The sequence below is a fragment of the Perissodus microlepis genome, chromosome 2, assembly GCF_051167445.1.
Source record: "Perissodus microlepis isolate ML-2025 ecotype Zambia chromosome 2, ASM5116744v1, whole genome shotgun sequence".
Lineage (NCBI taxonomy): Eukaryota > Metazoa > Chordata > Actinopteri > Cichliformes > Cichlidae > Perissodus > Perissodus microlepis.
The window spans coordinates 22,633,013-22,705,101 of NC_140462.1; the positions used below are offsets into that span (position 1 = coordinate 22,633,013).

At 43.1% G+C, this 72,089-nt stretch overlaps 2 protein-coding genes across 3 annotated transcripts; both read left to right on the top strand.

Annotated features, from left to right (window-relative positions):
* The first annotated feature begins 21,003 nt into the window (after positions 1-21,003).
* On the top strand, positions 21,004-35,712 carry LOC146392752 (uncharacterized). Its single transcript, XM_084952311.1, has 2 exons — positions 21,004-23,408; positions 35,529-35,712. The coding sequence occupies exons 1-2, from the start codon at positions 21,151-21,153 to the stop codon at positions 35,710-35,712; spliced, it is 2,442 nt and encodes an 813-aa protein (XP_084808437.1). The 5' UTR covers positions 21,004-21,150.
* A 21,221-nt stretch (positions 35,713-56,933) lies between these two features.
* On the top strand, positions 56,934-68,062 carry g3bp1 (GTPase activating protein (SH3 domain) binding protein 1). Of its 2 annotated transcripts, XM_084952799.1 has the most exons (13): positions 56,934-57,148; positions 58,256-58,370; positions 63,874-63,990; positions 64,189-64,270; positions 64,548-64,721; positions 64,819-64,909; positions 65,133-65,226; positions 65,424-65,673; positions 65,754-65,858; positions 66,232-66,349; positions 66,546-66,671; positions 66,751-66,860; positions 66,956-68,062. In XM_084952799.1, exons 3-13 carry the CDS (start codon positions 63,896-63,898, stop codon positions 67,202-67,204), a joined length of 1,494 nt encoding a protein of 497 aa, XP_084808925.1. In that variant the 5' UTR covers positions 56,934-57,148; positions 58,256-58,370; positions 63,874-63,895; the 3' UTR covers positions 67,205-68,062. The 2 variants fall into 2 exon arrangements, with proteins under 2 accessions (XP_084808925.1, XP_084808915.1); XM_084952789.1 differs by lacking the exons at positions 56,934-57,148; positions 58,256-58,370 and adding an exon at positions 59,589-59,747.
* The last annotated feature ends 4,027 nt before the right edge of the window (positions 68,063-72,089 follow it).

Sequence of the window (72,089 nt, forward strand, 5' to 3'; positions counted from 1 at the left end):
CACATCGGCCAAAACCGGCCTGCAGGTGCAGGGATGGAGCGAGGCTGCAGGGCCTCCAACTGTCCTCAGCTGACCCCGCACGAAACCTGTCAACGCATCTGTCAACAAGCTCACTCCGGCTCTCCCTCTCCTCACACAGGTGACAGGAAATCCAGGGTCGGGAGAAGGACAGGAGCTGGGGGGAGGGGTGTCAGTCTAACTTGTATATCTCTCTCACACACACCCTCACACAGTGTTTGCTCGGTCAAACACAGGGACAAGCTTCGAGGCCGCCCTGACCAGTTGACATCGAGTCCACGTTTCTCCTCTGGAGCTCTGCCGCTGGGTGCACTGATGCTTCAGTGTGTTTGAGTTCCTGAGGTATTCATCTGTGAACTCTCATGAGACACAGCGATCAGAGTGATACCAGCATTCCTGCCATCAGCCTTGTCTTTCAATCTCCTGGAGGTTTTTTTCACTGTGGAAATCAGTGTGTGGGTGTGTGTGAACTCCTTACACACACCCACACACACACACACAGAGGAAAAGCTTTCAGCGACCCTGACGTGTGTCTCAGGTTTCCATTGCCTCCCCCACTCTCTCATGTTGTGAAACAGTAACCCCGCCCCCCCCGGACCCTGCACCCCCGTTTGTTCCCACCTTGCTGGGCTGCCTGATGAGGCTCACACATGCTCACAGCATTTGTTAGAAATCTCAGTGTTAAACATGAAACTTGACTTTTAGATCAGAGTGTGTTTGCCTTTACTGGTGAGCTTAACCAGAACATCACCAGCACCATCAGCTTTTTACCAGCAGTCAGCTGTGCCGCCAGAGGAAACAGAGCAAACGCTGCTAATGCATACACCCCACCACCACCGTCCCCCTCCCCCGAGCAGATCTGATGATAATCTACTCCCACTGACACTGAAGTATGTACCTCTTGTTAAATGACAGCCTTTATCCAGATGAGGCTGAGGCCCACATGGGGAGGACATGTGGTAACAGTTCAATTGTATCATACATCAAATCCTGTAAACACAACATTGCACCAGCCATGGGAATGTGTGCTGCTTTGAGAACAGTAAAATCGGATTGTAAGGCTACGTTCACACTGCAGGTCTTAATGCTCAATTCCGATTTTTTGATCAAATCCGATTTTTTTGTCTGCTTGTTCACACTACAAATAAAATGTGACAGCAAACGCGCTCTAGTGTGAACGCTCAAAGCGGCCCGCATGCGCAAAAGAAGATGTCACACACAACACGCTCTGGTTAGACCCAGACCAAACAATATTGTTTGACTGATGGCCCTTAATATAAAGACTTCGGACTTTGCGTTTCCCAATTTTTGCTTTAAGTTATTTTGCTATTTACATAATAATGTAGATAACCTAATAATTATCCTTATTGCTGTTTTAGAGAGGAGCGGTGCTTCAAAGGATAGTTGCAGATTTCTGTCAGAATCTGCGGATTATACAGTACAAATAACATGTTCACGTTTCTCCAACGTTGTCTTCCCAACAGTTTCACTAACATCTACACTGGATGGCCGGGAAACGTTCGCGATGTCTTCTCGGGCGCTGATAATTGGCGCCTGTCTTGTGTCAGTGACGTAAAAGACGGATTTAATGCGACAAAAAGAAGAATGCCTTCAGGTCTGGAGATGGGAACAACCTGAGGAGCACAGCTTAAGGATGAAGGTGAAGGACTGCAAGGACTGGTACAGGAGGCAGCGGGCAGCCTGGAGAGGGTCAGAGATCAAAGGGGCTGAATGATTTCAACAGGTTTAGTTCACAGACCTCTGCTGCCTCCGCACTTTCACTGGTTTTTGTCCTCCCATGTGAACTCTGTGGATCACACCCCTGCTTGGCTGTGGGCAGGCAACAGCTGGAGAAACTACACCAGAGCAGGGCAGGAGGTCCTAACGGCATCAGCCCCAGGTTCTGAGGACCTGTGCTGCGTGTCGAGGAGGTTACTGAACAAACTGTTCTCCATCATAGATCATCCTGACCGCCCTCTGAGCCGCTCACTGCACAGACAGGGAGACTAGAGCTCCTTCTCCAACAGACTGATACATGAGGTCTGCATGTTATCCCGCTCTATAATAATAGTATAATATTTGTTTGCAAAGAAGCATCTAAAAGAATATTATTTGTGTTTCTCATTCATAATTTGATCTTTCTTTGGTCTTACCGATGTCAATTTTGTCGTATAAAAGGAGCAACATCTGCAGCCTCCAGGGCTCAAACACGAATCATTAAAACCTGCAGTTCTTCTAATATTCAGCAGAGGCAGCAGTGATACAGTCCCTATAGACTCCCATGGTAAAACTTTACAGCAGCCTCTGTAAGTAACTGCAAATGTTTTTATAACTCACCTGTTTTCATTATTAGGGGCGTGGCCTCTTTGACATGTGGATGGCGGCACAGGAGTACAGACATCTTTTATATTCAGTCTGATAATCCAATCAGAAGTGATAATAGCAAATTTTCAGTGATTAATGATCTCTCCAAGTGCAGCTCAGCCAGTACAGCAGACTAATCTTACTGTCAGCAGTTTGACTTTTTTTTTTTTTTTTTTTATCATCGTTTCTACTTTTGGTCTTTCAGATGAATCCTTGACTCATCGCGTCATCGAGTCCTTAGCTTGTAAAGCTTCGTGTTTGTTAGCTTGTAACGGAGAGATAACCAAATAAGCATAAGGTCAAAGATTTCAACTGCCTGTGTCATCTCACTGCCTGCACAGATGTCAGAGGATTTTCCCACATTAGGAACATCTCTTTTTCATTCCAATAACACAGAGTTTGGAAAAAATCCTCTTCTCCTTCAGCGTATGAGCCCTTTCTCCTCTGCTCTCTCCATCTTTTGGTTCTTCCCTCTTTCCAAGCATAACTCGCTTTGTGCTGAGAGACTGAGGGAATAACTCAAGGAATAAGTGGAAGCCAATGAGCGGATGGAGAGAAATAAAAACCACCCCTTGAGTATAGAGGAGAAATTTTACAGATCAAATTAGAGATGGCACGATACCACTTTTTTATGTCCGATACCGATACCGATATCATAAATTTAGATATCTGCCGATACCGATATGAATCCGATATAGTGTTTTTTAATCAATAAAACTGTTTTTTTTAATATCTTGCTGCTTTTTGTATATGTTCATACTCAAGTTAAAAAACAACAACAACACTAAAGCTATTCTGTTATACCTGTATGTAAAAAAAAACCCAAAAAAAACCAAAACACTGCACCCAAAATATTTCATAGATCAGCAACACTGATCAATCTAATAAAGTTAAACCTACTCCATCCTCCCTATTCTGGTATTTTAAAGAGTACTTAGCAGAAATATTAAGCAACCTAACTAATAGGGTTGCAAACTCCCAGCAAAAGAAAATAGGGAACCAGCCTCTTCCTCATGATGCTTAATCAATGTAATCAACTTTAATTTGATGCAGGGTGAAAAAAATTCACAGAAATAAATTATTTTTCAAGAATAATTAAATAGATTCAACATCTTTCTTCAACAGAATTGCAGAATTCACAGATGGTACTTTCCCAAAGGAAAAAGTACTACAGCTTACTAGGGTATATTAGACTTAACAGTTACTATATACAGTAATGGACTTCTATACATTTTACATCAGATTAAAACTTTGGGTGTAAGATTCAGATAATTATTAAATAATTAAAAGCTAGATATTTTAAATGAGAATAAGAAAGAAAAGTATGTCTTTGTGCCCCCTTTTCCCTGTTAATGCCCTATCGGCCCCCCTGGCTAAACTTTGCTAGATCCGCCCCTGCACAGTTACCAGCCGTCAGCTACATAGAAAAAGATCCTGGTGTAGAAAGTAATATTACATAAATTCTAACAACAGCTTATCAAGCTTAAACGTGCTGCTGTTGTTCAGCCGCTGGTTTCCTCTTTCTGGTGCAAAGTGGGCCAAAAACAAAGAAGAGAGACGGACTCGCGACAGAAAAGCCGATCAGCTGATCATTAAGCAGTTTCACGATTGAAGTAGCAGCAGGAGAGGGAGGGAGAGAGAGGCAGTTGCTCCATATATCGGTTGTTAAGCTTAACGCGGGAATGCTTTACAAACATTCAGAGATGAACTTACACACTTGCTTTACTTCTCTCTAACTTCCTCGGAGATGAAATGTTTGCTAGCAGGCTACAAATACACACAGCCGCTCTATCACGTGACCACACTGCTCTGACGTGCTACGGTTATGAGCCGAGTTACGCCGTGTCGCAAGTTTTGTGAGGTGCTTTTTTGATATTTAATGGATCGGATTACATTTTTTATTTCTCTCCGATATCCGATCCAGTAATTTAGGTCAGTATCGGACCGATACCGATACGTAATATCGGATCGGTCCATCTCTAGATCAATTAGGAAGCAAATCATTTATTCAGCTGTGAAATCACAGTTTTCTCCCTACTAATATTAGCATACATATGGGCGTGCTGTTTATTTGTGGAGTTTGTGGACATGTTGTTGTGAACACGGTGTCTCTCTGGGTGTTTGTGTTGTGCAGGGAGGCAGCGCACTGTGTCTCTGAGGTTGTTAAACATGTCACTGTGGCGTATAATCATTGGCACCACGCTAGGATGTTATGCGAACAACAACGCCGACAGCAGCCAGAACCATAAACATCAATATTTATACATGCCATCATCTCAAGGATTTGGCACAGGGAAATATGAGATTCATACAAACTAAAGGTAATCTGATGGAGGAACGTACTTAATATTCATACGATTGACTCCATGCCTCCTGAGTGACACTTTACAACCATGAGTGAAATGGGAAAAGTTGAAAAACAAACCGTTAAAACATGAAAATGCACGAGAACAAGTTCTCATCTTGAAATCATAAATAAATAACGAGAGAAGGAAATGAAAAGTAAAAGGTAGGAGACAGAGAGGACAAAGTTGAGCTAAAACCTGGCTTGTTTTGTGAAGTATTTTTAAACCTCTGCTTCTGATTGGTTGATCACTGTTGTGTGTTTCAGAGAACAACATTGCACGTGCCCAGCGGCTCCTCACCATGCGTTCTGTTTACGGTGTGCACGCTGCCACATACAGCACAGCTGATTTTACACTCATGATAATCTCACCATTACTAATATGCCTGACACCTCATTACAGATCAAATAACGTGAAGGTATTTATCGCTAGAATGACGCCTGCACAAGCACAGGCATCGTACTAGATGACCTCCAGGATGCTGCACACTGATGGAGAAAAAGTAGCAGTGATGATGCTGTGAGATCATCATGGGGGAGACGATTCAGGGAAATGATGTCGCCGCAGGATTTCAAGCTGTGCTCAGAAAAGTCATTGTGGATCAAATCATCGTGGATTTATCAAGTGTAAGATTTTGTACCCTCCACTAACCTGCCAGCTGTGGTGAGTGCTCTGCAGGGTATAGGCACATCCTTCATGTTCTTTTCCTTTTTCCTCTTTTTTGATTGTTCTACTTCTTGAATATCGAGTCTTTAATAAAGATGCCTTGATTCTCCACAGGGCTCAACTCCAGGACTTTTTCTGTTTTCATAAATGCCTTATGGAGGGCGTTCCAGGGAAAATACTCTTCAACGCTGATGATGTTGTCATTATCACACACATTGTTATACACATGCTCTGTAGACCTGGCAGTGCTTCAGATTGAACACTCATTACAAACAACTCCCCTAACTTAAAAATTTAATTGTGCCTCTTCCAAAGGAGCGGATGATTGTTTTACATCAGCGCCACAACACACTTGTGTTATGAACACAAGTGTCTTCTTCTTCACAAACAAACAGACGTTTCACTGCACAGGTAACAGCAGCACTTAGTGTTGGTGTGTAGACACAGGAGATGAGACAGTGAATAAAATAAAAGTTGTTCCACTCATTATCAACGGCTGGAGGGCAGAATTCGATTGTTTTTAACTGTCTGTGTTTGAAACAAGTGACGAGCTTTGTCTTTTCTGTTTACTAGTCTTTGATATTTATATATTTTGATGTTTAATGTAAGGAAATCCTGAGACTATATCTGCCCTCACCACGCTCACATCACACATTTGGAAGCTGTTTTTGAGAAACAGATAACGATGCCAGCTAATTATTAGGCTCAGTTAGGCCTACATAGTTTTTAGTTTCATCATAATTATAAAAGTATACTGTTAAAAAGTTACAGGAACACTGAAACAGATCAGATCTCAATGAGAAACAACTCCTGCTGAATATCTGTACCGAGGAACCAAAGGAGCCACATCGACTGATGGAGCACAGAGAGAATAGTGAAGGAGGACGGTGGTGATGACAGGACACTGGTGATACTTCAGTCTCTCTTTTGGTCTCAGTGGAAAAATAAAGTTAAATGAATAAATAATAATAGATAAAAGGTTCCCAATAAGCACATTCTTGTGTCTGGCTGTAACTGTGATCAGTGTTGTAAAAATGTGCATTTTAACCAAAACCATTTTCTTTGGTTCGACACAAAAACTGTCTGGTTAGAATTGAGTAAGCAGTGAGTCCACCCGAAATGCAAAAACGTTCCAGGATGAGATCTGAAATCCAGCCTTCTGGTCAAATGTCAGGGGCACTGTTGCACTCTTTCCCCTGACCTTATGCATAACAAGGAAACTTTTATGTATGTCAGACATGTTGAGGATGTCTGACAGCCTCCAAACTAAGACACAAACCAATAAAAGTGAATATACAGCCTCCTCAGCAGAGCCAGCAGCACAAAATGAAAATCTTACTAAAAACACAGTTGTGTGTGTGTGTGTGTGTGTGTGTGTGTGTGCCTGCTCCTTACAGCTCAAAGCTTTCAAGGTTTCAGCACACAAAAGTCTTGTTTCTCTGTAGGTTCATCACTTTGGAACTCCGTCCCACTATCAGACAAAGACGCTCTTTCAGGAGTTATCGTGTCCTCGCCCGGGCCTTGTGCCCCTCTGTAACATAAGAAATACTGTCGTGTTTCTGCCCACGCTCCAGCTGCCTGGACAAACACAGTTAACTTTCAGTGAATACACAATGTTCTCCACTGGTTACAAAGCATGCAAACTCTGCAAACTGTGCAAACTTAAAGGACTGAATCTCACCATCTTAACAGCATTTTTCGTATAGTTTTCTTTCACTGAAGCAGGATTCAGGCAGTCGTCAAACATCACCAAATGGCACCAGGTTTCATCATCGTTTGCATAAATCAGATTTTGACTGATATGAAAGAAGAAGCCTGAGGCACACTGAACAAAACGCTGCTGCCGGCAGGGGGTCCGACATTAATGTGAAGCATTGCGCAGCCCCACAGTTTAGGCCTTCGTACTCTGTGCCGTGCCTCGGTGATGGTTTGTACTCTCGATTAGACACAAGTTTCTACATCCAGCCTGCTGGACCAAACTCTACAGCACAGCTTCCAAAACTTAAAGTCTGACAGCATGAGATATGAAGAGAAGCATTCAGAACAATGCATCTCCTGTGGCTTGAGATAGCAGAGCGTCTCACATTTCCACCTCGTGATAAAAAGGGAACAAATTTAAACAAAGTGCATGCTGTTTGATCCTCTCCTCTCTCTGCTGCTTTACTGTCACCACGCCGGCTCTGTGCTGATTAAATTAGCTGCACTCGTCGTTTGAAAAGCTCACACAACAAACATCAGACTGTTTTTATTCCTTTTCTCCATGCATGACCACAATCAACATACTCTAGGCTGTGTATGCACTTAGACCCAGATGTATTCACTTTATGCTGCTCACTGCTGAATAACAGCTCTAAATTTGTGCTTCTGAACTCTGCAAGTCCAGCAGGACCCAGAACGGGAACCTTAACAACAGAGCAACAGTCGGGGAAATAAGGCAGGCGGGGTTTATTCTGAAACAAACCCAGGTAGCAACAAGACGACCTTCATGTTGGATAAGCGATAAATGCTTTAAAGATCATCATTTCAAACTATCAACAAAAGTTACGCAAATGTGTGCCTGCTGTGCTGAGGTCTGGAAGAAGATCCTTACTGTCATTCTGCTGTTTCACGATAACCCAGGAACCACCAAGGCTCTAACCTGACATGAGCTGGAAACTGCTGGAACACCAGGATCACTATCCACAGTGTAGCTGTCACAGTCCGGGTGAGCTGCTGGAAAATTCCACAAAGTCCACGTTCTCCTGTGCATGGACCTGAACCCTGAACAATTAACCAAATATGTAAGTGTGTATGCTTTGTGTGGACCAGAGAAAATTCAACATAAAACCAAACTTATAAAACCAATTCTTCTTTTTCAATGTAATTAAAGATGTCTGCTGTTTCAATCATTCCACTCTGGGAAAAGAACAGTTCAAAGATGACCCTGACATTCATGACCCTGATGAGTGCATCAATACTTCTTAACACAACTTTGTTTTTACTTTAAATATCCACATATTTAAGGTAACAATAGTAATATTGGCTGTAATTCTGCTGCAGACACATTGATCTTTATTTCACTGCTGTTTCATCAGAGTTCAGCTCTGATTCAGCCGACAGCAGAAAGTTGATTTAATGTGATTTCACATCATTTCAGTTATTTCATATTTTTGATCATCATTAACGCTGCACACACACACACACACACACACACACACACACACACACACACACACACACACACACACACACACACAGAAGACAGACGGACAGTGTGTTGTACATGTTAGGGGAGCAGATTAGCTGGGAGTGTGCTTCTTGTTTCCTGGGCCCTGCTGTGCCCAAACACACACACACATGCGTTGTGGGCAGGGTCTTGTACCTCCTGCTTCAGCACCATCTGCCTCTTTGATATATTGGCATACCAACACACACACACACACACACACACACACACACACACAGCATGCCCCTGAGGCCTGACCAGGCATCAGCTGTTCACAGACGGATCAAAGGATTTAGAGATGACGTAATGACGGTGAAGCGTGACCTTGCCACACACACACCTGCAGCACAGGTAGAAGAACACCTCCTGACAGTTTTATTGGGATCTTTGTCTCTTGGATGAGGGCATTAGCTCGTATTTTTTCCCGCCTGCTAAATCCCCAGCGGCGTGTCGGCAAGCAGAAATGGGCTCTTCCATGCAAACGAGGCTTTTATGAGACTCCTGAACCTTTTATGTCATTTACTGCAGCTTTACATCCCTGTTTACTGCAGAACTTCACAACGCTGAACCCATGAAGATCTTTCAGAACTTTCTAACACTGCACAGTTCCAGTGAGAAATAAATTCAGCTAAGAAAACCCTTTAGCTTGCAGGTTGGTACGTAGCGTGAGCTCAAACTTCCTGCTGAGAGACGTGGCAACGTCTCCGCTTCTCAATTAGCCGCGGTGTGGAGCGAGCACCATGTCCGCTGGCAACACAATAAAGTTTAATAAAGTTTATTCAAACAAGACGACTCTGTCTTCAATAACCATAGACTGCTGCTGATTTTTGGACCAAGAAGTGATGATACGTGACACTTTATGGGAGCATCACACAGACACAAATAAAAGTGCTCAGTAACATCCAATTACAAATGAAAGGATTTTACTCTCTAACCTCACAGCAGCCGTGTCATTGGTCAGGGAATGTCATTAAACCAGAACAGTTTGGTGTCAGGTTGTAAACATGTTTATTTGTAATAGTAACAATAATAGCAGTAGTAATTGTAAACACGTTTATTTATGCTGTAAAGTTGGACATTTTAAAATGAAACTTTATGGGGACTGACTCACTGCTGCCTCCGCTGGACGGAAGAGGAACTGCAGGCTTTCATTTAAATAATTGCACTGTTCTACACGAGTTTCTACACGAGCTTGTATAAAGGCTGTTTAAGTCTTGAGCTCTTTTATTTTGATGTACTAGAATAAATTATTTAGTGCACACACTCCAAACAAGGAGAGAAGTTTTCACATATCTGTGTTATAACAAAGGCTGATTGCCTTCCGACTCTCCAGCATGCGGCTCCAGCTGTAACAAGAACTACAAAGACCAATTTGTACCAAACGTCACATGGTCGATTGTGTGTGGCGCTCAGATAATGCAGCAGAGATAAAATTTGAAACTTCTGCTTTGACGTCAACAGAAATTAGTGGAATGACCAACACATGCGCTTCAGATGGGACTTTCACAGAGTCGACACACCGACGAGTTTTTGTAAAAGTCCACTTCCAGGAAATTTTTCTGACCCACTCTGCTCCATCAAAGGCTGTCTTCCTATTTTCCTGCCTTTATTAAGCTCCTGCAATAAAGAAGAAATGTGGCTCTGTTGGAAGCAGACGAGTCACTTCTTAAAAGCACTCTTAGTCGTCTTAATAACACCCACCTCAGCCACATTTCCTTTTGTGCTCGGAGTTGCCGTCATTAAGCCAGCCAAAAGGAAAACTCATTTCCATCTCTCTTATTGCCTTTGATATGACTTTCATCAAATCCAGCAGTCGAGATTTCTTTGTCAACAAGGAGTTAAAACGCCCGAGCACTGACAGAAAAATTATTCAATCATTACACACAAGCCAAGCTGAGACTTGTCAGGAGAAGAAAAGCCCATGAAATGGTATTATCTGCTTCAAAATGACTGTTTTATTGGTTTCACAATTAATTTTCCTGCCTGTTTATTTTTTGAGTCGTGTGTTTTTAAATTGCTTTGCTTTTCATATTTAACCTGTCCTGTCATCGTCCTGTCCCCCTTTTGTGGAGCGCTCTGAAGTCTCCCAACTCTGATTGAGAAATAATAAAACAACATTAAAGCGACGAATAAAAGATTGTAATAAGGTTACTTATTTCACTATAAATGCGTATTTTACACCAGCTGCTGATGCATTTATGAAACCACTGTGACAACATTTTTATTTGATTTTTAAGCATTCACTTTCTTTTCATTTACAAGCTGAATCACGAGCGACACACCTCTTCGCACAGTTAATACTGAGCCTGCCGAGCATGCCACTGTAGGATTTTAATATGAGCCCAAAACACAACACGAGACAAAAGTGATAAACCAATTAAACTCAGACCTGAGTGCCAGCGATGGGAGAGGATTACGAGCCTTGGATGCATCAGCCACTTCTGGGCTCAGGAAACAGGCCAATGGTTTTCCCTCTGACAGTCTGACATCCCGTGTGCAAAACCAAGATTCTTAAAAAACCCAAATGTCAGAAACTCACACTTCAGTCTGTGGTTTCTGAATAGTTTGCTGAATTATGATCAAACATGTAAAACATGAAGCACTTCCCCAGGACCGCTCATTCTCTGCGTCATGTTTGCTTTCAATGTTTTGCATTTTCTGTATCTTATTTGTTTTCTTTGTTCTTAAAGTTGTAGTGCAGTAAAAATCAGATAAGGGTCACAACCTCGATGGAAGCCAAATTGCTAACATGACCCCGGCTCTACACTTCTAAAGAGTTTATCAGAATTCGCAGACAGAATGACACACTAACGCAGCCAAACACAGAACCGGAGTTTAAAATGGAAAACAAATCACAGTCACATCACTGGTGACATGCAGGGACATTAATTTAGCATATTTTAAAAATACACAATGACAAAGCTTTCAACTGTCCACAGGCTACATGGAGCTAAAGTCCTTCGAAAGTCTCCTAGTGTCCTCCAACTCTTCTGTATTCTGGGGGGGGGGGGGGGGGGGGGGGGGGGCGCGCACAAGGAGGCATCCCCTACCAGATGAGAGACCTCACCAAGGAGGTGTCCAGGGGGCTCGCTGTGATGTGAAGGAGCTGTGGCTCTGCTCTTCAGCCTCTCTGGAGCTGCGTCCGCTCTGAAAGCAATATGGTGACCAGATGGCGACATTCTGCGTCTTCACGCTAGTCACAAAAAGTAGTTGGGACCAGAAACAAACTTTTCTCAACTCCCAGAGAAGAGACTGAAGCAACTACCAATGTAAAGAATAACATATTTGCCACACTAACATGCATCTCAGATCATCAAACACATTTTAATATTAGACAAATGTAACCTGAATAATAAGTTCAGTTTTTAAAGTGAAGCAGGCTAAAAGACTTCAAAGCAGCACGATCTAAAGGAAGAGCTGCGAAACAAACAGTCTGAAAGGTTACAGAGACGTGTAAGGCTGTGAGACTGCAGTGAGAGCCACACATGGAGGAAACCTGGAACAGTGCTGAAGATTCCCGGGAGCGACTGACCGGTCTACCAAAATTACTCCAAGAGTCCATCGACAACTCATCCATGAGGTCAAAGAAGAATGCAGAACAACATCTAAAGACCTGCAGGCCTCACTCAGCTCAGTTAAGGTCAGAGGTCATGATTCAACCATAAGAAAGAGGCAGGGCAAAAATGACCTCCATGAGAGAGTCCCAGGAGAACACAAATGCTGGTCTCACATCTGCCAACAAACATCTGGATAATACTCAGAGACAGAAGCAGAACTTTCTGGAAGGTCTTCCATCAAACATGATGGAATATCACAGCAGTCAAACATGGCGGTGGCGCGATGGTCTGGGACTCATTTCCTCATGAGCCATCGTGCAAAATCCTATCTGGGATGGAAGAACTCGGCTAGTTGATCCAAAGTCATGCAGCTGAAACTTTAAAAAGACTGGACTCACATCAGTCTGGGTGTTTCTATCAGCAGTCTATGAAGACATGGGGAACAAAAGGATCTGAGTGCAAAGAGATTATTGAGAATCATACCTGCAGGAACACCATTAAACTCCTTTATACAAGAAAGACTTTGAAGGTAAGCTCCTACCCTGTGCTTCCATTCTGCCTATTTCACTGTACAGTGGCCATTATCTCTGTGATTGCTTAATGTTAGTTGAGCAGTATGAACAGAGTACTCGGTAATTACCAGCCGAGAACGTCTCGTCTCTAATTTCCCTGCTCCATTTGATTCATTAAAGTCTTGCAGTTATGTTTTGTAAGGAGAACATGAAGAGTTTAACTCTGAGACCGAAAAAAACAGGCAGGGTGAGTGTTAGACAAGAATTTCACAATAAAAGCACAGCTTTAACCCTTGAACAGCTTTTACAGCTTCTCAGAACAATTCAGCACATTTCACCTCAGCCAGCAGATTTTTCCCGAATCCCTAATTACAGCCTTTCATTGAACATGAAGAATCAGCGTTTCTGACTGAAACAAGGCTCATTGTTCTTTGTTGCCGCTTTGCAGAAAAGAGTTTAGACGTCGACATGTCGGTTCTGATCCTCGCAGCTCGCAGACAATATCACCGGGCGGTATTTTGGCAGCTTTTCCTTTTCCAGGCGTGACGGGTTTTGTCCAAACCTGCAAGGCCATGGGAGCTGACTGCCTAACACAATGAAAGAAGAAAGTAATTTAACAAGTGGTCCCTTGATCTCTTCTCAGTCTGCTTCCTCGTGTTTCTATTTGTTCGTATCCAAACTGATCCCTCCTGTTGCTGTTTTCTTTAGCTGCCTTATTTTAATCTTTCTGCATCTCCTCTCTCTGATCCATTGTACACTGCAGCTGTACCACAATTACCTCAACAGAAAAGGAAAAATCCACATAGAAACTCACAGCTTTATGCTTCTTAATCCATTTCTGATATTTCCGTAGAAACAATTGGACATAATTCTGTAAGCATCTGTTTTAAAGGTATTAAAAAAGGTACAGCTAGTTGTTATACCGGGTACGCTCTTTTAAAAAACACTGCGTCCTTGATACCGTGACTGATATTGTAGACTTTACAATCAGCTCTCAGCCTGACATGAACAAACTCACTGCCAAAGGAGAAAAAAACAGATAGTTGTTTTGAACAGGATCGTCAGCTCTCCCTGCTCATATTCACAGCACACATATTTCATTTTTAGGATCTCTGTGGTGCTGATGACCCAGTTTGATCCAAGCTTTGGCCGTGGGACAGATGGCCTCTCTGTGCTGACAGCTGGTTTATGAGTATGAGCGTTTGCGTTGATATACTGAGTCTGATTTTCACCAAATGTGTAAAAATCATTTGGTGAAAATCCCCACCACCAACACCAACCTGTGGGCTGCACTCTGCACGGTGTGCTCATTTAGGTTTTATACTTCCTGTGTTCGTGAGGCCATCAGAGTCCCAGCCACGTAAATTTGGTCAATGGACAGTGAGCGAGAGCGTCTTTTTACATTTACATTACAATGCACCAATGATCTGCCCAGGCAGTGGACTTCAAAGAGTCTCTAGCTGTTTGTGTCCATCCAAAGAATAATCCATACTTGTTTATTTATAAAAAGAGGATTCACCCCCCGGGTCGCTACTAAAAAAGAAGCCTACATGTTGGACTTGGTTTCACTTTCATCTGAAGAAGCTCCCAGTTGTTGATGATCAGTATGTTTCAAAAAATGACACCAATAACTATCAACTATAGTTTCAGGACTTATCTGAAATCCAAGGTAGGGCTTGAATCAGTTCTTCAGGCAATTCCCATAATCCGTTCACATGGCTGGCCGCACAATTTCACCATCATTCAGGTTCTTATTTGGCCTGGGCTTGCCGTCACTGGTTCCTCCAGGATCCTTTGTAGCAGTTGAAAAAACAGTCTACACAAACAGTGCAGGACAATGAATTTCTATTCTATACTGGGTTCTTAACATGAGCCCATTAACTTCTTTTCCTCCAAAATGGATCTTAACAAATATTATACATCATGTATAACCAAATACTTAAGAGTGTACTTTGATTACCAATGTATTAATAACAAATATTTATCTTAGCTTTTCCAAGTTGCCACAGTTACAGTAACTTGTTTTTAGCTGTAACAAATTATTTTATCACAATCACTTAAACAGTAACAATCACTGTTTACAATGAAAGTGACGTTTATCATTCTTACCTCTTAATTACTTAATTTACAGTACAAATACTTTTAAACCTGAGATGTGCTGTTTCTATTAAGACTGAACCATTTTAATATAAACACAGCAAGTGCTTATATTTGAATGATATGGCTTGTGGTGTGGTTGGCTAACCGCACATAGCAGCTAGCATCACACCTAGCATCGGCAGTAACATATGTAGCTTAGAACACTCAACACTTACACCACACCGTAAGGAACAACAAGATAATGTGTGCCCTGGCTCATGTGTGCCCAGCCCAATTTTACTCTTTAAGTGTGTGTGTGTGTGTGTGTGTGTGTGTGTGTGTGTGTGTGTGTGTGTGTGTGTGTGTGTGCGTGGGTGTGTGTGTATGTATCCATGATCGTTTATGTTAATGAGAGTGTGGGGAGTGAGTTGGAGGGCGGGGTGGGCTGCTTTTAACCATGTAAAGCACTTTGTGCTACATCTTTGTATGAAAAGTGCTTTATAAATAAAGATTGATTGATTGATTGATTGATTGAAGTACAACAACACACTACATTCTCATAGCTCCCGATTGTTTTTTTTTAAAAAATTGTTTCTGAGCTTAATCGGCTAGTAAAAGACATTATCTAAACTTAACAGTTAGCTAATGAAAACATGTGACTGACCGGGATTTTCCAACACAATAACTGAATAGATGTTATTCCCTTTGTGGCCAGAGTTCATGGCCTAATAAATTAGCAGCTTATTAGCATTGATATGTAAAAACTATTTGGTCTCATTAACTGGTTTGCAGGACTGCATGTCGAGATACTTTGTGCCGTGCTCCGACACACACTTGACGGCCATTAGAGGGAGGATCTCACAGGTAGAGACAGACAATGCTTCCCTTGCACGAGATGTAAGGTCATTGTAGCTGCCTCAAAGCACCCCCATGTGACAATAATAGGCAATAGCCCTCGATGACAAAAGGGGATTTATTAGCCCTGTATTTCGCATGGGTTACATATTAAAGCTATAAATCATCTTTCTTTCCAGCTGCCTTCAAATATGCAGAAAGTCGAGCTAATATAAATTAAGGAAACCCAGATTAGTCGGTAATAATAAACTAAATGTTATTAAAGTTATAAAAGTAGTCATCCGCCACTATTAGTGCTTCATTTAGACCTTTGGTGACAGCCTCATATTGTATTGACAGAATTAAAAAGCAGTGATACTTTTTTTTTGAGTTTTATGAAACTTTCTTTTGAAGACAATCAAGAGATAAAATAAGATCTAAATGTTTGACCCTCTCCCAGCCATTCTAGTCCTTATGCATGCCACCAGGGTGGGGGTTTTCCTTTGGTAGATTTGCACTTTGTGGGTTTGATTATCCTCCTGCTACCTGCTGACGTATCAGCCGTTTCCAGTAGTAGTGTGTGACACTGCATATTTTGGTATCGATCCGATACCAAGTAAATACGGGCCAGTATCGCCGATACCAATACCGATACCGATACTTTTCAATAAATAAGGTGGATGCCTCATTGAATTGCTAAATCGGAATTAATATTCATGACCTTAAGTGTTTTTTGTGATTTTTCCTTTTGTATTATTAATTACTTAAAACCCAGGACATAATTAGGAGAAATAATTTATTTATAATTAAATAAAAAATGCTTTATTATTGTGGCGGGCCGTGGTCTGCGATGGTGCTGCAGATGAGATGGACTCACAATCATGCCTCACCGGCTTAAAACCTGTGCGCTGCTTGTGCTGTTGTTGTTTTTGGTGTTGATGTGTACAGCTGGCAGCAGGAGGGCTGCAGCCGTTGAATGTAGGCTACTGTTACAGCAACCGAGTTGTCGTGCCAAACTAGGTATCCCCGACAGAATTTGTTTCCCCTGCGTCGGGAGCACACGCTGGACTGTCCAAATCACGGACAAACAGTATCCCACATTGTTGATTTTTAGTTCACAAACACTTCTTATAATGACTAACTACTCCTGACATTTTTGAGATGTTAGCTCTTTATACAACGAAGTTATAGCGGGATACAAATAATATCAGGCTGATCCTGCCACAATTTGTTCCCCCTGTGTAAATCACGGACAAACAGTATCCCACATTGCTGATTTTTAGTTCACAAACACTTCTTATTATGACGCATTACTGCTGAAACTTTGGAGGATTTAGCTCTTTATATAGTAAAGTTACAGGAGAATAAAAATAGTTATCAGCCAAAATGTTAATGGTTTGTTAAAATAATCCCATCTGATACCCCGTGAGCAATAAATATATAATTTTCTGTTGTAACCCTCAAACTGAATGGTAATGTAACGATACTAATTTTTCACTTTTTCATAAAATGAAAACATCAGTACTTCCTGCGTGCTCCCAGCACAGGGGAAACAAATTCTGTCGGGGATACCTACTTTGGCACGACACCGGGCCGATTCCAGTCTGAGCGTCTCCTGCGTTGGGCGACACTTTCTTCTTTTTAATGTGACATTAACTTTAGTGTCAGGGCTTTTTCACAGTGAGTAATGGTGTGGATGTTCTCTCAGCTGAAATTCACTTTCAGTGTCTTCATTCCGGCATGGTGTTTGTCTCTGCCCATTGGCGACTGTTGGGTCTGTGTTTCCACAAGCCCCGCTAGTTCTAGAGACTTATTCATCATAAAGAAAACAGGACAGTCGATCGATTAATCACTTGCGCAAGGGAGGCCTGTGTCCACCACGAAAATGACCCCGACTCTGACCTCCTCCTGCTGCCTTTTTATTGAGAGACAGTTCACACAAAACACGTCATAGCAAAGCAACGCCCACTTGGTTCTAAGACAAGGCATTGTATGTATATGTGTGAACTTCTGACCAAAGGGTCGTAAACGCAGGAAGCTTACATCAAAAAGAAGCAGATCTTCCAAATAGGATGTGTCTGCAATAAAACATTACAGCCCCCATTACAGGGGGGGGTTGTGTGTGTTTCTTGTTTCTTGTCTTGTTTTTATGGACATGAAGTCTGCCAATAAAGATTGAATTGAATTGTGGCTAGCTACCAGGTACTAATGCAGTTAGAAGCACCATTAAAGCAACTAATTTTATTAATTGCTTTTTTTGTTGATTTTTGTTGACTAATGTTGATATTTTGGGGTGTGTGTAAAGCACCAAAAATCCTTTTTTAAATGTAAAATCAACATTAGGAAAAGCCTCCATGCTGCGGTTTGAGACCCCGCTAATAAAGGATGTTCTGATGTCTGTGATGTTTTCAGCAGCTCCCACTACGTTCTGTCTGGAAATAAAAGGCAGCAAAAACCAATTTCAGTCCTCTGTGTCATATGTTTACGGCAGGTTTTTGTTTGCTGAAAGTGGAAGATGTGTCTCGCCTTTTCTGTTTCACCAAATGAGCGCAACAATCATCCTTTGGAGGAGAGCTTTAGAGATATGAGAAATGTCAAATGGAGGAAGAGGGGTTTTTGATGGTTCCTCGTAACAATAGAGCCATTGTTAAGTCCCAAAAAGTCATATTTGTACAAAATTATGAAAGCAAACTATTACAGCTACATATTACATTCATTCTTTGTTCACCACATTCACACACTTCATCTGCCCCCTCATTTTAGACCTTTTCTTATTGTTCTCCTCCTTTAAAGGTACACACACACTCTCACTTTGGGCTGTAATTAGAGGATCACGCTCTCATTTAGCAATTCCTCCTCTCTCCTCTCTCTGTATCAAAGCTTTTTGTCTCCAACTCTGTGAAAATCAGACGAACCCGGACGGAAGAAAGCATCCACTAGCTACATGTAGGCGTTACACTGATTGGCTCAAATCAACCATTTGCATTGAAATGTATCTTTCATCTTTAATTACACTGTATTTCAGTGCTTGTTATGCATGCATTGTGGGATTGGTCTCTTTTCTGCAAACCTCGCCAGGCAGAGGTTTTTATTTTATACTATACTATCAGGCTGGTGATGCATTCAGGTGACTAAATCACAGCATGAGTCAGTACAGTACTGGAAAAGCTCAGAATGGAAATAAATTACGAGTACTTCGGTTCGAATGTCGGTATCTGGACACTTTGTGATGATCGGCCTTTTACTGTTGAGTTTTATCACAGGCCAAATATTCAACGTGACAGAAATGAAGAGCTGACAGACTATTTCACTGACTTATTTCTTTATTTCCTGGCACAGAATAAATAAAACTGGTGGGACAATAATAACGTATTATCATCACATCCTCCACAACAACACTCAGAATAAACATGTACAAATTTAGAAGTATGGAGAAATATACAGCAGGCAAAAGTTTGGAGGATTTATGAAATGTGGAGCTCAAGAAGCGTTTCTTGTTAAAGCACTGATTAGCGCTCGAAACAGGAAACAGTCGTAGAGCGTTTTCCAGTAAAGACCAATCAGCTCATTCACTCTGTCCAAGGAGCATGCCAGCAGTTATGATGTCACTTTGTGAGGGTGACGATAGTGGACGTAAACTCCCAGTGTTTGTGTTGGCTGCTGGAGGCGAACTGCCAGTGGACCGCTCTTCCACCGAATCCCTCGATCCAGCCGAGAGAGGATCTGATAAGTGATCCCAGCCAGGACGAGGCTATCTCTCTCTCACTGCCTATCCTGGACGCTTTACAGCATGAACATCACATTCGATCTGGTCTGACCTGAAACCAATGGCTGAGACCTTTAGACTAATCAGGAAAGTGTTTGCCGAGGTCAAAGGGAAGAGATTTTCCACAGACCTTCATAAACCTGCTGAGTCAGCACACTGGTTTGTCCGTGTTGATTTCACTGTTACTGCCCATGGTTCAAGGAGAGCAGGAGACACTTAAACCCACAAACACAGTCAAAACGTCAGAACTTTATCCCAGTCTGAACTCTGTCGAACTTCTTCAGTCATTCCATAAAACAAAACGTTTTGCTGTAATTTGTTTTGTTTTGAGTAAAATTAAATTTTGAACATGTTCTAATTCTGTTTGTTGCAACTTTAAATGGTTTAACTGGTTTTAACTGGTCTTCTTGCCGTTGCGCTTTGATTAGAAATGTCTGTGATGGTCTTCATGCAGGTTCCAGATGTGCTCTGAAAGCTGATGGATCGAGACAATAAGAACTTTAGCTTAAAACCAAGTCATTCATCTCAGTTTGAACTGAACGCTTCGTTTTCCTTTCTGATTAATTTCCAATGACAACAGTCTGAATGAGCAACTACATACCTGTCTACCTCCCTTCATACAAATCCCTCCATCTTAACATTAATCTGCCACAGTATTGTATTATGTACTCAGGGAGGAGCTTTACTTAAAATGATGGCTTATCCAGTTCTGCAGTTCTTACGAAACAAGCACTCTCACACTGGCAGCTATTTAACCGCCTTTCAGAGAAACCTAACTTTTCTGTTCTTCAGAAATGGTTTTATTTACCATAAAAGTGAACTTTCACTGGTACTGGGACACTAAGAGTAAGATCTAAGCATTTCAAAGCAAACACATCCTGGCAAAAATAAAAGCTACACTTAGTGTCAGGGCACTAAAATCTGTTAGCAAGTTAAACCTGTGTGTCTCCTGATTTAACTGGCATTCATAAAGAAGAAGATCAATACACAAAATGTCTATGAGCTGCCTTTAATGCTTCGTTCAGGCAACAAACCCATAGAGTCCGGTCAAAACCTTCAGTTTTCCTTAAGTTTTTCCAGACACTTCCCGTATCACTGACCCAGAACATGAAATGTTTCATATTAATGGACTCGACTGTCCTAAAATAGCTCAGATACATGGAACTCCTCTGGCCCGACGATGACAGCACGGGAAATATCCCGTATGCAGTTTCTTTGGTCGATCTGCAGCATCCATCCTGAGTTTGACAAACACAGCCGCACAGCTGGAAGCTTTCTAACTCACTGACAATCACAGCAAAAGCTCAGATTGTCTGGGGCGATCGTGGCTCAAGAGTTGGGAGTTCGCCTTGTAATTGGAAGGTTGCTGGTTCGAGCCCGGCTTGGACAGTCTCGGTCGTTGTGTCCTTGGGCAAGAGACTTCACCTGTTGCCTACTGGTTGTGGTCAGAGGGCCCAGTGGCGCCAGTGTTTGGCAGCCTCGCCTCTGTCAGTGTGCCCCAGGGTGGCTGTGGCTACAATGTAGCTTGCCATCACCAGTGTGTGAATGGATGGATGACTGGATGTGTAAAGCTCTATACAAATACAGGCCATTTACCACACCGATGAGGAATACTGGCTGTGCCTGGGTGAAATCTCAGACAGGGTATATTCCAAGATGGCGCTGGAGTGACGGCAGCCTTTCCAAGTAGCTCTGCAACGCCGCACTTTTTCTTAACTTTTAACTTTTTTAGACTAGGCTTTCAAACTTTATTTCACCTTCCTCTAGTTACTGTACTTATACCTCTTAGATATAGCAATACAAGATGGATAATGCACTTTTTAAAACTTCTGGAACCAGCTCCTTCATCTATTCGAGAGCGGAGCTGCTGGCACTAAGAACAAAGGGACAGACTGGCATGCGACACAACATCCCGGCTGAGATAAAGAGGAGCTACAGAGGCTGCAAAGCTGGAGCGAGGAGAGCGGATCACCGGAGGCGATTCAAACCATCAATCCCGACAGTGATAATGGGCAACGTGAACTCGCTACCGAATAAAATGGACGAACTGTGTGCTCTGAACAACCACCGACTATACCGTGAGTGCAGTTTGTTTATCTTCACGGAGACGTGGCTAACCGAGCTAACGCCACAGGCTAACGTAGACCTATGCGGTTTCACATCCATGAGAGCCGATAGGGACACGCAGGCCAGCGGAAAAAGCAGGGGTGGGGGACTCATTGTCTACGTTAACAACAGATACTGCAACCCCGGCCACGTCTCCGTTAAAGTTTCGGTATGCCGTCCGGACCTGGAGCTGCTAGCTGTTAGCTTGCGGCCATATTATCTACCTCGGGAGTTCAGTCACGCGATCTGTGTGTGTGTTTACATCCCTCCGAGGGCCGACGCAACAGCTGCCTGTGAGCAAATACACACAGTTACAGCAAGACTTCAGACACAAAACCCAGAGGCTTTCATCATTATATCTGGAGACTTTAATCATGCCACACTGGATTCTACTCTGGCTGCTTTTCACCAGTTTGTGAATTGTCCCACAAGGAGCAACAGGACAATTGACCTACTGTATGCCAATGTGAGAGATGCATACAGAGCCACCCCCCTCCCCCCACTAGGGAAGTCAGACCACAACCTGGTTTACCTACAGCCACAATACACACCCCTCGTCCAAAGGCAGCCTGTCACAACACGCTCCATCAGGAGATGGACCCCAGAAAAGGAGGATGCTCTGAGAGACTGCTATGACACCACAGACTGGGATGTGCTTCTGAGCCCACATGGTGAGGACATAGAGGGGGCGACACACTGTCTTACAGACTACCTCAACTTTTGTGTGGACACGGTCGCCCCTGCTAAGACGGTACGGTGTTACCCTAATAACAAACCGTGGGTAACACAGGAAGTCAAAGCTGTCCTCAACATGAAGAAGAAGGCTTTCAGGAGCAAAGTGAAGGAGGAGATGAAAGCAGCACAGCGGGAGGTGAAACGCTGCCTGAGGGAAGCAAAGGACACCTACAGGAGGAAGGTGGAGCAGAAGTTGGAGAGGAACAATATGAGGGAGGTCTGGAATGGTGTGAAAACCATCACAGGCCACAACACCAAGAAAAGCACAGTGGGGGGGACTGTGGAGAAGGCAAACGAACTCAACAACTTCTTCAACAGGTTTGACCAGCCCACAACCCCCCCACCCTCACCCTCACCTTTACTACAGAGCCCTCTCCCCACTCTCCTTCCTCCCTCGCTCCCCCCCCTTCCTGACACTATGATGACACCCCCCTCCTCCAATCCCTCTCTCAACAGCAAGACATCTCCCCCCCCCTCCTTCCAATCATCTCCCAGTGTCACAGTGGATCAGGTCAGGAGACAACTGAGGAAGCTTCGCCCCAGAAAGGCAGCAGGCCCAGACAAGGTGTGTCCGAGGATGCTAAAGGCGTGTGCTGCTGAACTTGGGGAGCCGCTACAACGAGTCTTCAATCTCAGTCTGCGACTGGGGAGAGTGCCCGCCCTATGGAAGACATCCTGCATTGTCCCGGTCCCCAAAAGGAACCGGCCCAATGAGCTGAATGACTTCCGACCGGTGGCACTGACGTCACATCTTATGAAGACTCTAGAGCGGCTCTTCCTCAACCTCCTCCGACCACAGGTACAACATGCCCAGGACCCACTACAGTTCGCCTACAAGGCGGGTGTCGGAGTGGAGGATGCCATCCTGTACCTCCTGCATAGAGCCCACTCACACCTGGATGGGGGAAAAGGCACGGTCAGGATCCTGTTTCTTGACTTTTCCAGTGCCTTTAATACCATCCGGCCCTGTCTGCTTCAGGAAAAACTGAACAGGATGGAGGTGGACCCCTGCCTGGTCGCTTGGATCTCCGACTACCTCACCGACAGGCCACAGTACGTCAGGCTGAAGGACATCACGTCTGACACTGTGGTCAGCAGCACAGGAGCACCACAGGGAACTGTGCTGTCCCCACTTCTCTTCACCCTGTACACCTCTGACTTCTGCTACAACTCTGAACTATGTCACATTCAGAAGTTTGCAGACGACACAGCCATCATGGGGTGTATCTGGAATGATCAGGAAGAGGAGTACAGAAGTCTGGTGAGGAACTTTGTTGCATGGAGTCACACAAACCACCTGCAACTCAACACCTCAAAGACTAAGGAACTGGTTGTGGACTTTGGGAGGTCCAGAGCAGGTCCACTGCCGGTTCAGATAGAGGGGGAGGAGGTGGAGGTGGTCAACAAGTACAAGTACCTCGGGCTGTGGGTGGACAACAAACTGGACTGGTCATGCAACACAGAGCACCTGTATAAAAAAGCCCAAAGCCGACTGTACTTCCTCAGGAGGCTGAGGTCTTTTAACATCTGCAGGAAGCTCCTGAGGATGTTTTACCAGTCGGTGGTTGCTGGAGTACTTTTCTATGCTGTGGTGTGCTGGGGGAGCAGCACAGCAAAGAAGGACTCATCCAGGCTGGAAAAACTGATCAGGAAGGCTGGCTCTGTGGTCGGCATGAAGCTGGACACTCTGGTGACAGTGGCAGAGAAAAGGACACTAAAGAAACTGCTGGACATTATGGACAATGCTGGGCATCCTCTGCACACGGCCATAAACAACCAGAAGAGCCTGTTCAGTGACAGGTTGCTTCTCCCCAAGACAAGAACCAACAGACTTAAAAACTCCTTTGTCCCACACGCCATCAGACTGTTTAACTCCTCTCTGGAGGGGAGAGGGAGGGGAAACAGGAGGACAAAGGAGGGGGGAACAACGAAGCTGTAGTGCCTCTTCACCTCACTGTGCAATTACCTTTGTGCAATACTTTTTGTTAATAGTCAACGGTGCAATAGACTCCATACTTGAAATGTGCAATCCACTTGTATTTTTATTTTTATTTTATTCCTATTTATTCTATTTATCCCCTTTGTATATTTTTATCTATATATGTCTTTGTATTTATATATGTGTGTGTATATATATATATATATATATATATATATGTATATATAATTTTCTGTAACTCTATAACTTCTGTCGGTGCTGTGCTTATTTGGAACCGAATTTCCCAGAGGAACCCACCCGAGGGATTAATAAAGTTTTATCTTATCTTATCTTATCTTAGGGTGCTGCAAAAAAAAGCTTCTTGTGATTACACTGACTGCTGTGATTTGCCGTAGTTTGCGTGGCAGACCATTTGCTCCCTGAAATGTAGTGAAACCTGGTAATGAGCTGTGCTCGACTGCAACCAACAATTTTCAAAAGGAATCGAGCTTCTCACTGTTTCACTACCACTCGCCAAGCACTTTATATTTGCAGACAAGTTGGGGTCATCAACGCAAACTGCAGGTAAGTATGTCTGTGAAGGTTCTCAGTCATCCAGGTCTTCGTAGTCAAAGGAGCTTGCAAAGAAAAGCATCTGGACTTCTTTAAGTTACTTTAAGACGTTTCACCTATCATCCGAGAAGCTTCTTCAGTTCTAAGGTCAAATGGTGGAGAGTCCCAGATATAAACCTAGTGGGAGTATCCCCCCACAGAGGGACAAAAGGACCCCCTGATGATCCTCTAATCGCCTGAGCCAAGGTGTGAAACTGGGTGTGGGTCCCAATCAGCCAGAGTTTCGGGTGTGTTCATTGTGAAACCTGGCCCCACCTTATCATGCGATAAACTGCAGGTAACCACAGGTAACCACAGCAACCTGAGACATGGCACGCTGTGGAGGTCTCCCCCCAACATGACTGCAGAGGGAACATGCTCTGCACAGCTATAAGGCAACGAGTCACGAGTACGCAGACTGAAGGTTGAACTCAGAGTTGAAGGAACACTGTCGTCATTCTCTGTGCACCTTGGAAGCAGATGAAGAAGAAAGACACACACAGAAAGTGAGCACATGCTTACGTGCACGTTTGCTTGATGCTTAAAGTTGGAGCTCTCGCTGGTCTCTATACACATCAGCTGACTTTGAATCATGTCAGCTAGTCCTCCCAGCTGAACTTAGTTCACTCTCATTCTGCTAAAATGACAGAAAACACAGTACATACCATATTTTCTTGGCTACAGATCTAATAACATGGTTAAAGTTCATTATTTTTCACAATTATCAGATAATTAACATCAGATATTGCTTAATCGACAAAATTATGTGTGGTGGATTTCATGAACAAAGAAGCCTCACATGCAATCACCAGCAGCACGAACACATGAAGAAACCATCCAGCCAGCTTCCCCCTCTCCCCATAAATAACAGTGGTAGTAAAAATTTAATCTGAGAGTCTAAATGTAGATCACCCCCGGCCTTCACCCCTGGGCGGCTCCTGTCAAAGCGACTTCATGGAGAAACAGATAAACTCATTCAGCTTATGCCGGCCGGCATGAATCACAGCAATAACGCAGCATTATCTGCTATGATTTATGCATCAGGTAACAGAACTGCGAGGCATGACCAAGCCCACACAGGAAGTGATGCAGAGCTCCCTTCCCTCCCTCCCTGGAGCTCAGCCCTTTTGTACTGTCTTTTAGCACAGTGACCTCACACCAGCCACGTTATTGGTCGGATGATGTCATTAAAAATGCTCCAACAGCACAAAGACGGTCCAGAGATCCGGTTCAGGGACTCCAATTAGCTGAACTGCCTGCACACAACCTTGATGAAGGAAAAATGATTGGAGAGTAAAGTTTGATATTTATTGTGAGGAAGTTCATGAAGCTTCAGCTTTATTTAGAAATCTTCTTCATGCAGCAGTCAGGTCATCTTTGATAAAGATGTTCTTCACCTTCACTTAGCAGAAATATTCATTTCACTGTAGCATCAGTATAAAAGCAGAACTGTGCAGTATGAACCATGAATACAATATAAAACAAGAGAAAATGGCTAAAGTTAGGGGAGGGCAAAATACAATATCCCACCATCTAACACAGAACATGATGAATATAAAGTTCTTTACCTTTCAAGTAGAGATGGCCACTTTTTTATGTCCGATACCGATACCATAAATTTGGATATCTGCCGATACCAATATGAATCCGATATAGTGTGTTTTTTAATCAATAAAAATGTTTTTTAATATCTTGCTGCTTTTTGTATAAGTTCATACTCAAGTTACACAAAAACAAACACTAAAGCTATTCTGTTATACCTGTATGCAAAAAATATACTGCACCCAAAATATTTCATAGTTCAGCAATACTGATCAATCTAATAAACTTAAACCTACTCCATCCTCCCTATTCTGGTATTTTAAAGAGTAAGCAACCTAACTAATAGGGTTCTAAAAAAAAAGGGAACCACCTCCCACCTCATGATGCTTAATCGACGTAATCAACTTTAATTTGATGCAGTGTGGGGAAAAAAATTTACAGAACTCAATTATTTTTCAAGAATAATTAAATAGATTCAGCATCTTTCTTCAACAGAATTGCAGACTGCACAGATGGAAAAAGTACTATAGCTTACTAGGGTATATTAGACTTAACAGTTACTATATACAGTAATGGACTTCTATACATTTTTCATCAGATTAAAACTTTGGGTGTAAGATTCGGATAATTATTTATTAAAAGCTACACATTTTAAATGAGAATAAGAAAGAAAAGTATGTCTTTGTGCCCCCTTTTTCCCTGTTAATGCCCTATCAGCCCCCCTGGCTAAACTTTGCTAGATCCGCCCCTGCACAGTTACCAGCCGTCAGCTACATAGAAAAAGATCCTGGTGTAGAAAGTAATATTACATAAATTCTAACAACAGCTTATCAAGCTTAAACGTGCTGCTGTTGTTCAGCCGCTGGTTTCCTCTTTCTGGTGCGAAGTGGGCAATAAACAAACAAGAGAGACGGACTCACGACAGAAAAGCTGATCAGCTGATCATTGATCAGTTTCATGATTGAAGTAGCAGCAGGAGAGGGAGAGAGAGAGAAGAGGCAGTCGCTCCATATATCGGTTGTTAAGCTTAACGCGGGAATGCTTTACAAACATTCAGAGATGGACTTACACACTTGCTTTACTTCTCTCTGGAATAACTTTGTCGGAGATGAAATGCCGGGTTTGTAGCAAAGCTCCAAATGCTCAACCAGACCACTGACAGGTCTCGCATGCCACAGCCGCTCTATCACGTGACTCATACTGCTCCGAGTGCTAAGGTTATGAGGCGAGTTACCGCGTGTCGCAAGTTTTGTGAGGTGCTTTTTTGATATTTAACGGATCGGATTACATTTTTTATTTCTCTCCGATATCCGATCCAGTAATTTAGGTCAGTATTGGATACCGATATGTAATATCGGATCGGTCCATCTCTACTTTCAAGCATGTATTTCTCAAATACATTACAGGCCTCTCAGTCTCTAATGCCACTGATTCTATGAGTGTACTGCACAACAAAGAAAGTTTTGTGAAAGTGTGCAGAAAAATAACTTCATTGCTTCTGAAGAAGCTTTTCATGAGGACTCAAGGTTAAAGAGAGGTTATTCAACTTCCTCCGTCTTCATCATGAACACTGTAACACCATCTGACTCTGGCACGAAGAGAGGAAAGAGAGCCCAGCCACGGCCTGCTGACACTCAGTCAGTGTGGAACAGAGAGCTCACGTGTGGACCTGAGAATCCTGCAAATCCATATCTGAGAGGTGACATTTACACCAAGCACGGAGAAATCTGGCTGGGATTAATGAATCCCGACTCCGACAGCCAACTGTCACACGCCACCTGAAGTGGAGCAGAAGAGACCCGGAGCGATCCGATAATCCTTCCACAGTCACCTGCACAGACCTGTGAATCTTACTTCCTCTGCACAGAATTTCTTGGAAAAAGACTCTTTCCATCACCGAACTAAACAGCAAGATGGTTTGAGCTATTAGGGAGGGAACACAACTCAACGCTGTCACGGAAAAAGAGCCAAACCTAAAAAAACTGGTTGTGCGAGCAAGTATGACCTGAGCCACAACCAGCGTGTGTTCTGTGAACTGAGCAGCGGCTGGCTTGCTGGTATCATCCTTGCATGCTTTGTGATTCGGCCTTGTTGGAGCTCGTCATGCACATCCTGATTTTTTTAACCAGCAAGTGTCTAAACAGGTTTCTTTGCTTTTCTGTGCCTCCCACTACAGAATAATTTATGTTATACTTTGTTTTTGCTACAGAAGAATATTCATTTTATTAATATTTTACATTCATAATTTTTTTCCTGGGGACCCCATGACACCCCATCGAAGAGCCGTAGGCTGTGGATCTCTTAAGATCTCACTGTTGGGTTTGTAAGGCCATGTTACTCCTAAATTTCTATCTTGTTCAAAGAGAAGATATAAAACAAAGTTCTAAGCTGGCGGGGTACACCTGGACAATCACCAGCCACACCTATGGCCAAGTTAGAAACTTAATCCCACTAACTGCATGTGGAAGGAGGAAGTGGGAGGAAGCCAGAGAACCCATGCAGAACATGCAAACTCCACACAGAAAGACCCACACTAGATGATGGATTCGAACCCAGGACCGTCTGGCTGTGAGGCCACAGTGTAGCCACTGTACTGCCATGATCGACAAGAAACTCTTCTGATAAACAATTTACACTGCATTCCAAATTATTATGCAAATGATATTTTTCTCTAATTATCCTAAACAGTCGATTCAAATGACAGTCAGCATAATTTTCGAGTCATCAACCATTAGAGTATAATTCAAATGTTACTGAACAAAGCTCCCAATGAAAACAACATGTTTTTCAAAAATAAAAAGCCTAAAATTCACTGTTCCAAATTATGAAGCACACAGAGTTTCAAAACATTTTATAGGTTGTAGAGAAATGAAAATGGCCATTTGTTGAATTTGCAGCATTAGTAAATCAGTTTTACTGAAATCAAAAGCTATTTTAGTCAAAAACATCTCAACAGGACAAGTTACATATTCACATATTTGTTAGCAGTTTCACAATTCTTGCATCCATGAAACTTGTGAGTTTTTGGAAAGTTTCTGCTTGAATGTCTTTGCAGAAACAGAGCTGCCTCACAGAGCTGCTGTTTGAATGTGAACTGCCTCCCACCCTCAGAAAAACCTACATACTTTACAGAGGTCCTTTTCACACCTTCAGGGACCCTAAAGGGGCCGACCAGCAATGTTCCCTCTAATTTTTCGTGTGTGTGAGCGAACACACAAACTCCCCGAGCGGTCCCTTGGACCACTGTGAGCAACAGTAGACGTGTGCACTGTGGTCACGCCTGCATCGAATCCATCCAAGTTACATGGTTTATTAAAATAATCAAATTACAGCATTTACATTTATGTTAGACTACTTTTAATTACCGTATTTTCCGGACTACAAAGCGCACCCGAATATTAGCCGCACAAGCTAAAATCAGCGAAAATCCTGTTTTGTACATACATTAGCCGCACCTGACTAAAAGCCGCAGGTGTTTCAATGTTGACTTATCATATGTAAGAGAATATGCACAAAACGAATTGTCAGGAATTGGCTGTTTGGAGACACATCACTTTTATTAATATTTTGAAAAACACGTTATGGGTACATATTTGCATAACTTTTTAGGTATATGTACAAGTACCGGTAATTACAAGTACGAAACATGTACTGTGCTTCATAAACGAGTAACAAATGTAGTACATAACAATAACCTACAGCACACCAGAAAAATAGATTCGGCCTACCTTTTAGGCTCAGGTGCAGTAACACGGCTTTAACAAGAAGAAAAGTCAGTCATTCACCACCATCTTTCTCTTCTTCCTGCGCACTAAAACCACCAAAGTCCTCTTCTCCAGTGTCGGAAACGAACAGGCTCAGGATGGCTTCGTCATCCACTCTCTGCTTCTCTCCTTCATTGTCACTTTCAAAACCAAAGAAATCCTCGTTGTCAGTGTCAGAGTTGAAAACCCTCAGAAGGGCCGTGGCGGTGTCCTCCTCTCCATCATGCAGCAGTCCAGCCCTTCGAAATCCGTTGGTGATCATGGATGTTTTCACACTTTTCCACGCTGTAAGAATCCACTGGTGGAGTTGGGCATAACTTGCGTTTCGCAAGTTTATCGCCGCTCATCATCCACGCCTCCCACTGAACGCGTGGCGCTACTTTGAAGTTTGTTTTTCGCGCTACTTCGTACGGCACTACGTTGCCTGGCGGACGGACATGTGACCAACATACCACTCTTGAACCCCGATACCGTGTGTCTGATCACCAGGGGCGATTTTAGCCCATTTTTGGAATCAAAGAACCCCCAAAGATTTCTTACTCTTTTGACAATATTTGCTGTTTGTGGGACACCCTACTAAAAATCTAAAAAGCATACAGTACGTAATTGAGATGGAACATTTTAACAACAAAAGTATAGATAACCCCTCCCAAAGTGGTTTGTTCCAGCTCTCCCCTGCTCTGACTCTAGCGCCGTTGCTGCCAGAGCGATGGTGGCTGAGACGCAGCGGAGCAGAGGTGGAAGTGTCTGGCTTAAAACAGGACATGTTAGCTGCATTTAACCTTCAGTTACTCTTTATATAGTTAGGTAGGAGTCAGGCCATGTTTCTTTTTAGCTGAAAAATATTACACCAGGTAACCTGCAGTGTTGAAAACGTGTTTTCCGACTATGTTTGCTACCCTACAATCCGTCCTGCTCTGTAGTAAAATCAGCGACATTTGACCGTCCTGTTGCTCCCATTTAAATGTATGCAGCCTATTTAAAATCTAAAATGTAACATTGTCCGCAGCCTACTGTTGTTACCACCGTCCTGTTTTAAATGTAATGAGAGAAACTGGTTATTTTGTCATATGTGCCGATATTGAACCCAAGGTACTAACTAGCTAACTGACTGGATGCCCATTAACCTTATAACTCCTGTTGTTTGTGTGTGTGTGTGTGTGTGTGTGTGTGTGTGTGTGTGTGTGTGTGTGTGTGTGTGTGTGTTTGTTTGTGTACAGAGAGACAGCCAGGTTCATAATGGATATGAGGTAGGTTTTTCAAAAAACGGAGCCACATTTAGGTAAAAGTGTAAGATCAAATGATCCATCAATAAAGGATAATGTTGGATCAGTGTTTCAATATTTATATCCTTTATTAGATGTACATGTGGTTTGGTTATTTGCCTTTTGGTTAAAAGTAAACTGAGAGAGCACTTTTTTTATTAGTGATCTTAATAGTATTTTTTTTTAATCTAATTGAATACAATCTATTTGTGTATGATTGTCAGTCCAAAGAGGGAGAGAGGAAAGAGGAGAACATGAGGAGAAAGTACAAGGTCAGGAAGAACCAGGTAAGAAAACAGACAGGGAGTACTAACAGGCACAACAGAAACTGTTAAACTGGCAAAGAAAAAAAACACAACTAATTTTACGCGTACAATCTGGAAGTTGTGTTCTCCCTATATTAAAGCTGCTATACACAGTCTGCAAAACAAACTGGGTTGTCAGCCCTGGCACTGCATTACCATATTGAGCTTCAGTCAGAGGAAGTCATGGTTGCCAGAGACTTTTTGAAGCTCAAGAGTGAGGCTGGTGCCATCCCAGATATGTTAACATTGTACAATCTTCTGGATAATCAGATCTTCCCCAAACTGAAAACTGTTATTCAGGTTGCCCTAACAAACCCAGTTAGCAGCTGGAGCTGTGAGAGGTCTTTTAGTGTCTTGAGTCAGCTCCATACCTGGCTGAGAAGGACCATGGGTCAAAGCAGACTCCAGCACCTGGCTGTGATGTCAGTTGAGAAAGAGATGCTTGAGAGACTTGAACACCAAAATGTGATAGACAGATTTACCAACCTCAAGCTGAGGCGACATAGGATAAAAGAAAAGAAAAAATCTGCAGAGCCATATTAGTATCTGCAGTAAAGATCTTTTCATACATTGTATACATTGTACCAGAGGCTAAGGTGTCTCAGTTTTTTACATTTTTTAATAATATTTTGTACATTTCAAGGACTCTTCTATTTTTGGAGTGTATTTTTATGTATCTGTATTGTATTATACATACACTTTAAAAGTGAATCTCTGTCCAAAAAATGCACCCAGCTTACTTTTTACTCACAGTGAGCATCATTTATTATTCTCCTGCAGTAATTAAGGTTAGGAAACTGCGATCGTGGCTCAAAGATCATGGCAGTTCGTCTAGTAACCGGAAGGTTGTCGGTTTGAGCCCCGGCTCGGACAGTCTCGGTCGTTGTGTCCTTGGGCAAGACACTTCACCTGCCGCCTACTGGTGATGGCCAGAGGGGCCGATGGCGCGATATGGCAGCCTCGCTTCTGTCAACAACTGTAGCTGCCTCCACCAGTGTGTGAATGTGAGAGTGAATGAATAGTGGAATTGTAAAGCGCTTTGAGGGCCCCGGAAAGCGCTATATAAATGCAATCCATTATTAGTATATGTATTTTTTAAAAATTCCAATCCATTCTTCTTTTGCAGCATTTAAATAACCTTGATCAGATTTGATGGGTTTGTTACAGACTTTTCAAAAAAGTGTTTTGCTTTTCTTTCACAAATGTGGGGATTAAATTGTGTTAAAATGTACAAAACAGTGATGTCATGTTTTGTGACGTGGAACCAGGCACAGAGAGACTTGATGAATTTAAGAATCTTATGATTTAATAAAGAAATTTGCAGACTTGCACAGAGATGGTAAAATTATGATGACTGATAATGGAGATGAAGACAACAGAGGACGAGGACAGGGAGGACCAGGGGTTTAAATGCACCAAGGGGACAGTCAGAGGGAACAACGGGAGACATTTAAGGATGCAGGGACTGACAGAGACAGGGAAGAAGTCTCATCGTGACGACTAAAGTTTACCTTGCCTGGATGGGCAGCTCTCTGGGTGCTCAGCACCCCCAAAGCTCTGATCCTATAATCGCCCCTGCTGATCACATGCCCTTCCGCCAGGCAACGTAGTGCCGTACAACAGCGGAACAAACAAAACAAATCCTCTTACGATATCACAAAAATCATGGACAATCCATAGAAAAGCCACACCTGACTAAAAGCCGCGGGGTTCAAAGCTTGTGCAAAAAGTAGCGGCTTATAGCCCGACAATTACGGTAAGTGCTTTAGCCCAATTACAATGAAAATTTTAAAAAATCTTGTTCATGACCTCTGTAGTATGTTAACACTATTGGAAGTAAAAAAAACTTGAACTCCAATTTTGAAAACACAACTTTCTTTCTTTCTTTTTTTTATAAAGCTCTGACTTGTATTATGAGTATGAGTCTGTGGTCTGGGAGAGAGTCCTGTAACTCTGTCTGTGTCTGCAAAATACAGTATATAATGACCAATGTTGGGCAATTATATAGTTACTTCTTCAAAAAAGTAACTGAGTTATGCAAACAACAGTTTTTTGCAGTTGTTTACCTAAAAATGCAATCAAGGCGTTTTTTTAAATAAACATTTCAAACTATTTACAGAACAATCAGCTGTTCTGCATCAAATTTGATGCCACACAAATTATTTGTGCCACTCCACAAAATAATTTCTGTCCTCTATGAGATAAAGGAGAACAACAGCCTGATACCTGCAGGCCTGACAACAGGAGATGTATCACTCCTGTAACTCCTGTAACATTCAGCAGTCGCCTCATTGTTCTGACACACACAACAAAACTATTGACTACACTACACACTAACTACACAAGATCTGTGCTAAACGTCGCAAATCTCTCACATCTCAAAACAGCGCCGTCATTCCCAAAACTTCCCCCCTTTCCTAAACAACTAAATGCAATGTTGCCATATCATTTTTTGATTGGTCGACATGGTACATTTTTCGACCAATAAGAAAGGGTGGGGTTTTTGGCGTTGTTTTTGCTCACAGGCGGAGAGTGCTTTTGAGCGTTTTATAACGCTGTTTTTACTGTTTCTTCCCGCAGTAAATATAAACAATGATAGTTAGGGCTGCCACAAACGATTATTTTGACAGTCGACTAGTCACCGATTATTTCTGCGATTAGTCGACTAATCAGATCATGCATCCATTGGACGTACAACGTACAGCTTATTGCACCAGCATGCATCTGCTCTTATATAACTATCATTAGCATACAGCTTGAAGTGTTTAAGGTATATGCTAACTAAAAATAAAGACAAGATGATAGTTTATTAAATTTTAATGACATTTGTAGATTGTTTCGGTGAAGTTTAATAAACTCCTTGATATCTAAACGGGACACCGGAGTATGTTCTCGAGCATCTCACACCTCTGATAATCAGTTGTCTGCTTGACGTTTATTCAGCTGTGTAAAAACTATAACTTTATTTCTCAGCCAAACCGATTTACTCAGGAACAAATAAAATGCTAAAAAAAAAAAAAAAAAAAAAAAGCGCCAAACAATAACATTTAAGTTATCTAAGTGACTTATATATCATGTTTAACCTGAGTAGCGAAAGACGGCGGTGGGTTTGAAAACGATTTGCCGGGAGTCCGGTGTTCACACGGGCTCTAGTGAGCCTTGAACCCCAGCTAGCTATCGAGCTAGTGGGTAACAGACGTCTCAGAAAACGTCGGAGCGCTTTTGAAAATATGTGGTGTCTTGATAAACTGAGCAGATATTTGAGGTTTACACAGTTACACTCTCCCCTGAAAATGTGTTAAACTTTATTTTGTGACCCAAAAAGAATAATAAGAGTAATATTAAAACTAACTAGCTGCCGCCATTGTTGACAAATGCGCTGGGCCGCGCTATGAATTCTGGGACACGGCTGCTTCTTCTTCTTCGGGGTTTAACGGCAGCTGGCATCCTTGTACATGTGTAGCCGCTAAGACTGGTGGACCTAAATCGTCACCACCACGTCTGTATACATACAAGCGAAAAGGGGAGTGAGTGGGTCAGCGCTCAGAGCATAGAAACTTAGCTGGCTTCAAACACCATTTATTTCCTTTTTTTTTTTTAAATTATATTTTTATTGAAGAAAAAAAAAAAAAAAAAGGGGACTTGTTACAATAAAGTGCATTGACATTATTTAGTCAAAAAAAGAGAGAGAGAGAAAAAAAAAAAAAAGCCCTTTTTCTTAGTCCTTTTGTTTTACACCATTTATTTCCATAAAAAAAAAAAAAAAAAAAAAAAAAAAAAACACGGCCAGAATCACAAATACAAACTAAAATCCCCGCTATACAATAAAAACAGTGTTTGCAACCCGCTAAAAACCCTGCCGGCAGATATAACTATACACTATTAAAACAAGGCTAAAAAAATGTTTTCCATATGCTAAAATTACCCTCCCACAGTCCCATAATCCCACAGTCCAGCCACACATGGGCGAATGGTCCTTATCTGAAAGAGACAGGAGAGGAACTTCTCTTCCGGTATGGTAAAACTCGCCAGCAGCAGACCAGGGAGGAGGCTCCTATCGCAGACCTGTCTCCTCCTGACAGCGCGTCGCCGCACAGTCCTGCCCCACTCCACACCTGAACACGGCCTCCCTTGTCTCACCGTCAGATGCAGGCAGAGGGGCATCCCTGCCCTGTTGTGAATTGCGGCCATCGCCACCCACTGTTGCCGTTCCTGCCGTTGGGACTGGATCGCCAAACGACTCGCGGCACCCCACAGTCAGGCAGCAGTTCCTTCCACACACGTGCGGGCTTGCACGCGTTCCTTTTTCTCCTGCTCACCTTTCGTGCGTCGCTTTCCTTGTCTCTGCGCTCACTATCCCCTTTAACAGGTCAACCTGGCGGCTGATAGGCCACCTTGGGGAACGCCCCCACCTCACAGGTGCCTACAATTGTCTGTTTAGTCCACAGTGGATTAAAGGAATATGGTACAACATTAACACACATAATATAAATATGAGGATAAAACCATGCAATATAAATATCAATAAACAAACATGCAATATAAATATCACAATAAAATCAACACTATGTACCAATACACAGATTGATAAAACATAAAAACACAAATTTCCACTGTGTGACACATGCAGTGCTGCCATCTTCTGTTTCAGTCCGTTATTACACTCTTAAATACTACTACTTATTCCTGCGTCTTTTGGGATCTTACAAAGCTTCAAACGACGCGTCGACTATTAAATTAGTCGTCGACGATTTTGATAGTCGACGTAATCGTGACTAGTCGACTAATCGTGGCAGCCCTAATGATAGTATTCAGAAAGAAAACCAAACATTGCATATATTTTTATCATAACTCTGGTTTTACGTGGCCTATCAACACAATTTAAAAACAGGTATAAAGTCCACACTTTTTCCGTCAATTGTTCCATCTGTCCTGCTCACATCTCCAATGGTTGTACACATTGTCATTAACGTGGCTTCACTCCACATCAGCCACGCCGCTTTGCTAGCTAAAACACTGTTGTCGGCACATAAGGACGCTGTCATAGCCTGTCAATGATTAGCTGCATATATACGAATGTGAATCGCATTATTGGCTGGACTGTGGGATAAGGTGGCATCGTTCTAATCCCATACGGGAGCAGCCAGTCACTTACTAACTAACACTGCAAAACAGAATTGTTAAAGTATTAATTTTAATTTCAATTCAGGTTAGATTTTTTTGTTTTCGTGCGCAACGCAGATTTTCTATGCGCAGAGACCGTGCCAGCAGTGCGCAATTGCGCAGCTTAGAGGGAACATTGCCGATCAGCTCTCTCCCCATGATTCGAGCCCAACACATGACTCCACCACTCGGCACTCATCAGTGAACAAGACTCTTCATGTAGTTCTGGGCCCACTGCAGCCGTTTCTGCTTGTGAGCATTAGTTGTTAACTCAAAAGACACGACGTCGTACTCTCATTCCCAGCGCTTTATTCGTTCCGCCATTTTACATACAAAAAACAACACTTCGCGGGCAACAGTACTCTCGCGATATAACAGAAAATAACAAGTTAACAATCTCCCTCTTTCTTTAAAATAAAAATAAAAGTATAAACACACCCCTGTAAACATTTGTATACATATATGTATATATTTATATAAACAAAAAAAAACATTTCAAAAGTGCTTTGCTTTACTTAAAGCATACTATCATTGCACACAATAAACAATGGTGCATTTTAATGCAAAGACAACTTTGTAAACAAAGGATTACAGTATCCAGAGTCCTTCATCTAGCGCCTTTAGAAGGGTTAAAGGTGAAACTCCCTTTTTTGTCAGACAATCAGCAAGTTGGGATTTTGAATCTGACCAACAAACCTGTCTGATTTTCTTGGCTTGTATGAGCTCTTTAGTGCTGCTCATTTCTAGCCTCAGTCTCTTCTCTGTAACCTGCTTAGTAGACTTGAATGCATCAAACAAGGAATGATTGTCAGTCACACAGATCAAAGGAAGAGCGTTCAGACCAGTGTTACCAGTTGTAAGCTCAGAAAAAAGTGTTGCCAGGAAGACAGCACTGTCTATTCCATCTGACATGGCAAGAGTTTCTCCTGTCAGTGTACTTCTGACCACACGCCTGATTTTTTTTAGACTGCCAGAAGAGAGGACAAAACTTTCCTCCTTTACCCATAAGGACGATTAATGCCCCTCCTTGAGTACAATGCCAGATCCTCACTGTTACCCAAGTGCTGAAACTTAAGAGTCACTTTCTCTGCCTTAAGTTTACGGATAACTTTGTTCACTTCATGAATAGACTGTACAGTTGCATCTTTGATATTAGATCCAAGGCTACATGTGTCAAACAACATCAGGCCTCGTTTGTTTGGCAACCCACAAAATCTGTCCTATTTTTGACCTGAGTTGCTCACATTCCGTTTTACTTAAGGAAGCATCCCTCTGTACAGCCCGTGCATGTTTGTAACTGAACCGGTTGTAGGTTGTCAATGTAAAGTTGTTGATGCATCTCTATTACATCATTAACTGTACAAATGTCCATACCAACATAAGAAAAGCTGTCATGTTCTTCACGGCCCACAAGGAAGGTAGATTTCAGTACAGGAATGATATGAGTTGCAAACTGACTTGAACCAGCCCAAAGGAAATCATCAACGTGACATGCAAGCACTCCTGTAATCTCAGATTGTTCATTCTGCCAATAGAACACCGCAGGATCAACCTGTGACATTTTACCACCAGTTTTGAGCATAATGTCTTTGACCTTATTGTACCAATAAAGTGAAGCATCTGCAAGTCCATAAACACACTTTCAGTTTCCATAGAACATTGTCCTTGCCAGCTTCAGGTGGGGGACGAAGATAAATGTCTCTTGACAGCTCCATTCCCTGCAAGAAGGCAGATTTAATGTCCATTGAATTTACTCTCCACTTGTTTTGACATATCACAGCTAGCACCAGTCTGAGGGACTCAGACGCACATGTTGGAGAGTCTTTCTGTAGTTCTTTAGTATTTACCTCTTCAAACCCCTGTGCCACAAGTCGAGCCTTTGGGACAACACCATTAGTAGTTTCTTTGAGTGTACAGACCCATCTAGTAGACACACATTTTTGACCCAGGTCTTTCACTTCATCAAACACCAGCTCTCAATCTCCTGCTGCTTAGCAGAATCAAAGGAAATATCTTTTGTTATGAGTACATCTGCATCTCTGTTTTCAGCTTCAGGGCAAAGACCATCAACAAGTGACATGTCTACAGCTTTCTTTTCACCTTCACTACCATCATGCTCAAGATATTGCACATTGTACCAGTTTTTGTATTGCCCTTTTGCTTTTCCCGCTCTGCCTAGCACTCTGGCTGTGTGTTGAACACCGTTGTCTCTGTTGGTAAAAGTGATCAGCTGTCCTGCCCTTAACTTTACATTTGCAGAGACATGATCAGTGGGTGTAGAGGGCTCATTTGCAGTTTGTGTGACAGACATGTTTTCTGTAGTGTGTGTGACAGACATGTTTTCTGTAGTGTTAGTTTCTCTGTCAATAGTGATGTCTTCTTCCTCACTAATACTCTGTTCACCATCGGGTGTGTCAGTGTCATCATTTTCAACTGCGTCTTTGTTGTCATCATCAGTAGTACTGTGTGGTATTTGTTTATCTCCACTCTGTGAATCCACTTTACTCAACCTTGACTGGTGTACTCTTACAAGAGTCCCCCCATGTCTTACAAATACAACAGTTCCATCCTGCCCAATAACTACACCTGGACCCTTCCACTCTGTACAGTCGACTCGTTTGTAGTATACTTTATCTCCTGCCTCATATTTGTCATCTGTAGGCCTAAGTTGCTTGCGTAGTGCTCTCCTGATCCTTTCTGAACACTCTGCCTCAGTAAATGCTTTCCCGGAAGCATGTAATGCTGATATATGTTCAGCTACTCTTGCACTTACAGTTGTGCCCTCTAAGGCAGGTGGCTTATCCATCAACACAGAAGGAAGGTTGGGGTTTTGGCCAAACACAAGTTGATGTGGACTATAACCATGTACATTAAGCATACTGTTTTTGGCCATAAGGGCCCAGTCTAGCGCAGTGTGCCAGTCACATCCTCGTTCCTTTTTTACCTTCAGGAGGATTTCTGTAAGTGTCATGTTATGTCTCTCCAGTAGTCCGTTGCTCCAGGGACTATACCCCGCCGTTGTTTTTACCTCAATGTTGAAGTTTTCAGCCATGTCCCGAATCTCTGTGTTGTTGAACTCTCCGCCGTTGTCTGTGTAGAGCCGTCTGGGGGCACCGTGAATGCTTATCCAGGTGTGAATGAAGGAGTTGACGATCTCTGCAGCTTTCTTTGTCTTTACGATGCTGCTGGCACTGAAGCGTGTGAAGTGGTCGATGATGTGAAGGTACCACACATTGGGCTCCAGCTCATGTAGATCCATCGCTACTGTCTCATTATACACAGAAGCCAGGGGTAGACCAACAGCAGGTCTCGGCTTGGTTTTGCAATATTTCTGACAAATTTCACAGTCACGAACTAGCTCTTGTAGAATAACTGCACATTGTTTATCTGTATTGCCAGAGCTTTGGATGAGCCTCAATAACCTCTCTGCAGATGCATGACCAAACTGCTTATGAAGCTTCACAAGGACTTTCTGTTTCTCTTTTGTAGACATTTCAGCAGTTACCATGAGAACTTCATTTTCATTGCTGTTTTCTGTAGTATTTTCATCTCTAATGTCCACACAATAGTGTCCCGAACTAGTGAGCTCTAGGGGAACAGGCTGCTTGAACATGACAACACTGTCATTCTCCATGTCTAGAACAGTCCCTGCTTTCTTGAGAGACGTTTTGCTCAGTAGTAGTGGAATGTCAACAGGAACTACTTCACTTTCAATGTCATATTTTGTTTGTCCAATTTTGGCTGGAAGTTTCACTTTTCTGCTGGAATACACTACAATACCATCCCCAAAGCGAAATGGTCTGGAGCTGGGGGTTTCTGATTGCAACAACTTGTTTACTTGGCCTTGGCTGAGGTCACGCATGTAACTATCTAGCCACTTCTGACCACAAACTGTACGTGTACATGCAGTATCAATAATGGCTGACCCCAGTGCCTCAGTCAGGAAAATTTCAGTCTGTCATTGAGGCTTTAGTGTACAAAGTAATGTTACACTCCTCCACTTTCCCATCTTCAGTTAGCTTTACTTGGTCACCATTACGATGAGGACAGTCTTTCGCCCAGTGGTAAGTGCTCTGACAAATAGCACATCTTGTTCGCTTGCCAAACTTGTCAAGTGGGTTGGTACCTTGTAGTGGTTGTCGCTGTCCACTCCGCGACGAAGTACCGTTGTTTCGTTTGTATTTGGGACCTTTTTCTTCCGTAAGGAAAACTGCATCTTGGTTCAGTTGAATTCCGCTGAAAACTCCGGTTACTTTCCCTCCGAAAATCCGTTTCAGTGCAGACTTCATAGACGCAAACGTTAAGTCCATGCACGCTGTCAGTGCAAGCTGTCGACTTTTCTCATCAAGACAAGCTGTATCTAGAAGCTTAAATGCTAGCACAGCGTCAGCCAGCGTCATGTTGTACTTTTTCATCCGGTTATAACGCTGTTCAAAGTCTATAATGTAGTCTGCCATGGACACGCTGTGGTTCTTTGCAATGGAGTCAAAACACGAGTAGGCTTCATAAGCGTGGTCTTTCTCTTCTCTCTGAAACACCGCGTCAAGTTTTGCAAGTAGTATTTCCATACCGTCATCTTTGTCCAAATCTTCCGCAGGTATCTCCATGGCCGTTTCTCTGGCTCTTCCCTCGAGCCCCAGCGCCACCGCGAGTGCCTGTTTCTTTTTTATCCAGCTCCGTAACTCGTCTCCAGATATTGACTTCATTCTTCCAGCACTCGTATGGCCTGGCTTCATCAAGCTTTGGTGGTACTTTGTAATTGGAAACCATCCTCTGCTACCAATGTTAACTCAAAAGACACGACGTCGTACTCTCATTCCCAGCGCTTTATTCGTTCCGCCATTTTACATACAAAAACAACAACACTTCGCGGGCAACAGTACTCTCGCGATATAACAGAAAATAACAAGTTAACATAGTTAGGGGCAGTGTTGGTCAAGTTACTTGAAAAAAGTAATCAGTAACTAATTACTGATTACTTCCCCAAAAAAGTAATCCCGTTACTTTACTGATTACTTATTTTCAAAAGTAATTAATTACTTAGTTACTTTTTAAAAACACGATTTACAATCTGAATAGGTGATAAAGCGATAGATCTTTCAGCCCAATTCTACTTTTTCTACATAATCCATCATACAAAATGTAATCAAATGGAAAAGTCCCTTTTTAAAACTTGTTTTATTAGTTTTAATCTTTTAACTTTATGCATCAAGCAAAAATTAAATTATCTGCAACATTCTCTGACTGGAAGAAATTTGTTTAATATTTAAACCTATTTTCTGCACATTCCAGCACATAAAATTTTTTTTTTTTTTGTGTTTACACTCAGTCTTTCAAATAGATGCAAGTAAAACACAGCAGAAAATAAATAAAGTCAAAGACTAGCGGTCCTGTTGCTCTATTTTCACCTGTAAAGCAGTAGTAGGGTAGGCGGAGGTTTACCCTGGTGCAGGTGTGCTGCAGCGGTCAGTGGAAGAATCCGCGAGTTTCTCTGTCAATTTCCCATTGCGTCGTTGCGCACTCGGTGCTTGCTTGGAAGTTTAGGGGTTTTTTTTCGCTGTAAAAAGAAGTTTTCTTCCCACGCACAACGGACGCTAATGTTTTTGTCACTTTTTATAGAATCAAACTTAAAGTAAGGTCAGTACTTCCACGCTTTAAACGCTGCACGCTCATACTCTCTCCCGCACTCAATATATTATCCATTGTTGATCTTCACACAGCTGTTGTCACGAACGTCGCACTCGCTTACGTCACTGTCATGAGACATTCTCGCAAAAAAAATCACGGTTTTAGTAACGCAGAAACGCAGCGTTCCTACGGGAAAGTAACGGTAATCTAATTACCGTTTTTGCAATAGTAATCCCTTACTTTACTCGTTACTTGAAAAAAGTAATCGGATTACAGTAACGCGTTATTGTAACTGATTGTAAAAAGTCAGCACAATGAAAATAAACTCCACCTAAACTTGGTTTATATCCGACCCAGACTGCAGGTCATAACTTCTTACCTGAAGTTCAGTTCACCTGCCTCAGTTCTCCCTCATCCACTTGTTAATTTTACTGAATCTATGGAAGCTCCGCGATGCCACCACCAATGTTCCCTCTAATTTTTCACGTGTCTGAGCGAACACACAAACTCCCCGAGCGGTCCCTTGGACCACTGTGAGCGACATCAGACGTGTGCACTGTGGTCACGTCAGCATCGAATCCATCCAAGTTACATGGTTTATTAAAATAATCAAATTACAGCATTTACATTTATGTTAGACTACTTTTAATTAACTGCTTTAGCCCACTTGCAATGAAAATGTAAAAAAAAAATCTAGTCATTGACCTGTGTAGTATGTTAACACTATTGGAAGTAAAAATAACTTGAACTCCAATTTTGAAAACACAACTTTCTTTCTTTCTTTTTTAAATAAAGTTCTGACTTGTATTATGAGTCTGTGGTCTGGGAGAGAGTCCTGTAACTCTCTGTCTGCAAAATATAGTATATAATTAGGGCTGGGTATCGTCACTGATTTCTAGAATCGATTCGATTCTGATTCACAAGGTCCCGAATCGATTCGATCCACGATTCGATTAAATTCGATTCGAATATGGGAAATTTTGACAGTCAGAAATATTATAATTCAGATCAGTACATTTACATATTTTTGTATCTATAAAAAGGAAGCTGACACACGCAAGACTTTATCAAAGGTGTGAGCGTCACAGCAGATGCCTTTGTGTCAAAGTAGCTAAAGATAAAACACAGAAAAACATGAAAGTTTTCCTGGCCTGGGATTTTATACAAATATTCTGCAGTACATCAAAAACAAAAGAAAACCATTAATCAACATATGAACATTACCTCTGACATTACAGCGGTTTTATTAGAGACACGGCTGAGCGTTTTGCATTTTGCATAATTTTAAAAAGTTTAAATTTGTTCAGTATTGAACGGCAGAAATTAGGTTTTCTTTTCAGAAGTATGTAAACGGAAAAAAAACAGCGGCCGACAGCGCTGTAAACAACGGTAGACTTGTGCGTAACAAGCAAGCGAATAATGAAGAAAACAGTACAGACAGAGAGAGAGAGAGCTGTGCATGAACTGTGATTTTATCATGGTGGAAGCAAAACAGTAGAATTCATGACGATGTTTATGTGAAGCGTAGTTTTGATCTTCTTTTGCTGCTGGTTCAGTCAGTTTTATTTTTATTGTTTGGAGAGAGATAAAACTAACAGCTTTAGAATCAGCGCAAAAAGGGCGTAAACACAAAGTGCAGACCCGCCGACAGGTCAGAATCAGCGAGCTGTCGGCTTTCAGCCTCGACCGTGTCCGTGCTGTCGTGTGAGAAAGGCAACATCTCACTGATTCTGATCCGCGGTCCCGCTGTGTGTTTACGTCTTTGTGCAGAATCCGTGTACCTGCTCGCATTTACTGTCTTAGCTGTTTGGTGGTTGTTGAAATTTTGTGAGATTTCACCTGAGATTATGTCATTTCGGTTTTATCGATTTTAATCGATAAATCGATTATAAAAACCCACCCCTATATATAATGACCAATGCTGGGCAATTAATTATATAGTTACTTCTTCAAAAAAGTAACTCAGTTTGGCAAACAACAAAGTTTTTTGCAGCTATTTTTTTTTAAATGCAGCCAAGGCAGTTTTTTTTAATAAACATTTCAAACTGTTTTTAGAACAATCAGCTGTTCTGCATCAAATCTGATGCCACACAAATTATTTGTGCCACTCCAAAAAATAATTTCTGTCCACTATGAGATAAAGGAGAACAACAGCCTGATACCTGCAGGCCTGACAACAGGAGATGTATCACTCCTGTAACACCTGTAACATTCAGCAGTTGCCTCATTGTTCTGACACACACAACAAAAACTACACTACACACTAACTACACAAGATTTGCGCTAAACGTCTCAAATCTCTCACATCTCAAAACACCGCCGTCACTCCTAAAACTTCCCCCCCGTTTCTTAACAACTAGATGCCACGTTGCCATATCATTTTTTGATTGGTCGGTACATTTTTTGGACGAATAGGAAAGGGAGAGGGGGGTGGAATTTTTGCTCACAGGAGGAGAGCGCTTTCGAGCCTTTTTTCTTATTTTTCTTTACCGTTTCTTCCCGCAGTAAATGTAAACAACGACAGTATTCAGGAAGAAAACCAAACATTGCATATTTTTTTTTATCACAACTCTGGTTTTACGTGGCCTATCAACACAATTTAAAAACAGGTATAAAGTCCACACTTTTTCCGTCAATTGTTCCATCTGTCCTGCTCACATCTCCAATGGTTGTACACATTGTCATTAACGTGGCTTCACTCCACATCAGCCACGCCGCTTTGCTAGCTAAAACACTGTTGTCGGCACATAAGGACGCTGTCATAGCCTGTCAATGATTAGCTGCATATATGCGAATGTGAATCGCATTATTGGCTGGACTGTGGGATAAGGTGGCATCGTTCTAATCCCATACGGGAGCAGCCAGTCACTTACTAACTAACACTGCAAAACAGAATTGTTAAAGTATTAATTTTAATTTCAATTCAGGTTAGATTTTTTTGTTTTCGTGCGCAACGCAGATTTTCTATGCGCAGAGACCGTGCCAGCAGTGCGCAATTGCACATGTGGTACTTTAACCTTTGTACTGTTTTCATCAGTTCATTTTGCAGTTAACATGTTGGATGATCTGTCTGCTGTCACTCGATGGGGCTGAGGTCTGAATCTCAGGGCTACGGTGGCCCCTAGAGACAAAGCACGTACAAACCCCAAAACACTTGCAAACCCCAAAACACTTGCAAACCCCAAAACACTTGCAAACCCCAAAACACTTGCAAACCCCAAAACACAACGGAAGTGCTCCAGGACGCTAGGGGCAGTGTTGAGCTTTTGTTACCTAGTAACTACACAAGCCAGGAAGTACCAATGACCGGATTTGGGCTGTATCCCAATTCAGGGTCTGCAGCCTTAAAGGCCGCATTTTAAGGCCGATTACGTCACAGCGACACGACGAAGGCTGTCCCAAATCAAAGGCTGCTCGAAATGCAGCCCTCAAATGCGTCCTTAATTTCCCTGAATTTTAAGGATGGGTTGGTGTAGCCTTCATAGCCCAACAAATCCCAGATTTCATAGCGCGGCGGTGGTGTGGATAATTTTGCCGAAAAAAACGGCGGAAGCGGAGCCGCCGAAGAGTAAACTTTCAGAAGTAAGTACTGAATATTATGTCACTTATTTATGCGCAAATGTTTTTATAATGAAGAACATTAAAACATTACTGTTGGTCACATGTCGGGAAAGTTATGTGACATTAGCGATGTTTGTACTAACTTGGTTTTAAAGCCTTTACTTCGAAATATACGCCGTTCAATAGTTGACTTTAATCTTACAGAGAATGTGATGATTTTATGGATAATTAAAGTCAGTCATATATCCACAAACATAACAAGCTGAAAGTCAGTGATGCTGCTCGGTTTGCAGTCCTGAATATCACAGCACAAGCAGGATTCACTGCACTGTTAATGTTAGCTATGTTATATTGCTGCCTCTGTTCGGTGGTGTCGAGCCAAACAGACTTTAACGTGTGTTTGAACGAGCTGACGGTTCACTCGTTAAGCTGAAAGAAAGATGCTTTAATCACAGCAGTCACACATGTGTCCACTGTACCATCTGGGAACTCTTCTTGTTTCGTAATAACACAATCCTCCTCCTTTTGTGCTGTTTTGTAGCAGTGTATACACCTGAGACTGTCACCTGTCTGTCTGTCCTGCAGTCTCTCTCTTTTTCTTTCTCTCTGATTGTGTAATAAAAGTATGAAATTTCATTTATAAGTTACACTTGTGTTTGAATCCTGCAGCTTATCACACATTTGATTTCCATGTGTGACAACTGCAAGTGTCCAGAGTGAGGACAGACTGAAGGACCCATTGCTGCACATCATCTGTGAGGCTTTGCACCCCTGATGATCCACCAGGACAAACTCAGCAGTGTGTGAGGAAGAGGAGGAGGAAGAGCCAGCAGCAGCTGACAGATGGAGAGAATAGACAGACTGTTCCCTGTTTGTGAAGGACTGCTAGAAAAGTTTGGAATAACTAATTGCCTGTCCTGAATCAGTCTTATTAGGTAATGTTCAAATAATGTTATCATTCCAGTGTTTTCAGTGTGGGAGAAAGTACTCAGGGCCTTCATGTTAAACACTATGAAAGGCAGCAACAAGTTTAATATTCAGAAACCTAAAGTATGTATCAGCAGCAGAATGGAGCTAAAAATAAATGTTTGTTTCAGTTCTATGAAGCTTTGAGTATTTTGGATTAGTAGCACTGCTGTGTTTGTTGCATCATATTGCTGTAATTGTTTATATGCTTTATATATTCTGAGGTAAGTTGATCTATAGTGTTACATCATATTTTATAAGGATGTTATGTGTTTGTATACTTTCTGCCCAGTTTGACCCATTTAGCAGAAGTCAGCCTGTTTAAGGCTCTGATATCTATTCTGTATGACTTAAAGCAGTTATGACATGGTCTGATTTTCTCACCCAATAAAGGAATATTCAATATATCAATCTACTCTTCATTTGATCAGAAACAGTTATCACAGCTTGTACATTTTCTTTTTATAAATATATGTAAGCAATGAGCCAAATTTAGTAATGCCAACATACTGAAGGAACAACATTTGTCTCTTATATATGATACACCTATATATGCACTGTCAAAGATACTTGTCTTTGAGTGAAGATTTAAGGTGATAAGACATATAAATAACTGCAACTTGAATCTGTACTGAGGCTCAGTATTTGACACAGAGTTCATGTTCACTGCTGTAATAGCTAATAATGATTAATATAATAACTATAATATTGGCCATATTATATTTACATTGCCAAAGTGATATGACTTTAGTCTCATGAACAACATTAGCTAATTGTTATTTACTAACTAATCTTAAATGACTGTTCAGTACAGAAATGAAGCCCAAAAATCATGTTTTACTGTCCTGTGGTCTCAGCCTCAGATACTTATCAAATCACACAAAGCTCTTGTAGAAACAAACAAACAAATGAACAAAATATGTTCTCCTTCATTTCTGTCAAACAAAGCTGTATGACACGTTTCCAGCGGTTAGTATCATGGTTGCTAGGCAACCTGGGAAGCGCGACGGAGACTAGACCGTCCCATACAGCCCATGTGTTTGCAACAAACTTGCCGTTTATTGTGCAAATTCAGCTCAACACTGCCCCTAGCGTCCTGGAGCACTTCCGTTGTGTTTTGGAGTTTGCACGTGTTTTGGAGTTTGCACGTGTTTTGGAGTTTGTACGTGCTTTGTCTCTAGGGGCCACCGTACAGGGCAGCTCCTGTAATCACAAAGAGAACAGAACCATCAAACTCAGATATAAATTTTATCCCTCAAAATGGAAATAAAGCGGATTCTTCTGTCCTCACACACTCCGGATCTGAAGTTCTTCTCTTACATTTTTTTTCAGCATTACAGTACACTACAGTACCTTAATCCATAGTTCCTGATTAATGAGGAGTTACTGAAGTACAAGCTTTAAAAAAATGTTACTGTCTTTACAGATGTGGCAAGAGACTGAAAACATGCTGTTGTTTGCACATATTTTATATTCAGCTCTGCACAGGAGCTAAAGCAGGGTGCAGCCTGTTTCTTTTACAGTATAATTGCTTATAATTGCTATAATAAATTGCAATAAAAGTACAGTAACAGTAATTAGTGACTGAGTAGCCCGGGGCGTTTCCCTTGATTTCTTTAGTAAATTTCTTTAGTAAATTCATTCACCTGCACAGATTAGCTAAACGAACCCTGACAGCCGAGTGCTCATTTTAGCTAGCTAAGGTCTCAGGACCTAGCTAAGGACGGTAGTTACGGATTAGCTTACAAACACGTTTAACTTACCGAAAAACTAAAGCGGGGCCTCGGGTCCTTCTGTCGGGTAGTCCAGTTTACTGTACTGAAGAACACCTCAGGCTGTCAGGTCAAAACACTCAGTCGTGTTTTCGTAGCGTAAACGCTGGCCCTCCTCTCAGAGCCTACGCTCTATCTGCTATTCCCGAACAGAGATACGCAAGTTTCTCCGTGACTGCAGATGCCAGTCAAAGCTGTTATGATGACGTTTCACCCCAATTTAACATCAACGCGGTAGGAATTAGAATCAAACTTATGGGAAAGGAGACCCCTTGGACATCAATCAGCATGATGAGAACTATTGAAAACAAAAGAAAGAATCTTTGGGAAAAAAATTATCTGAGGAGAATAAATTTATTTTAGTCTGACCCCAGTCCCAACCCCTAACATGGAGGAGGCGGGGTTTATGACCTATACTGCAGCCAGACACCAGGGGGCGATAGAGACGTTTTGGCTTCATTTATGGGGAGCTGTCGCATCGTCCATGTTTTCTACAGTCATTGGTTTATACCGTTACAAAAAAATAAAAAAATAAATAAAAATAAAAATCATCGGGCCACCTATGCCCGATGGCCAGTCCAGCTATGGCTGTGCCATCAGTTAACCCTAGGGTTGCCGACCCCTGCTTTACACCTCAATGCGAAACGCGTAATATTTTTCTCTGAATGCGGGACGATTCCGTTTTTTACGGGACGGTTGGCAACTCTACTAACTAACCTTATGAATAAAATAAAGTTCACTATCGGTAACATCATAGCACCCACCCAGCTGTATATAAACTCCGTCATGCTAGCTATTACGCAGTACGAAAAAGTCAGCACAACGAAAATAAACTACACCTAAACTTGGTTTATATCTGACCCAGATAGACTGCAGGTCATAACTTCTTACCTGAAGTTCAGTTCACCTGACACTCGGACCAGCGGCCTGACACTCGCTCCTTTCTCTCCTCCTCCTGCCTCCCCTTTCCGGCCCACCGGGCAAATGCCTGGTATGCCTGATGGCCAATCCAGTATCATCGTATCATCAGTTAACCCTTCGTGCCCAGGGTTGCCGACCCCTGATCTAAGGTTTTCATTACGTGTCCAAGGCATTTAACTATTTCACGCTTTTCAACAGCAGAGAGATTCTTTTTCTTTCCCATATTGCTTGAAAATGGTGGTCTGCTTCAGTGGCAGTTCTAGCCTGTTTGGCGCCCTGGGACACCTAACAAACGTAAACAGACATTTTCACTATCCCTACTAATTGATGTTATCTTGTTGTATTTCTGTTTTGGTCAGTGCTATCCTCTATGTTGTTGCATGCTGGGGCAGCAGGTTGAGGGTCACAGATGCCAACAGACTAAATTAACTGATCCACAAGGCCAGCATTGTTGTGGGGATAGAGCTGGACTCCGTTAGGGTGGTGTCTGAGAGGTAGATGTTGTCCAAGATAAAGACAATGTTGGATAATACCTCCCACCCACTCCATGACATGCTGGCTAGTCACAGAAGCACATTCAGTGAGAGACTGAGATTACCAAAAAGCACCACTGACCGACACAGGAAATCATTCCTGCCTGTGGCCATCTCCCTGTACAACTCCTCCATCTAACACACGGTGAACACTGCAATAGTTACACCCTTTTTACACACGCTCTTTTTTCTACTCTGGATTATTCTTGTCAATTTTCTTGATATTTATTTAAGAAAATAATATTTAAGAAAATTGGCGCCCTCCTTGCAAACGGAGGGTGCCCTTACTCCCAGCAAATGGGCGTTAGAAAACCGATCAGTGCCTATGCCATTCCCAATATGCGCTGGCATGATGTTGGGCCAGCATGAGTACGAGTATATATTTTTTTGCCAATGCCTGTGATGCCACCCCCCACCAACATGCCGCCCCGGGCAACCCGTATCAAAAACCGCTACTTGTCTGCTTGATAATGTGGAACATCCTTCCTTAGTAGTTTGTTCTTTAATTGGGCTCAACTGTCAAATTAATGATCATAGTAAAAACATGCAGCATGCCGCTGTCTGTTTAAGTCACACTAGCTTCTCCTTTTCACAAACACACACACACACACACACACACACACACACACACACACGATGAGGTGTACCGTACCTTAACAAGATGAAAGTGACCCACATGTGTGCACCGTTGAACTTGATGCTGAGTGTTGCAATCGCTGGAAAGCAACAGACAGCTGATAGTGTGAGTATGTCTGTGTGACTGTGTGAGTGAGTGAGTGTGTCTGTGCGATTGTGTCTGCCCCAATAGCAAGCAGATCTGGCCCAGATCTGGTATCAAGCCGGCACTGCTGTTTGACTTCTGGCATGATAAGACGTATGTCATCCAGATATGGGCCAGGCCTGGCAATGATGATGCTATTTATGTTCCTATTTTCCTATTTTAGTTAGAAGACCCAAATGCCATGTTGCAATACTATACTGCTATGGTAGCCAACGTTTCAAATGCAGGTTTGACAGGTTTGTGAGTGTACACTTTATCCAATACCTAGTGACGGTTTACTCATCTTTGCCAGTGGGTGGCTGTAGCTCAGGCAGCAGAGCAGGTCACCTACTGATTGGAAGGTTAGTGGTTCGATCCCTGGCTCCTCCAGTCTGCAAGAGTGTGAATGTGTATGAATGTAGTTAGGAAGCACTCAGATTAGAGAAAGTGTGTGAATGTGGCATGTTGTATAGAGCACTTTGAGTACTCTGGGAGAGTAGAAAAGCGCTATTAAAGGAATCAGTCCATTCACTGTCTGAACAGAGTTTCATCATGTTACTTTTGCACTATTATGCACATGTTGTTATTACATGGCTTGATTAAAATACACATTAGGCTGACATCTGGGGCCAGAGCTGAAACTGTTCTGGGCCAGCACAGAACCACCAGCGTGTCTGCAACTGGCCTTGTGCTGGACCATGTGTGGGCCACGTCTGGCAAACCAGAGCTGGGCCACCAAAGGGCCGTCATTCTTTGCGGTATGTGGGCCGTGTGTAAGCACATTGTGTGGGCCAGATCCGATCCATACCAATTTTGCTTTGTGTGTGTGCGTAAATTATGCAGTGCTCAAAGAAACAAAGATGGCCTTTGTCTCTGAATAAGAGCACATGAGGTGGGCGGGAGAGCGGCTGTCACACTCTGCCGTTTTCCAGAAACATGAGTGCTGATGGAGGACAAAATAAAACACAAACTAAGAGATAGCAACACCAGACACACATCAGGAGCACCACAGAAGAAGAGAGTGAGAAGTAAAAGACCTGCACTGTGACCTGAACTGTAAATCACATCGAGTCTGTAAATGCTTCACATTCATGGAACTGAGGCAATCTGCAGTTTTCTTTGACAGCGGGCAGATTTATCATTTGTAATGTGAACAGAACAGCTAGTAACAACACGTCCACTAACCCACCCTCCCAAAGCACTCCCACGGGACACAGGACACCCTGGTTAAACATACTTCCACTCTTCTCACCCCACCAGTGGGCCAACTCTGATGGAAAGCTGTAGAATGAAATTGAAACAGAAATATGAGACTACTCTGAGGTTAAAAACACAGAAATGTTCCAGCTGTCACCATCGTGATGGGTTTCTCCTCAGAATACGGACATTTTCTCACAGGTCCTCAAAACACAAAACATACCTCCCATCAGGACGAGACCAGTCTTGTCTCAATTGATCACTTCTTTTGTTTTTAAAGGATTTTATGATTATGAAGGTGTTCCCCTCAGGGCGGCACGCTCTCCTACATTGACACAGCCAGCCAAAACCTTCAATAAAGTCAAACGTTTCTGGGTTCACAACAGGAGTCAATATCTGGGTGTCAGATAGTTATCGGAGGAAAAATTTACTGCTCAGAAATCCAAAGTTTATGTTTTGTTCTCCATTTCCTTTGACATCCTTCAGCGGTGTTGTTAATGTGACGGATTTATCAGTAAATGACAAGACCTGGAAGCAAATACCTACAACACTCAGCAGGAAACACTCTTCCTTTACGGTGTGGGACACTGACGTGACATGTGTCATTAGAAAGAATCATAATAATGTGAAACTTTAACACCGTGAAGATAGGGCAGACGACTGGTTTCCATCAGAGAACAGATGGATCTTTATCAGGTGCAAATGAAAAAGCCCTCAATTATTAACACAGAGAGGGCCACAATGAGAAACTCCCATACAGGGCGTGGAGAAGCCATGGAGAACATCATGCTGCCTGTAACATCATTCACCGTGACCGGTTTGGTGGTGGGGAGGCGTATTCATGGAGGTCTGACTCGCCTTCAGCTCACTGCTGCGGCAGATGGCCGCCCCTCCCTGAGCCTGGTTCTGCCCAAGGTTTCTGTTAAAAGGGAGTTTTTCCTTCCCACTGTCGCCAAAGTGCTTGCTCATAGGGGGTCATATGATTGTTGTGTTTTTGTCTGTATGTATTATTGTAGGGTCTAACTTACAATATATAGCACCTTGAGGCGACTGTTGTTGTAATTTGGCGCTGTATAAATCAATCTGAATTGAATAGGTCCTGTGAGTGTATGTTGGATATGTGGTTATGTGTTCGTTTGTTCTATGTTTCCCTGAAGATAGTATTTGCATTTCTTGCTCCTGGCCTTCTGTAGTTTTGGATTTTTTCCTTTTGTGAAGTTTTTTTGAAGTTCTGTTTTCCAGAACTCATTTGGTTCCACATTCTGTGCTCCACACAGCTGATCTTTTACACTCGTAAAGGATTGAAAGGTGACCTGGAATGACACGATTATCATAGTGAGTAACATCCAAGACGCTTCGGTTGGTTTCCTATGTTGTTTTTATCCACGTTGATTCTCTGAGTACATGAGCAACTATTCCCATTCCTGCAAACTGTTCTATTTGTGAAAAACACAGTTAAACATATACATTTTTAAAAACTGAGTTCTTCCTCCTCACTATAGCCAATCCTGCTCACATTGATTGGCTGACTTGGCTGATTGATTGACTGTCACATTGTTGAAGTCTTCTCTCCAGTGTTGGAGGGTCTTTACCTATTAACTGTAATCTTAGTCTGATTGTGTGAAACAAGTCTCTGTTGTAAATAAGACATTGAGTCTTAACAGGACTACCTGTATAAATAAATTCAAATCAAATAGATGCAAACAGCTGCTGTAGTAAAACTGTAAGACTTCTGTGGCTGTACGCGGTTTATATATCGTGATCGATAGGTTCTGGGCATATTCTGGCACTTTTTGGGAGTTTTCACTCTGAACCTGAGCGAACACGTGACAGCTGAAAGCTGTTAGTATGTAGGAACAAAAAAAAAAACAGCCTTGTTGTTGTTTGACCTTCATCTTTCTGAATCCTGCGTACTCTGTCAGAGTTCTGAAAAGAGGTAAACTGAGCGGAGTGGGCAGGAGGCGGTGAGGAACACAAAGTCCTTCAACTGAAGATCGTCTGAAACGTGCTGTGAGAGATGTTTTTATGCTGCTCAGTTTCACAGAGACAGCGATGCTCACCAAACCCATAAAAACTGTCAGAGAGGGGAAGAAGGAGCTCTTCTCCTCTCTTCAAGGACAAAAATCGTGAATGGTTTTGTTCCAGAGCAGAAAGCAGTCTAACCGCCTCCTCCATGGCTGTACTGCTCTCATCTGTCAAATAATATATGTATTTATTCAGATTAACAAAAGGCTTTGGGATTAAAATATGCCAGGCAGGCAGAGGAACCTTAGTTTAGTGTGCAGGACCTGAAGGCCTAATTTGGGGATTTTCCTTTGTTAACAAAGAGAGCTGATCCTGCACTCTAACGCGCACCCTTCTGTTCTGAAAGCAGCGCCACAGGTGGGAAAGCATCATCCCCGAGGCTCTAGCTTGCTCTGTCACTCAGGTGGAAATCACAGCTTCATCTCACACACACACACACACGCACACAAACAGAGAGAGAGAGAGCAGAAACCTGACAGGTGTGAGCAGGATTATAGAAAAATTCAAATAAATCTGGGGCAAAAAACCAGGCCACACTCTGGCCACCAAGGGTAGAGTTACAGAAAAGGAAGACGTGGTTTTGGACTTTCCTCTGACAGTCCAAAACAGCCAAAGCAACACAGGAACCCATTTTCCCCTCCGGCTGCTCATTATCAGTGGCTTCATTGGTCAGACTGGACGTCATGTACATGAACTAAAATGATTTAAATAATCGATCCTGATTTGTGGATTAACTGGCTGTTGTTTATATTGTGACCTCTTTATATCAGATATGAGAGGCTCTCCAAGACAAACATTAACACTGTAGCGCCATCTTGTGGTTAAAAAGGTAGAAACTCCCTGAACACATACAGATGATAACAGATGTATTACCCCCCTTTCATTTTTTAATATGCTCCCGACGCTAACAGTCAGTGGTGAGGCCTTTTTGCATGATAACTCGGCTGAGTCATCCACGCGTGTCTCTGCAGTTGTTCTGGGTGTTTTAGACCCTCACTAGTTTTCTTTCAGAGTCTTTAATTCTTCTGCCAGGCTTCTTCTGTGCTGTGCGGCTCTCTTTGAATTTCTCGACAATGCTTCTCACTCCAGTTCTTCACACTTGGAGCTGCTGTGATGACTTTGTATATTCACTCCTGCTCTGTGAGCATCAGTGATTCTGTTTCTCAGGTCTGGTCTGATGATACTCATTGACGATTTGAACCCTGCTCAAGTTTTTATACTGAGTGCAAACTGGAAAATAACTGTCAGTTTGAACTGGACAGCTTTGAGTGTTACAGAGTTAAAGCACATCATGGTACAGCAGTACTTTGTGCTGTGACTCAATAGAGTAATATAATAATATAGAGTATTAATAATATTCACCCTGCGCATTCTCTCTGTTATTGTGTCCAAACTGGAATCATTTATTCTTTCTGAAGAAAACTGTTTGTGCTTTAAATCCTTTCCTCAGTTAAAATACATTCTCTTCATGCTTTGAGCTGCTTCTGAAGTTACAGTGAGCTACTTTTACCTGCAAGATCAATCATGTCACATAGCACAATCAAATCACAGCGCACTGCTATCCAAACTGGAAATACAGATTTTACACTTCCCTTTCATGGCAGCGAAGATTTTTGAAGATAACACTACGATAGTCCCTCTTTATTTTTACTGTAGCATTGTAAATGATGATGTCATAACATCTTGAGCTGACGGGACAGAAGCAGCTTTTCAAACTAAAACCATCACTGCTGCCGTCTGTTGGAGGGACACATACAAAGATTATGATTATGAGCATTTATTGCAGCTACGTGTGAAAATTATATTTTACTTGAAATATAACATTAGTAAAAAAGCAGTTAAGTGAAGTAATTAAAGTAAAAATACTTGTGAGTATTTAAATAAGTATAAAGGTACAGGCTGGGTTCACAGATTTTCTGTTAACAGCTGTCAGGTGCCAAAAACTTCTCATCTTCCTAATAAATGCCTCTAATGCAGTGTCTAAAATGCAAGCATTCTTTGTTAATAACCACCGTCTGCCTCTGTAAAAGAAATCTACTTTATGTTTCTCCTAAAGTGAAGCTTCTGCTGTCACAATGAGCCAGTCACTAAAGCCTTACTGTTATCACTTGACCCTGCTTCAGCCCAACACACCAACACTGCAAACAAATGTAGACGTTGTACACTTGATATGAGAGTCTGATTCTGGTGGTAAACTTAGCATGAGGTAAAATATTAAATTTGTTTGGCTAAATGACCTCCTCAACATGTCTTTAAATTCTCCAGAGGCCTGGTAATGAACTAAGCATTGATTCAGGTGTGTTGACCCAGGGTGATCTCTAAAACCTGCAGGACACTGGCCCTTGAGGCCTGGAGTTCCCCACCCCTGGTTTAAGGGAAGAAATGATTGCCCTGACTGTTGTTGTGTCAGTCAGACAGGTGGGTGGTTCGATCCCTGGCTACTCCAGTATGTATGCCAAATACCCAGTATTGGGGAGTAACGGAATACATGTACCGCCGTTACGTATTTAAAATACAAAATATGAGTAACTGTATTCCGTTACAGTTACCGTTTAAAAAGGTGGTATTTAGAATACAGTTACTTTGTTGAAATAAATGGATTACACTGCGGTACTTTCCTGTTTCATATTGTGGTGGGTCAGGACTGTTTGGGTTTTGTTTGACAGCTATGTTCTGTTGTTCCAGGCGGCAGCGTTACGGTTGCCATGGTTACAGGGCGACGCGCGCTCTCTCTCTCTCTGCGACTGTGTGTTTCCTGGGTGAGAGAGCGCCTTTTTGTTGTTGTTGTTGTGCTAAGCTAACAGGCAGAATGCTACAAGTATAGCTCTAAAGAATGTAGCCTCATGGGCAGTGTAGTCCGTGTTGCAGGAAGAATGGACCGCCATACACGTTATGTGTCTGTGAGCAAGAGGAGGGAGAAAAAGGAGAGTGGAAAAGTATGAGCAGTCATCAAGCAAAAACGGGAGCTGGAAGCATATAAATATAATAGTAACCACTGCAGCCAAGAAGAGTGCCTGACGAGCCCAGTTGTAAGTAAGCTATTAAGACTCGACTGTACACTGTGTTCGTGTTTTCCTCCGAAAACAATAAGTTCCGTTGGAGCAGTCTTTCAACGCCTCTCTCTGTCTCTTGCAATCCCTGGAAACTAACCCAAGTTGCTCTGTAGGGCATCCTGCTGGGTAGAACGACGTCTTAGAAAAGGAACCAGTCCATTTATCAAAGTCTCTACTGCCATCTAGTGGTAAAAACTAATTTCTGTGTAACCTGGGCTTCTTTAAATGAAAGCAGAACAGCAAGTAAAAAGCTGGAATAAGAAGAATTCTACAGCACTTGTTAGCTTTTTATTGTTGGTTCCTTTTAATTTGTTATATAATTACAGCTAAAGGTAAATGTGTTTTTATTAAAAAGCCATAAAAACCTTTTTTTTTTTATATGTTAAATGAACACAGTGAAAAATAATGATGTTGTGACTGTACACAGTCTTTGAAAAAGAAATCTTGCTCCAAGGAAAAGCTTTTTGGATGGCTGTTTTGGTACCGATTGGCAGAGCATCATATGTTATTGATATTATTTTGCACATATATCCAAATGTTCTAATGATGAAAACAAATCTAGTATATATTTGCATGTATCCTACATTATATGTGCTCACACCTGAGATTAAAGTTTAAAGCTATGAGTTAAATGAATCGTGAAATCTAAACAGAGATGTTAAATGTTGTACTCGGTCGTTTCCCTGCTTCAGAGGAAACCGAGTTGGTCAGTGCATGCTTTGCACCGAACAATGACAGTATTGTCTGGTTCTCGCTGATAACCTGGATGGGCGGTGTGTCATTTCAAAAAGCTTTTGAATTGTTTGGGCCACCAGACGACGACAGCTGTGGTCACAAAAAGCCTTCTGGTCCTATGGAAGTGTACGGGACAACAACTCTCTGACCTCTGCTGGGTTTATGGTCTTACGGCCACTCATTTGGGGTCATACTCAATAAAATATTGAGGATTATTGTGGTATATTATGCCATGAGTTGTATGAGCCAATGAGTGTGCAGCTTCACAGCCTGTCCCTCCCTTCATGTTCACATGTGCCGCACTCCACAGTAATCAATAATCAGAGTTTTATGCACATAAATCTCCAGGTGAACGACTCATCAAACGAGCGTCCAGATCCAAACGAAGCTCTGAGCTGGCGGATAAACACCGCGAGGCAGCAATCTGATCCTGCAAACGTCTGAGACATCTCAGTAAACCACAGTGAGACTCCACGCAGCAACACCCTCCTCTACCACACCAACCTTCTGCATGTCCTCCTTCACTAAACCATCTGTTTTGCTGTCTTTGTGTCAGTACCACAGTCTCCAAACCATCCATCACAGCATCACCTCAATCTTTAAATGTTCTCTTTCATTATTGCTGTTTACTTCTGTCACAAATCACCCCTGACATTCTCCTCCACCCACTCCACCCTGCCTGCACTCTATTCTTCACCTCTTTAGATGGTTGACCGCAGGTATTTAAGCTCATCCACCTTTACTACCTTTGCTCCTTTCATGTTCACCTTTCCACCTGCACACCTGATCACTGTCTCTGTACTCACAGGTGTCCTTGCACCACCCTCACACAACGCCACACTTCCTCTGTTACGACCCATCATCTGCTTTCTATAGCCCAACAAAGACACAGTGAAGCTCCTTCTGACCTTCTCTATACTTGCGCATCATGGGGGGGATGGATGGGCACTAAAAATATTGAGGTAGCACAAAAAACAGAACACTGAAGGGGTGCAGTGGAGAGGAGGGGGTGATGATGGGAAATCGTGAGGGAAATACAAAGGGACACAATACGAATGGCAAAAACTGGAAATGCGGGAATTAAAAAAAAACAACTTGATGTCCAGCTGTCAGCTCATTTTATGGTGTCTTCCTCTCTCTTTTGCGCATGTTTATTAAAATTATTACCGACACAGAACAGAAAATGATAAATAAAGAAACTCTGCACTTGTATCGGTGAGATGAGGTTTATGGCTGCAGAAAAAGCCCCTCACTGGATCTTGAGTTTGGATTAGTTTGTTTAACAGTCCTAAAGCAGGCTGCATCCAGCTTCTTCTGATCTGAAAAGAGTGAAGCCCACATCTCGGTCCCACGGCCTCCTTTTATCACATTAAGCCGCTTAAAATGAATTAAAATCCGCATGATTGGATGACTCATTCGCTCCCAGGTTCGACAACAAAAGCCTTTGTCGCCCCCAGGCGGGGGTAAGCAACGGTACACTGCGAGCTAACAACAAAAACGGCAGTCGCCTGTTCACGAAACCATCGTACCGTCAACTGACACTGTGACGTTATTGGCACGCTCCGTGAACCCAGGCAGCGAGGAGACGCTTCCGGATTGGCTGTACGTAAGGGGCCGTTGCAGTCACGTTCAACTATTGGTGAATGAGTCGCAGAGCGTGAATTTGATTGAGTAGCCGTCGCGTAGGCGGGCAGAATAGCACGTTCGGTTGTGGAGCCGAGGCCGGTACTAAGCATTTCGGCACGTTGTGAAGCCGTTAGCGTTCAGGCAGCCGCTGCTGTGACTCTTAGACACTTCCTGTTTGTAAAGCGCAGTTTTGCCCAAAATAATTCACCAGGCGGTAAGTTACTCTTCTCTGTAATCTAATCCAACATCTCTGTGTGTGATTAGTTTATACCTGGGTTTTTTATTAACTGGATCGCTCTTCCAGGCCGCGTCTACAGCCTGGTGTAGAGGGGGAGTTGCTGTTAGCAACCCTAATGACATTGTAACTAGAGTATAATTATATAATCGTGTATTACTTATAAATTACAATATTTGAGTATTTTGAACTGCCATCGGATAGTGTAATAACTGTTATTGCGTGAAAAAGTCGAAATGCAACTACCGGCTTGATTGTTTGGTCTCCAGGATATAGCCACCCCCCACATGTAGCTCTCTTTTAGCCGTGGCTCGGTCGTTACTGCCTCTTTTACCGCTCCATTTTGTCGTTTAATTCCTACATGTTAATTCAAATAAATAGTTTAAAGATAAATTTCGTGTTTGGTTCACCCTTCGGTCCCGGTTCGGAGCTGCTAGCGGGGCTCTCTCCGGCAGCAGCGGAGGGGTGGCCGGCCGGGACACGTGCTGCGGCCGCCGCTCGCCCTGCCTCGCTTTGGGAGCCGTGTGTTCGCTCAGTTTCCACAGCTTGGCTCCGGAGAGGGCCGTCTAGCATGCCATGTGAACCCGGTTATCGATGGGGCAGTCCACTGAGGGTCGCGTGCAAGCCGGTGAGCGGCTCCAAGCAGCGGGCACGCCGCGGCCTTTGTGTGCGTGCAAGCGCAGTCCTTCACGCGGAGCTCGGATCGATAAGCTAGAGCCAGTTGGAAGCATTGGGGCACGTTTTTAGGCTAGCTGGGCTAGTCCACCTTAAAGCCTGGTGGACCAGGGAGGGCTGGGCGGTGTGTCACAGCAACAGATGGCTCGTGCTGTGTGTACAGGTGTGCACATTTATCTGCACAGCACTTTGTGGTGGAAGGTAGAGTGAAGGCCAGTGATCCCGTGTACTCCCGGTGTTAGCAGGGGGCTAAATTCTCTTTAACAAGAAGACACCTTCAACAGCAGGCTGAGGGAAGGCGGCCATCTTCCTTGGCTAGCCCAGGGGGTAAGGAGGAGGAAGACAAACTGTAGGAGTGCAGGGCTTAATTAATTAACCGAAAATGGATTTAAAGTTTATCAAATGTCCAAAGACATGAAAATGGGCAAAGAACAGACTTGTGTTACATACATTTGACTCTTTACCTTAACTGTATGTGAATCAGCTATACCTACATCAGCTTGCAGGCCTCAGATGCCTGTTGTAGGCCAATGAAGTCCCAGGTAAAGAGCACTTCAGGTTTCACATTTCCAGTAACAGCAGACATGAAACATCCAGGGATGCCTGCAGACGGTATTGTATAAAGACCAGGAAGCATGCTCGAGCAGGATATCCAAGGTATGGTTAGGCTCACCTAAGATGGATTTAATCTTAAGCATCAGGATTTACAGGACTAGAAATGAGTCAGAGGGATGGCTCAAAATTGAGGGAGAGTGGATACACTGGGCAAAGGATGAAGATGGAGCTGCTAGGCGGGAGGACAAGAGGAAAATCTCAGAGGAGGTTCCTAGGTGTAGTGCATGGGTAGGCAACTCCAGGCCTTAAGGGCCAGTGTCCTGCAGGTTTTAGATCTCACCCTGGGTCAACACACCTGAATCAAATGATTAGTTCATTACCAGGCCTCTGGAGAACTGTTGAGGAGGTCATTTAGCCATTTGAATCAGCTGTGTTGGATCAACAACACATCTAAAACCTGCAGGACACTGGCCCTTGAGGGCTGGAGTTTCCTACCACTGGTGTAGTGAAACAGATGATGATGCTGGGATAGAGATGGAGAAAGATGTTGGGGTGTGGGAGTAGGAGACCATTGTCGCTCTGCGATGACCAGCAGCAGACACCGTCATGCCTGGATTACATTTTCCCTGATATCGGTCTTCGGTCACATTTATGTCTTGATGAAATCTTTCCCTGTGCTTGTTGTTGACAGAAACATGAGTCTTGAATCATCTGATGAGCTGTTTCACACTCACGATTCGCGATTCTCTGCTTTCACTCTGCGTCCACAAGTGTTTTGTGTGCGGTGCGGATTCAGTATCAGTTCGGAGTTCAGGGGCAACAAATACGCCTCCTTTTATTCTGCCTTCACTTTTCTGGAGACCAAACTTGTTAAACACTGAAATACGTTACCGTCTTTTCTTTTTCTTTCTTTTTTTTTTTTTTTTAAGTCAGCTAAAAAAAAAACTAGGCTTGCTTGAAGAAAACATTTTTTAAAATTTGAAATCTGGAAGCGAAATTCATGAAAGCACAGCTGAACGAAGCCCAGCAGCAAAATACTCGTTGGCCGGTGTAATCTGCACAACCTTCCAAATGTAATACTTGTAGTACTTTGATTTTTGTTTGATTTTACCCAAGTTGGACAGTCTGCACACTGTGTACAGTTCAAAGCAACAAAGTTCAGATCAACATGAATTGTGATTTAGGATGTTTGTGCAGGCCACCTGTGTCACCACCACCTGTCAGAGGCCACGCCCCTAATAATGCAAACCCTAGTCCAGTTTAAACAGCTTTTATAAAGGTAGAACTCATCTATAGAGACCACAAACTAGTTTGTTTCAGGCTGTAAACATGTTCATTTTAACTGAGTTGCTGCTGGAGCCCCTGCTGGATGCTATAGGAACTGCAGGTTGTAGTTCTTGGTTCGGTAAGGCTAACTGGGCTTAGAACAGCAGCTGCTCGATACACAGGATATCATAACAGATGTTCATCACCGTTGTTTCAGTTGATGTTGAGATCAGGTTTATTTAATAATATCATTACTCAGACTTTGTTGATTTATTAAACCTAAAAAAACATTAAATAGATATTGGACAACAGAACACGGATTAAAGCCAAAACTGTTACTGAAATAAACTTTAGATGCTAACACATTGTCCGTGTTGAGCTTTTTTTGTCCTATTGTTGGAGTTTTACACTGAGAGAGGTTAGCGGGTAGAGTCGGCGAGTAGCTCATGTAGCAGCCGTGGTTTCTGTCTAAAAATATCCCGATGAGGAGGCCAAGCGGGCTGCCGGCTTCACAGGTGGATACCCTGGAAATGTTTTTAGCAGAGACCCTCAAATAAAAGCCACCAGCTCTTTCTGCCACAGTAAAGTGACCCAGCTGGTTGTTTCCTGTGGTTCATTTCCATTCAGCGTGAAAGAAGGACCTTGGGATTGATTGTTGAGGAATTCACAGCAGGAATGACTTTTTCCAGTCTTCCTTATATACTCCATTCATGTTGCTACAGAGAGAAAATCTACCAGTAGAGGCACGAAGCAGGCAATCCATCGAGTCTGACGAGCCCTGCAGCTTTCTGTGGAAAAATCCTGAGCGGGTCTCATTTTAAAAACTGCAAATGTTCAAGAAACAGGGAAAGTATGCAGGTCTGTCTGAGCATGCCAGGCGTGTCTGTGGAGCGCAGCAAGCTTCCTGCTTCTGACGCCTGTTTGCATCATAGTTGTCATAGTACAGGAAAGGTAGAACACATCTGAACAAGCCATAGTCTGCAACCATTCCAAAACATAGTCAACGTTTGTGCAGTTTCCCGTGGACGATGTGCTATCTGCCACAGAAGAAACAGTTTTTTTAATAAGACTTTCAGCATAAAGTCAGGTGTGTCAGAAAGTAGGGCTGTGCGATATGACCAAAATCTCATATCCCAATGTAAGACACTTATCGTCCCGAATTTTTTTTTTTTTTTACATTTTCTGCTAATTCTGTGGGTTAGTGTCCACGCCCTGTGAAAATCGTCTCCAGGGCCGTTTTCACATCGGTGCACACAGACGAGGCAGAATGGGTCGGCTCTGCTGAATACAGGCGTCACAAACACGTAGTGGCCGAGGCTGAAACTCGATGAGTCGGTCTGCATGAGCAGCTCATCAGCACCTGAAACAAAGTTCCTCTACCCCACGGGGTCTGTTGCTCTGAATGATCAACGTTTAAGAGACTACTGAGCTCAGAATGACTTCATTGAGCAGATTTCTCAGTCTGTGCAGTCCTCATGTCTCCGTGTTTGTGGCACTAAAACGTCCATGATGAATTTGTTCACAGCTGTTGGGATGAGCGGAGCTTTCTTTGTTTGTAGTGATATCATTTGTCCTGTTGCTGATCTCAGCCTGCTCTTTCTCTCTGCAGAGATTTCAAGTTGACCAAAGAAATGGTGATGGAGAAGCCAAGTGCCCAGCTGGTCGGGCGAGAGTTTGTCCGACAGTATTACACACTCCTGAACCAGGCCCCCGACTACCTGCACAGGTACAGCTGGCAGCTGTTTGTCTGTCAAATCAAATCACTTTTATTGTCACATCACATGTGCAGGTACACTGGTACAGTGCATGCAAGTGAAATTCTTGTCAGCATACGAGGGAGTGACTGAAGCGTCACGCGCTCGCCCGCTGTCTTTGTAAATGTCTTCCTGCACACACTTAACCCGTCTCTGCTGTTTGCACTCAGGTTTTATGGAAAGAACTCATCCTACGTGCACGGTGGCCTGGACAGCAACGGCAAACCGGCGGAGGCCGTTTACGGACAATCTGTAAGTAAAGTGGCAGGCTGTAGCTTTAAGGTCAATTCCAAAGAGCTAGAAGGAACATGTAACTGTACTACAAAGTAATATGTTATAGTTACAGCTTACATTAAAACACACACACGCAGGCTAATTTCAGACGAGGTTGGCCCATCCTGAATGATAAGCTGAACGAGGCGGCGTCCTCTGATTGACGTCTGACCACGAGCGTGAAGTTGGTTTGAGTTCATAGCTTTTAGGTTTGGGCTCGGGAAGTCTGACTCAGCCTGTCTGTTCTCTTTTCCAGGAGATCCATAAGAGGGTGATGGCTCTGAGCTTCCGAGATTGTCACACCAAGATCAGACACGTGGACGCTCACGCCACCCTGAATGAGGGCGTGGTGGTGCAGGTGATGGGCGAGCTGTCCAACAACATGCAGCCCATGAGGAAATTCATGCAGACCTTCGTGCTGGCGCCCGAGGTCAGTTCTTCCATCGGGCCTTCAGCCTGTTATCATGTGATCTGTGACATGAACCCGCAGTAGAAAGTGTTGATTGATGGGTTTTCCTTTCCTTCAGGGAACCGTTGCAAACAAATTCTACGTCCACAACGACGTGTTCCGTTACCAGGACGAAGTGTTCGGCGACTCTGACTCTGAGCCGCCTGAGGGTGAGAACACATCTAGTTCTGTTTTTGTTGTGATTCATGACTCTTTCAGAGATCAGATTAAGAAAGCCTGAACATGTCTGATCGGTTAAATGGGGATGAAAATATTCGGGTAGTGAGTCAAGTGTTTTCAGAGCAGAGGTGGAGGAAGTTCAGCGTTGCTGCTGTTAGTACAGCCGCAGTCTCGCGCGGATATTTAATGTTACGTACGTGTTTTGGTTTTCAGAGTCCGAGGACGAGGTGGAGGAGCTGGAGGAGAGGGTTCCCTCCCCTGACGTGGCTCCCGAGGAGTCGGCTCCTTTCTACGACCCAGCAGCCTGGTATGTGATCGAAGTGCGCTGAAGAGTCTCGCGTTCTTGTCGAGGTTTAAACTTGAATATTTAAACGCACAGAACACAGCTGCACCCGGGTTGTGGAAGAGGAAGATGATGTCACAGTTTTAGTTACTGGAGTTCTAAAGCAAACTGCCACAAGTAGCGTTTTCAGTGAAGTGAACTTCTCTCTTCTTCGCTTCCAGTTCAGAGCCAGCCGTTCCAGGTGACGAGGAGGAAGCGGTGACGGCAAGCCCAGAGCCAGAGCAGGAAGCAGAGAAGGAGGCCGAGGCAGTGGCGGTGGAGCTGAAGCCCGAGACGAAGCCGGACACGCAGACGGACGTGCACACAGGTGACGAGCAGACAGAGAAAAGCCCTGCCCCCGCCACACCATCCGCTACAGAAGCTGTCGCTGCACCTGCCGAGCCCGCCCCCGCCGCCCCGGAGGAAAACAGGGTAGGTGGTTGTGTGGGGGCGTTTATGAATTGGGTTAAGTGGCAAACACGAGGATCTGATTTCTTTCCTTTGTCTTCCAGCCGTTCTCCTGGGCGTTGGTCACCAGTAAGAACCTCCCTCCCAGCGGGGCTGTCCCTGTCTCAGGAATCCCTCCCCATGTCGTCAAAGTCACCCCCACAGCACCGGTGAGTCCCTGTTCTCCCTCAGAACCCTGCTCAGGCTTTATGTCGCAGGTGTGGGTTCAGAAGTGCCGTGATGCTCTGAATGAACATTCATGTCAAATATTAGCAAATATGATAAAGTCTCACACAAAGACTTTGATTTCTCAGCATTTTTCTGGAAATGGCTGTCCTTTTACTCTTTGGCAGCAGGTGTCACTATTTTAAAAGCAGATTTAATCTCACGTTATGATGTAATCGCTTCTCTTGGGTAACACTGAGAAGATGATGGCAGAGCTCTGAGAGCTAGCTTCTGCCAGCAGCACGTTTGTGATGATAATCAGAGCCTCGAGTCCAGAAAACAAACTTTTTGTTTTAAAATGCGTTTCGACTCTTATAGCCCAGAGCTGAAGTGAAGTCAGAGTCCCAGACACCAGCACAGAGACCACAGAGAGACCAGAGGTCAAGGGAACAGAGGCCGGGAGGTCCTCCGCCCACTCACAGAGGCCCCAGACCAGGTACGCATAGTCCCATCAGCAGCAGGTCTTTATTGTTAACCAGAGGTAACATCACGAAGCACCTCAGAGGAGCTCGGCTGCAAAGGTGTCCCTGGCTGATTTGTGACAGAGGGGTCTCCTCGGTGTTTTTGGATTTGTCATTTTTGCTGAACACAGAGAAGCTGTATCTGAAAAGGACTCTTCTTGTTTGTCTCAGGTCGAGAAGGAGAGCAGGGTGAATCGGAGGGGCGCCGGGTGGTCCGGTATCCCGACGCACACCAACTCTTTGTGGGGAACGTGCCTCACGACGTGGACAAGAACGAACTGAAGGAGTTCTTTGAGCGTGAGTTGGATTGTGTGAAACTTTGTTTTTTCTTTTGTTTGTAGGTGTAAAATCTGACTGTTTTTACTGCGTCTTTCAGAGTACGGGACGGTCCTGGAGCTCAGGATCAACAGCGGAGGGAAGCTTCCAAACTTTGGCTTTGTGGTTTTCGACGACTCTGAGCCCGTCCAGAAGATCCTCAGTAACAGGGTGAGCTTTTTGATGCTTTCAGCCGAGGAGCTTCACGCTCAGCTGTTTGTGTCTTGGCCCGTGACAACCGCTTTAATGCCTCTTTTCTCCTTCAGCCCATCAAGTTCCGAGGCGACGTGCGCCTGAACGTGGAGGAGAAGAAAACCCGGTCAGCCAGAGAGGGCGACAGGCGGGACGCCAGGCCTCGGGGCCCCGGCGGCCCCGGCGGGCCCAGAGAGCGGGTTGGGGGCAGCGGGGGACCCCGGGGCCCCTCTGCCCGCGGAGGCACGTCACAGAAACCCAGCTTTGGCTCCGGACGGGGCGCCGGACCCAGCGAGGGACGCTACCCTGCCCCCCGCCAGTGAGGCTCCTGGCCTCTGAACCTGAGTTCATTACTGTCATTTACCTGAGCAGGTGTGTGCCTGCCGCAGCAGGAGCTGATTGGACACGGCCAAATTCTCTGCTCCGCTCCTGGGAGGGAAAAGCGAGGAACTCTGTGCGGTCGTGGTTCCTCGTCGTTTCCCTCCTGGCGCATGAGCGTCAAAACAGGTTTCAGTAATCAACGCAGGTTTAGTCGAAAGCTCTGCCCGCTCCTTCCTGCTGATTTCAGCAGCATGTGTCTCTCCTGAAGATGGCTGCCTCTTCCTTCTCCCCGGATGCCCTCCACTCCAGCCTCCTCCTCCTCCCCCTCACCTCCTGATTTGAGGACGTCGCACTCATTTCTCCCATCGTCTCCTCCTCCTCTACTTCTTTGACCTCCACCAACACGTATTATTTGGACTCTTGTCGGTTTTTTGTTGTTTTTCATGCTGAACTTGAATTTATTAAACAAATCAAAACATGCAAACATATAAAAAAGGGTAAATACTACTTGAATTGGGGATAATGAACCCAGAGGTTAGGTGTTGTTTTTCGCGTTCTCTCCCTGTTTCTTAAAGGAACGTGTACTTTACTGCTTGGGCAATCCTGTGTATTGCTGCCACCGTTGTATCTAGCGATGGATCTGTCTTATTTTTTTTCTATCAGGTCAAGAGCTGAACTATAGTGGTTTTATTTGAGTAATAATAATGTTGGCTTGTAATATGTGGATTGACAGACGTGTCTGAATGGAGCATGTTTCCAAACCCGTTTTTAGGCTTCTACCGATGCACTTCATTTGTCATGTTTAAAGCGAGCTCACCGGCCAACGAGAGAACTAAATTAAAGTGAATTACTGTTTTGAACGTTGTTTCGGAGCTTGTTTTCAGTCTGTGGACGGATGCATGGGGAGTTAAACGTGTTTGAGGACGGCAGCACGTGTCCATGTCCAGGAACATGGGCGCTTTAAGAAGGCGAAGCTTTAATACTGATCTTTTTCTTTTTATGCCTTTAATTGATTTTTTTTAAAAGTGAGTTTTATCTTCACTTAATCCAGAAACTAAATTATTCATTTAAACCATAACAAGGCCAAGGTCTATGGACATGTGTGACAGTGTTCATTTGACCAGCTGGTTAACACAGCAGCAGCGGCATTCGGCTCCCTCCAATGGTGCGTCTGGAGGAAGACGAACTTCACCCTGATTACCAAAATCCGCCTGTACCACACACTGGTAATTCTTCTCTATGGATCCGAGACCTGGGTCATCCTCAAGCCCGAACTCAACAAGCTCGAGTTCTTCCAAATGTGCCGTTTGCGTCAGATTCTCCGAGCATCCCTCTGTGACCGGCTCAGCAACAGCGCGATACATAGTCAATGTCACCAGCAGCCCTCGATAGAAGAGCTTTTTTGGTTTGGCCGCGTCTGCTGCATGAGCAATCATCGCCCCCAAGAAGACTTGGATCGAGCAAATTGAAGACTATCTTAAACGACAACATCTAACCCTTGAGCAAGCAAAGGTCAAGGTCTGGAAGTGCATTGTTGACCAAGATGGAAACCCTACGACACCCACAGAGACATATTGGCTTCGTGGATGACCTCCCCTACCGACTGCCAGCTAGGGACAAAAGAAGGAGAAGAGCAGGTTAACGCTGGTTTATGAAAGCAAGGTTTCATCAGTCATGGCGGTAACAGCAATACATGCAGTTCACTGTGAAAGGCCGTGGTCATCGACAGGTAAAACCTCTCCATACATTTCATCACAAGTCCCTCCACAGGTGATGGTCGCCCTCACAACGACAGGAAGTCACAGTGGCAGTGTGAACAGCAGCATCCATTTCTGTACTGACCGGTTTGACCTGGGCTGCTTTAACGAGTCCGCTCTCCTCACACCACCTCTGAACAACACGACGTCATCGTCCAACTTGTTTGTAATAAAGATGTGAATAACAGACATAAGACATGTTTGGTTTTTTTCTATTCTCAAACTGCTCTCCCTTAGGAGCTCAGTCTGGGAGGAGTTCTTTTTTTCTCCTCCTCTTTCTTGTATGTATTGTGGATTTCACTGATTTTCATACCTCTGACCTCTTCCCAATGTGATGTTTGTGTAATCTATATACGGTCAGAAGGGGTGCTCATGTTGGCACTGGCTGAAGCTAGCAGCCTTAACCTACCCAATTTCTTTCGGGATCAATAAAGTATAATCAATCAATGTTTCGAATAAATAAGCGGTGTTGGGGCTGTGCTGGTCTGCAGGGTAACCTTAGAATTCAATTCAATTCAATTTTATTTATATAGCGCCAAATCACAACAAAAGTCGCCTCAAGGCGCTTCATAGATACAGAGAAAAACCCAACAATCATATGACCCCCTATGAGCAAGCACTTTGGCGACAGTGGGAAGGAAAAACTCCCTTTTAACAGGAAGAAACCTCCGGCAGAACCAGGCTCAGGGAGGGGCGGCCATCTGCTGCGACCGGTTGGGGTGAGAGAAGGAAGACAGAATAAAGACATGCTGTGGAAGAGAGACAGAGGTTAATAACAGATATGATTCAATGCAGAGAGGTCTATTAACACATAGTGAGCGAGAAAGGTGATTGGAAAGGAAAAACTCAATGCATCATGGCAATCCCCGGCAGCCTACGTCTATTGCAGCACAACTAAGGCCTAACTATATGCTTTAGCAAAAAGGAAAGTTTTAAGCCTAATCTTAAAAGTAGAGATAGTTTCTGTCTCCCGAATCCAAACTGGAAGCTGGTTCCACAGAAGAGGGGCCTGAAAACTGAAGGCTCTGCCTCCCATTCTACTTTTAAATACTCTAGGAACAACAAGTAGGCCTGCAGTGCGAGAGCCAAGTGCTCTAATAGGGTGATATGGTACTACAAGGTCATTAAGACAAGATGGGGCCTGATTATTTAAGACCTTGTATGTGAGGAGCAGGATTTTGAATTCAATTCTGGATTTAACAGGAAGCCAATGAAGGGAAGCCAAAACAGGAGAAATATGCTCTCTCCTTCTAGTCCCTGTCAGTACTCTTGCTGCAGCATTTTGGATTAGCTGAAGGCTTTTCGGCGAGTTTTTTTTTGGACATCCTGATAATAATGAATTGCAGTAGTCCAGCCTGGAAGTAATAAATGCATGAACTAGTTTTCCAGCGTCATTCTGAGACAGGATATTTCTAACTTTAGAGATGTTGCGCAAATGGAGGAAAGCAGTCTTACATATTTGTTTAATATGTGCGTTGAAGGACATGTCCTGGTCAAAAATGACTCCAAGGTTCCTCACAGCGTTACTGGAGGCCAAGGTAATGCCATCCAGAGTAAGAATCTGGTTAGATACCATATTTCTAAGATTTTCAGGGCCGAGTACAATAACCTCAGTTTTATCTGAATTAAGAAGCAGAAAGTTAGCGGCCATCCAGGTCTTTATGTCTTTAAGACATTCCTGCAGTTTAACTAATTGGTGTGTGTTATCTGGCTTCATAGATAGATAGAGCTGGGTGTCATCTGCATAGCAGTGAAAATGTATGCTATGTCTTCTAATGATGCTGCCTAGGGGAAGCATGTCTAGTGTAAACAGAATCGGTCCTAGCACTGAACCCTGTGGAACTCCATAATTAACCTCAGTGTGTGAAGAGGACTCTCCATTTACATGTACAAATTGGAGTCTATTAGATAGATATGATACAAACCACTGCAGCACAGTACCTGTAATACCTACAGCATGTTCTAATCGCTCTAATAGGATATTATGGTCAACAGTATCGAATGCTGCACTAAGGTCTAGCAGGACAAGCACAGAGATGAGTCCACTGTCAGAGGCCATAAGAAGATCATTTGTAACCTTCACTAAAGCTGTTTCTGTGCTGTGATGAGCTCTGAAACCTGACTGAAACGCTTCAAATAAGCCATTCCTCTGCAGATGATCAGTTAGCTGTTTGACAACTACTCTTTCAAGGATTTTTGATATGAAAGGAAGGTTGGAGATTGGCCTATAATTAGCTAAGACTGCTGGGTCTAGAGATGGCTTTTTGAGTAAAGGTTTAACTACAGCCAGCTTGAAGGCCTGTGGTACACTGCCGATTATTAGAGATAGGTTGATCATATTTAAGATCGAAGAATTAATTAATGGCAGGACTTCTTTGAGCAGTTTTGTAGGAATGGAGTCTAAAAGACACGTTGATGGTTTGGAGAAAGTAATTATTGACGTTAACTCAGAAAGATCAATTGGAGAAAAAGAGTCTAACTTAACATCAATGGTACTAAGAGTAGCTGTAGATAATATTACATCTGTGGGATGATTATTGGTAATTTTTCTCTAATGATAAAAATTTTATTTGTGAAGAAGTTCATGAAGTCATTACTAGTTAACGTTAAAGGGATGGTTGGCTCAACAGAGCTCTGATTTTTGTCAGCCTGGCTACAGTGCTGAAGAGAAACCTGGGGTTGTTCTTATTTTCTTCAATCAGTGATGAATAGTAAGATATTCTGGCTTTGCGGAGGGCTTTCTTATAAAGCAACAAACTATTTCTCCAGGCTAAATGATGATCCTCTAAATTTGTGACAGGCCATTTCCTCTCCAGCTTACGAGTTATCTGCTTTAAGATACGTGTTTGAGAATTATACCACGGAGTCAGGTACTTCTGATTTGAGATCTTAGTTTTCACAGGAGCTACAGTATCCAGAGTTGTACATAGTGAGGAGGTAAAATTATTAACAAGATAATTGACCTCTGTTGGAGTAGCGTTCAGATAGCTACTCTGCTCTATGTTGGTACAGGGCATTGAAGATGATAAGAAGATGCTTCGGACCAGAAAATGTTTCAGATTTTAGGACCACTTGAATCCAGATGAGTGCACCATATAAAGGCTGGCTGACTCCCAGCAGTATTCCTGGA

Excerpts from the sequence above, each read along its gene's own strand:
- LOC146392752 (XM_084952311.1), top strand. The coding sequence starts at position 21,151 with ATGGATAATGCACTTTTTAAAACTTCTGGAACCAGCTCCTTCATCTAT. Across the intron at positions 23,409-35,528 it reads GACGACACAGCCATCATGGG|TCCCATAATCCCACAGTCCA; the intron begins GTGTATCTGGAA and ends ACCCTCCCACAG.
- g3bp1 (XM_084952799.1), top strand. The coding sequence starts at position 63,896 with ATGGTGATGGAGAAGCCAAGTGCCCAGCTGGTCGGGCGAGAGTTTGTC. Across the intron at positions 66,350-66,545 it reads TCACAGAGGCCCCAGACCAG|GTCGAGAAGGAGAGCAGGGT; the intron begins GTACGCATAGTC and ends TGTTTGTCTCAG. Across the intron at positions 66,861-66,955 it reads AGAAGATCCTCAGTAACAGG|CCCATCAAGTTCCGAGGCGA; the intron begins GTGAGCTTTTTG and ends TTTCTCCTTCAG.